Raw genomic sequence first — 72089 nt, forward strand, 5'->3', positions numbered from 1 at the left:
GGAATAAAAAGCTAGTTAACATGTTTCTTTTTAAATACAACCCGGGATTTTAATCTCTTTGTCTTTTAAATTACATCTCCCCTTCCTTCTTTTTCTAGTTTGCGGTAGGAAACAGCTATATATCTGAAATATATATATATATTTCAGAAATAATTCTACTGAAATAATTCTACTGAAATAATTCTACTAGCCAGCCCTTCCAAAGAAAGTGTGCTATGGAACCCATGAAATTGAATCTCACCTACAAAGCATCACGCAGTGATCCTTTTCTGCAGGTGGCATTACTGAAATGGAGGCAGCCCAAAGGAGATGCCCACACAGTGGCTGTGAATCACTGGGAAGCATGAAACACTGGGTTATAACTGATAGATCAATGTACTGGGATGACTTTTTGATGCTTGTCTCTCCAGTTGTCTGCTAACACTGTGTATTAAGTTACAGACCTTTAAAACTGGTTCTGAGAGTCTGAGAGCAAAGCAGGTAAATGAAGCAGTGTGTTTGCAAACTTTACCCAGGGGGATTTTGGACCTTGTGCAGGGTAAGAGAGCTCTGCAATCTTCCCAATCTGATGGCGGGACTTAATAAGAAATGGCCCAGTCCTGCTGCTTCAGCCAAGGAGATGCTAACCCTCTGTATTTACGAATTTTTGACTTTGTGATAGATGAGTATTAAAACTGCTGTAATGTTTCAGGCTGTGAGTGGGATTGAAGCTAGGCCTGAGATTTTTAGTATGATATCCAATAATTATGTGGTTGTAATCTAGCCTGTAGAAACATTTTTTTTCTTCTCTTCCATGTCTCAGCTTCACTTGTCCATCAAAAATTGCTCTTCATCTCTCCCGAATCCCTTGGTGAGGTGGTGGGCAGTGTAGGAGTTTGGAATTATTACATAATGATTTTTTCCTACCTTTTCTTGTTTCTTACTCATTTTCTTCCATTGATCCTGCTTCTTACTGCCCCTCTATTCTGACAGGGGACCTTCAGGAGATGCAGTCTCCCAGCAGGATGTAATATCTTTTCCCTATTATTGCATTTCCATCTGTTCCCCCACAACATCCCCTTCCACGTGTGTCCTTTGTGCCTCCCCAGGAGAGTCTATTGCCCTGTCTCAAAATTATTTGAGCAGAGGCATCTTGTCCCTCTCTGGCCAGTGGTAGTTTTGGCATGCAATGTGTCACTCCATCTGTGTCAGGGACAGCTGATGGTGGCACAGAGGAAGAAAAAGCCTCTTCCCACACAGAGCAACTCTGCTGGCCAGACCCTGTGTCCTGGGTTGTAGTTTAGGTTGTATTCTATCACCATCTTCAGTCCATGGCCCATCAATGCCTTGTGCATGACTCACAGATAACTCCCTCCGGCTGTTATCTCTCTTTAATGGGCCATCAAGGAGCTCCTGGATGACTCATCATCCCATTGGGAGATGCTCTGCCCACGGGGAGGAGCCAAGCATTCTCCCCTGGATAGAAGCTGGGATTTGGGACAGTAGAAGCAGCCCTCACTCACTGGATTCCCAGAGGATTGAAGCTACCAGACCTTTCTATGGGATCACTGCTTCAGGAAGAGCACCTCACCTGGACTGCTTCCATCACCCTGCTCAGGTTGTATTCTGACTCTGTCAGTGGTTTTTCTTTTTGTATTGTTGCATTTCTTTATTTATTTATTTTTCCTTTTCTTCTCATTAAATTGTATTTCTGACTTAGAGCCTCTCACTTGTTTTGTTTTCAAACCACAACACCCTGCTAGCTGCACCAAACAAATTTCACACCTTGCTTCTGCAGACACTCTTCGAATGTTTATCCATTACAAAGTCTACTTTGATCATCAGCACAGCTTTAGCATGAGAACATTAAAAACTTTGCCTTTTTGTCAGGACAATAGGACTGGCAGTGTAGGACCATGGGTGTATGTTCATGAATACTTCACTCCTTCTCTTGCAAAGACTTTTTTCAGCAAAGACTTTTCTTCTTGTACAGACTTCAACCCTTGCCACTGTAAGCCACAAAACAGAAAATGTTACAACTCTGAATATCTACACATTAAAATCTCCACTACTAAATGTTTTTTCTTCATTATTTTTGTAATTGTCTGCCTTCTCTATTTTTTCCTAGTATCTGAATCAGTAATTAAAAATATGTTATTTGAAAATTACTTAAATTCTAATATGGGTTGAGGCTTAACACTCAACAGACATAAATACAAACTAGAAATTAATATGGCTATAAAAATAATTAACACAATGTATGTATGTGGTGCCCTTCAGTGTCAAAGTTTTTATCAGCTTTCCATTGTATCTTTTCTAACTCATCTTCAGTTTGGCTTTTCAGAAGTTGCTTAATATTATGATATTAATTATTCTAATATTCACTAATATTCTAATATTATTCTAATATTCTAATATTAGAATAATATTCACTCCTTTATCTTAATACATACTGGTTTCAAGCAACCATCCTTTATTGGAGAATTCAAAACAGTTTGCATCGATAACTTATGGAAGTGTTGCTTTGAAATCCTTCACTCTTTTGTCACAGAGACATTAATGTTTCTAAGTTAGCATAAGGGAGGAAAAAATAAAATGAAAGGGAAAAGATGGTAAAACATGAGCTAACTTCATTGTGACTGCTCTGAAAAGTTCAATTTTTAGTCCAGTTTAAAGTCGCAAATAAATATTTCTTTTTGTTACACAGAAATGTTCTTTTTGAAGTGCACTCACACAACCTTCCAGAATTAATAAAATTCCTTTAATTGTTTGACTATCACACCATCAGAGAATGCAAAGTCTGTCTCTAAAACAGTATTATCCAATCTAAAAATGGAAAAATGTAGCCAGAACTTTGTGCACAGAGAAGTGGCCTACATGAAACCTCCATTCCAAGTGGCCTAATTTTTGGCTGAAAACATTGCATTAATGAAATGCATTTCCCTAATGCTCAGGGTAATTCAAATCAAAGGATTCAAATTTACCATATCAAGCAGGACATTTAGGTAATTGGAGTCAGTGCTTGCTGTTCAGAAGTAACTATCTTCAAAGGTACATCATAAGAATTAATAGAAAAATTTTTATATGATGTTTACTAAAATGCTGGTGTCAAGAAACATTAGTTAGTGTTATCTTCCGTAAGTAAATGGTTAAATTAAAATATATGTTACACCGCAGATGTGGATTCAGAGTCTTTACAAACCTGTGCACATTTGCATGAGATGATGTGAGGTTTTGCTCCTCAGAATTACACTCAGGGAGGAACACTTAGTCATTCTTTGTAAAAGTACATAGTTCTCCTTCTATTTCTAATTTCTAATTTCAAGCTGCTATAAAAGAGTCAGGACATCAGAAAAGGAAAAGCTGGTGCCACAAATGTCAGGCCACTTACTTGATACAATTCTGGTCAGCCAAATAGAACCTTAAGCCAAGAGCGAGTAAAAACAACACAAATTGCCTCCGGAATTTTTTAGACATTGCCAGAAGACTTTAACATTTGCATGGTATATTCAGTTTTAAGACATCAGGGTTAGAGTGCTGCACTCTTTCCCAAGCAGATTACCACTGAAATTATGGATTTTAAGAACAGTTACTTTTTGCTTTTCTGTCTGATTCTTAACACTAAATAGTTTCCATTTAAAAATGCTGCAGAAAAAGCCTTAGGCTATTTTTTGTAATTTTTAATTATTTTCTTTACCAGGAAGTATTAATGAGCAGGTTGCAAATAAAATAAACAAAGAAACCAAATAGCATGGCAGGTGTTCTTTACTGTTTTGTTTTCATTAAATATTTAAAAGGAAGAAAAATTCACATAATATTTTATTTTTGCTGAAAAAGTATTTGTAAACAAAACATGTCTTGGTGTTGTTATAACTTGGGATTATTTCTAAACCAACCCTGTTTCCCCTGTGAATCAGTATTATAATTTTGTGCCTCACCTCAAGGAATTTTCTGAAAACCCACTCAGCTATCCAAATGCACAAATGTTCTGCAGGGCTATTAAAATATCCATAAATAGAAAAAATATTAGCAAGAATAATGAAACCTCTGGGGCTTTTCCTAGGATATGTGACCATTCTTCATCATACACTTCAATAGGATAATAACCTCAATCCTTTGTTTAGAATCCAAGCATGGGTATTGTACCTTCAATTATGCAGCCAAAGATTTCCACAGCAAAAGAGGAATGTATTTTCAATCACAAGCTGAGTGTTTCTTACCATCATGATTATCTAAATAAGACAGATGAAATTCATCCGGTGGAATCTAATTTTGTTCAAAGTGTTGTTAATTATTGTAAAACCTGCAGTTTCTGTGCTTGGGAAATATATTTTATCAATGTTTGAGGAATCACATCTTTGGCTACAAAAGCCACATTTTAGGATACCAAAGGGTTTTTTTGGCTTGGTTTTTGGTGGGTTTTTTTTGTTGTTGTTCTTTTTTTGTGTGTTTTTTTTGTGGGGATTTTTTGGTTTGTTGTTGTTGTTGTTGTTTCGGTTTGGTTTGGTTTTTGAGGTCTTTTAGAAAAGAACAGAGAAAATGAAGCTTTAGGTATTAAAATAGAATCTTAATAGCCGGAAAATCCAAATCAGTGTTTCACTGTGGCACGGAACTCTTTCCACGGCAGTTTCAGTGTTAAAATAGCTACTTTTTCACACTGAGCTCTCCCTGGAACAAGCTCAGATGCCCACAATTTTGTTGTAAGCACACTTTCACAAGCTGTCCAGGGTATAGGTCTGTGACTTGTATAAATTCCAGTTTTCCTTGAAGAAGAGAGCAAGAGTCATTTGTAATGGGAGCTCTGGGTGGTTTCCAAGTTGCCCCAAGTCTGCCATAGAAAGGCAGACAAAATTAATTTTGAAGGAATTAGTTTTCAGAAAGCAAATAAACGTTTTTCATTCTGCAGTGGCAATGGATGAGAAGGATAGCAATGTGTGATTTGGAGATCTAGACAGCAAAATCTAAAAATATTTAAAAGTGACTAATATTTCATTATTGCAGCACTCTGCAAAAAAAAAAAAAAAAAAAAAAAGTGACATTCCTCAGCCCTATAGTACAGTAGTCTAAATAGGCAAAGCAGTCAAAGTCAATAATTCTATAATTCTTGCTTTAGGTATTAGGAGTTAGAGTTCACAAAGATCAAGTAACCTGTCCAAGTTCAAATAAAGTTGGTCTGGCCAAGACAGAGACTGGAAACAGTTTTAATTTTTCTGGTGTAATCCTAAAGAATATAAATTCCAAAATACAAGCCCTTTGTAGTTGTTTTTTGCTTTGGCTTTTTCTTACAGGTAAAAGATCATAAAAATTTTTGACTCGTGCATGATGTAAAATAAGTTACTATTTGTTTTCATAATCAAAAATTGAAATCTATGAGAAACAAAAGAAATCAAGCATCTCCAGGGCTGTCTACAAATTAGGCTGCTGGAAAACTTAAGAAATCTGTATGAGCTTTATTCTGCAGGTTAGACTGAAACACGGAAACAGGGAAACAGGGAAACACGGAAACACAGAAACAGGGAAACAGAGATGATGCCTCTGGGAGGGATCCCCAGCAAAGGAACCACCAGGTTTTATCCCCTCACAGTCCAAACCACATCCAAGTTTTGTTCTTCCTCCTAATCCTCTGCTCCTGCATTTCTCCCAGTCCGTTGCCCTGGTTAGTGCCAGCAGTTTTTGCCCCTTTTATTATCCACAAGGCTGTGAGTTCTCAGCTCCTGCTCTATCTCCCTGCATCCATCCATCCATCCACCTGGCTGGCATCACCCATCTTCATGCCTTTTGTCAACCAAAGGGCAGCAGATCGTGGTCTCTTGTCTTAAACTCCCATCCAGAGCCCAAACTGCTCCCAGATGTGCTCCTCAACACATGTTCCTGAGCTGGGACAAGGGCAGAGAGACATCACTCACTGGTTATTGCCACAAGCCAAACAGACTCAGCTTAGAAAAATTAGTTTAGTTATTAGCAATCAAAGTCAAAACAGAATAATGGGAAGAAAAATCCCAGAAAACAGATTCCTCCCTCCCTCTCTCCTTCCCTGGATTAATTTTATTCCAGATTCTTTACCTCCTCTCCTCACAGCAGCACACAGAGAAAGGGAATGGGTGCTATAGTCAGTTCTTCATGTTTCTTTGACTACTTCCATCTCAGGGAGAAGAGTTCCTCCCCTGTTCCAGCCCATGGTTAGTCCTATGCACACTTATTCAGTGTGAGTCCCTCCCATGGACTGTAGTTCTTCACAAATAGCTCCAGCATCAGAACCTCCCATGGAATGCTGCCCTTCAAGAAAAAACTCCAGAATGGGTCCCCTGTGGGATCCCAAGTCCTGCCAACACTTGCTTTATCACGGGCTCCTCTTTCCACAGGTTCACAGGTCCCTGCCAGGACCATGCCCCATGGGGTCCTCCTTCTGGGCATCCACCTGCTCCTCCATGTGGATATTTGGTCCTCTGTGCACTTCCATGGGCTACAGGGGCACAGGAGCTTCACCATGGTGTTAACCACAGAGGAATCTCTACTTCCCACTCCTGGAACACCTCATCCCTCTCCTTCTGCACTGACCTGGATGTTTGCAGAGGTGTTTCACTCACCTATTCTCACTCCTCTCTTTGGCCACAGTTACACCTGCACAATAACATTTTTTTTGTCTTAAATATGTTCTCACAGGCACTTTGCTACCATAACTGATTGCCTTGGCCTTGGCCAGGGTGGATTTGTGTTGGAGCTGCCTGACAATGGCTCCTTCAGACACAGGAGAAGCTTCTATCAGCTTCTCAGAGAACCCACCCCTACTGGTCCCCCAAATACAATCATAAATATAATTTTGCATTTCAGGGTATAAAAATAATCTTGCAAAGCTTAAAAAAAAAAAAAAAAAGTTATTCTGCAAGTACAATTTTGCCCTTTTTTTGCCAAGATATTTTTCATTTCTCAAAACAGACTCTAGGATGACCATAATGGCATTGACTGAATTAAACACTGCCTAACCCTGAGATGAGAGCAGCAGGGGCTGCCTTCTCCATTCCTTCTCCATCACATCAGCCTTGTGGGTTCTCAGTACCTCACAGATTCAATGTGTTGCAGAGGTAAGCAACACCCCTTCAAACTGCTTCATGTTTACCTTTGTCCACCTTCTATTCACTGAACAACAGACAAAAGTGAATAATTGAGACTTCTACTGAAATGGAAAAAAGACCCAAAAAATCTCTGTTTAAGTCTATTCAGCAGTATAGTGGATAAAACTCTGAACTAATTTGAATAAAATAAAAGTAAAAGCAAAGATACTCAAGTGCTACTCGCAAAATCATACTACTCCGAATGATCATATTTATTTCTGTATTGTGAGTTTAGACTTACCTTAAGAGGCTTTTCTAAGTTCGTTTAAAGTATTTTGGAAGCAACATGGCAAAGTCGCAATATTGGTTGTATTGCAGAGTTTATGCCCTTGTAATAGGACTCTTGCTGTGATTTCTTCACACCAGAGTCTGCATGATGCCTTCAGTGATTTGTAGTAACATTGATCTTATTCTGTGGGTTCCTTGTTTCTGTTACCCTGTCCACACAAACACAGAATGGCATTTTTAGATTGATATTAATAATGAAACAGCAAAATACCAGAGGAAGGAGTATTCTCTAGACAGAGGGTCCCTTGCCAATGCTAGGTAGGAGGAAATATGATCAAAGTGTAAATATAAAAGAGAACAATAATCAGGTAGCGAACATTGTTTCCCACTAATTACAAGCAGAAGCAATCTGTGATGTACCAGAAAAGGAAAATGCCTTCTATGGGAAGTGTACACTTGTTAGCAAGCAAGCATTAACCCAGCATAATGAGTCCTTCTCAAAGCTGTTCCTGGAAGCCCCATGCTGTTATCCTTATGCTGGATGCCTCCAATAAAAATGTTGACTGTGAACTCACTGCTCCAGGAACCTTTGGATTTTATAGTTGTCTGAGTTATAAGGCACCATTTAGCCTCACCATAGAATTTTCTGAAGCAGACACCAGAGAAAAAGAAACTAAGAGTTAAGTCTCAGTGTACCTTTAATGAACATACATTCGGGATATTTTCATTGACTTCATTAGGCTTCTCTTGGCTAAACCAAAAGTTTTATTAGCAGCATCTTTACAGACACAGCAATTACTGTATCTGCAGAGCAGATCTTGGGCACAGAAAGTAGGATCTACCTCTAGAGCACCCTGCTGTCAGCAAAGCTTTGGGTAAATGACACTTGTTAAGTCAGGGGGCTCTATGCCAGTGGTTTTAGGGGAGCCAGTTTCTACTTCTGGGCTGTAATAATTACTAATATAATCTCAGTCGGAAAATGAGTAGGACTTTATCCAATTTAAATGTTATTATTTTGAAAATGGGATTCTTAACTGTCAGGTCACATTTTATTATTTCTCTCCATTTCACTGAACATTACTCCTATGTCATAATGTAAATAGGACTTTACTTTTTTTTCTCTTTATACCTTTTAGGTGCTATTTTTCTTTTACCTTCTCTAATCATCATCAATCACAAGTGCACACATTTACTTTTGTAACTTTTCCCTATTAGTCAACACCTTTTTCCTTCACACATCCCATCAGTTTTATTCTGAACTTCCTGCAGAGTTAAAATGTGTCATAATAGGACAGCAAAATTTAACTGTAATGTAGTTTTTCCTTGAAATTAAACACATTGTCACCATGTTCTCTATTCTGAAGTCATAGGATACACTGTGTTAATCTTCTTTTAGTTTTGGGGGGGGGTTTTTTGTTTGTTTGTTTTGGTTTGGTTTGGTTTGGTTTTTTTGGGTTTTTTTTTTTTTCTTTTCTTTTATCTTTTGATGGTGCTTTTTTTTCCCCCCAGAATTATGAGGTTTTAGGTTACCTTACTTCTGCCTCTCATTCATTTGCTTTGCTTTTTCTGCCCTGACATTCTTCCAGAATTATTGATGAATTTGCTGCACATATTGGCATTAAAGAAGTGAGATATTTGAGACCCAAAAAACCTTCTGATTTCCATGTACCTTTTTTTGTTTGTTTTTTTTTTTTTTTTACTTTTACTTATTTTCCTCAGATGCCATTTTTACATTTGGCAAAACTGAGATATAGGAAAAAATTGATAACAAAACTGCTTGATATGTACAGAAGGGATTCATCTGCTGTAAAATGTTCTCATTTTCTGGGTTTAATCTCAGTTTGAGTAGCAAATACACTCAAAGAGAAGTTGTGATATTCACCAGGCTGGATATCCATAAAAGTTTAGTGTCTTTGTCAGTTTAATCAGGTGTGTTTAATCATATGAGTATTTTTTTCTCGATGAAAATATGATTATTGAGAGTACTTTTTCTTTTCCTACACAAGTCTATGTGCAATAATTCTTAACTGTAAAATATTCACTAATTTATGAAAAATAGTTCATACTTTTAACAGTCTATGGATTCTTCATGGTACTTTTTTTTTTTTTTTTTTTTTGGCCAATTCCCCAATACTGTTCTTTAAGAATTTTAAGTTAAATAATAGAAGCCAGTAGCAAATAAGTTTGTATATCTGGGACTACAATAAGGATAAACACGTGTATAAAAAAATTCTGGTGATGATGAATTGTTGATCATTAATGTTCATTTTCAGAAACAGTATGATTATTTAATTATCTAGAAAACATTAGCCAGACAAACATGTAAAATAAGAACACTAATTCAGCATTGTGTTTTCTGCTAGAGTAGGAATTTCTGTACTTCTGAACTAAGTTCAGTTACTCTTTGCCCTTCTGAAAACATCCTTTAGTGGTGAGCTGAGAACTACAATGAGCATGAAAAAATTATTATTTGTGCAGAAATATTCCTGTATTTTTGTCTTTATTTTTGTCTTTATTTTTTTCCCAGGTTTGCACTGATTTCTTCATACAGAAACAATATTGCCAGGCTGGACACAACATTGATTTCTGTGATTCAATGCAATCAGTGAGATTAACTGGTTTTGCATCAAGTATAAATGAAGACAATTCAGTGAGCAATCAAATAACTTTTCAAGACTGGCTGGTAACTCTGATACAGGAAAGTTATGCCTTAGATTTTAACAAACATCTCCTGTTTCATGTGTTAGTTTAAAGCTAGAGGGAATTTTCAATCTACTGTTTCACAAAGGTGTTTTTAGGGAGCAGTTGATTTACCCTGGTGCAGCACAAACTGTAACAACCTTTCTGGTTGAACAGGGAGTTCCACTCTGTCTAGCCCAATTTCCAAGAGACAGATGCTTTGTCTCTATTTCCCTTGGCTTCTCACTCCAAACATGCTGCTGAAACAGAATTCTTGTTTGCCTGGCAAGCCCCAGAGAGCTGCTGCTTTAGATTCACATGTCTGCAGGAATGGGTTGGCCATCAGCTTTCTGACCATGCAGGTAAGCAGAGGGGTTTTTTTTTGTTTGTTTGCTTCACTTTACAACTCCCCCTTAAAACCCAAATTGTGACTTTTCCATCTAGATCAGTTAGTAATAAAAAAAAAATATTAGTTACATTTGTTATGTAATACCACCTCTATCAGATTACGTAGACAAAAAAGGAATGTCTGCCAAAATTTTATTCTTTCAAGTCTTCTTTAAGATCCAGGTGAGCCTTGGATTCAAAAATATTTCATTGCTGATATTGCATAGAGAAAAATACATTTCTCTTACAGGAAGCAATGAAGAAATACGCCTCCATTGGCTTTCCTCACCATGAGATCCATCCAAAATTCAGGTTTATAAGATTTCTTAAGGCTGGAAAAATCATTCTTGCCTGTTTCATGGTAAGAGTATAACGGAAATTTTAAATGTAATCCATTAAAAAAGTCTGAGGTGGAGTAGAAATACTTAATCCAACAGGGAAGGTATAAGCCTCCCACACTCTTTATTTTAGTCAACTTGTTTACTGAATTTATGTAACTGCTTCTAGGAACACAGACCAAAATCTACAACTCTTTCCTTCTCAGAAGTCTGCTCAGAAGAGAGTAACAAATATTTTCTGATTTATTTTCTTCTTGCTCTTCAAAGTTGCATAGAAAACAATGCAGCAGGAATTGCCTTTCTCTTTTAACAGCTTGGGAAGCCAGAGAAACGGGCTTAATTTTCTTGCTGAGGAAACTGCTCAAGTCAGCCACACAGCTTTTTGGATCTCCACATCAAATGTTTGCCTTTTACAGATAATAAAGCCCTCCCTCTCCAATTATCTTTTAACAGAATAAAATAATACAAACACTGTCACAAGAAATGCAGAACATCATGTAGATCTTCTGTCTCCAGTTTTACCTAAGCTCTATACCACTCTTTGTAGGGGAGCACTGTGTCAGATCAACGTATTTAAATACTGAACAGCATTAAACCAGCACATTCTAAGGGGAAAATATTGTATCCTGAATGCAAGTAAGACTCTTAAAAGGCAGGTTTTGCCTCTGAAGAAACAAGCTGTTCATGCTGGGATAAGCCATGGTTGAACAATTCTACAGGGAAGAGGCAAAGTCCAGTTGGATGTGGGTTTCAGGCTTGCCTTCCCTCAAGAATCCCCTGTCCAACATTCTTTGGTGTCATGAAACTCCTGCCTTGGCTTTTGGGAATCTATTCCTGAGTTTTAACTTCCTCTCCTTTGTGCCAAGGGAGCTGAGCTAGCCAGTTCTGGTCAGTGTACACTCTGAAATCACCAGACATTATCCCCTTTGTGCATATGAGCTCAGGTAGCTAAAAAAAGCCACCAAAGTGCAGATACAGGAATACAGCCATGGTGGTGAAGTTTTTAATTGATGTGTTTTTATGTCACAAGCATAGTTTGATAATTGGAGGAATGAACCAATTTCTTCCATGTTATCTGTGTACCTATAGCATATACTGATTACTAAACTGACACTTCAAAGGAGAGGAAAAAAAATCATAGAAAATATAAAAAATTCAATTCTTTCTCATGAAGATTATTTACCACCAGATTGTTCTTATTCAGTGCTGTAGTTAGTTATAAAGTCCTCATGTCTGGGACAGTATTTATATATCTATATAGTGCCTAGAACTATGATACTCTGGTGTTGGATAGCATTTGGTGTGTTTTCTACCACAGCTGCTGGTTACTAACTCCTCTTTACCTTCAGCAGGACTGAAAATAAAGAGATTTTCCCTCAGAATCAGATAAGAGCACAAGCCCTATGAGGAAGAGCCCTATGGGGTTGTTCAGCCTGGAGAAAAGGAGACTCAGAGGTGACCTTCTAATTCTCTACAACTTTCTGAAAGGTGGCTGTGCTCAGGTGGGAGTTGGTCTCCTCCTCCAGGCAGCACTGACAAAAGGAGAAGACACAGTCCTAAGCTGTGTCAAGGGAAATATAGGTTGGATATTAGGAAAAAGTGTTTATGGAAAGAGTGATAAAGGACTGGAATGGTCTGCCCATGGAGGTGGTGGAGTCACCATCCCTGGATGTGTTTAAAAAAAGACTGGATGTGGCACTCCATGCCATGGTTTAGTTGAGGTATTAGGGCTGGGTTGAATTTGATGATCTTGAAGGTGTCTTATAACCCAGTGATTCTATGAATTCTGTGATTCTGTGAATTCTGTGATGTAAATAACATTCTCTAAGTGATGAACTGCTTGGACTCTGTGACTATTCTGCTTCTGTAAAGCATTGAAACTCCAAAAGAGACGTTCACCAATACTAATGTGAATTGTGTCAGGAACACACTGGACATGAATTTGCATAGCAAATACAAGCTAAGCAGAAGAATGCAGCAGTGGATAATGCAAAGAAACAGAAACTCATTGTTAGTTAGCAGCATAGGCAATGGGTTCTTCCACTGAATCCTAACACTGTCAAACTCATGTGTATTGTTTAATTATTAGGGCTCAAAACATGTCATATAAGCAGGTACAAAACTGAAAAAATTGATCAGTTTTATCATGTGAGGAAAAAGCCCCATACGTTTATCAAATGGGTTTTAACAAATCCTCTTTCTGTCAAAAAGAATTAGACACATCTTACACCGAAATTTCTCTGGACTTTATATTGACATATTTCTATTACGTATTTAAACATTATTGTCGATATATTAATATAAATAAAAATATAAGTTCTACATAAATACTATTAGACTTTTCCTGACCTTCACCCAGAAAGAAAATTCATATTCCACTGTTATTACTAAATCTTTTCAGCATTATGAAATAATGCTCAATGGTAAGTCTAAAAAAACTAGTTGTATTCAGCATTATCTTTGCAAGTAATTTTACTCAAATGGAGACTTAATGGTGTTAAACTCCTGCTAAGCAGTTGGATCTTTGCTCAGGGCATGACAGATATTGCACTTCCATAAAGAAATTGAGCTTATTTCTATTCCACCCTCATATAAAATAGAGACGTTGATTGTTATAACCTTCAAAATGTAGCATTAAGAAAATTTTACACATTGAAGCCTTCCTTATGCATCTGCACTTCAAAGTACTGGTGATTTGAATAGGATGAGAGCCAGGACCAGGATGTATGGATTTGTGTTGGTCAAATCATAATACTTTGGTTTATATCTATCCAAGATGGGTTTATGCCATACAAAGCAAACAAAGAGAGCTGAGCTTTTGTAGAAAGACACTTATTTACCCATGGAAGAGCACTGCAGATCACGTGGAGCTTCTAAAAAGTGCCTCTACTACAATTACACTTTGGATTTTTATCATTTACTCACCAATATATCTGGTGCAATACAGAGACCAGCTCCCTCCAAATACATTCTGGTTATACAGCACTTGTTTTCAGAGCTGCAGGATGCTCAAGAACAAGTGCTTCTGTACACAAGTCACACAGAATAAGCCAGTTGAAGTCATGAATTCACAGATAGGTTTTCCAAATTGTTAAATAAGGTGATATTAAATGCAAAGGCAAATTCTCTTTATATAAAATAAATGCTGTAAAGGCATCTATTAATTCTTCAGTTTTCAATTTGATTTTCTGGAGGTTTTGCTAGCTGTGCTTCTGTCCAAAAGCATTTCTTAAAAAACAGACTTTTTTTCTCTACAAGAAAGATCTGTTTCACACAGAGACACGTTTGATTAATGATCATATGCAACCCTTTCTTAATACATCAAGTGAAGCTGATTTTTTTTTTGCATCATTAGACTCTGCTTTCTAAAACAACCTTTAAAGCAGAATAGACACATCGTAATAATTGAAAATGAGGAAGTGTCACTCTAGTCATATTAAAGCACATATGTACAATCACATATGTACAATCACATTTGTACAAGCACATATGTACAATGTACTTCATTGTAGAGAAATTGTAGAGCAATTGTAGAGCTTATTTGACATTTTACTTTAAGACTAGATTTTCAATAACAGAATGGATACAAAAGGAAATTTCCCCCAGATTTACATGCTGAGCATGGCCATATGGTATGGAATACTCCTATGGTCAGCTGGGGTCAGCAATCTCAGCTGTGTCCCCACCCACCTTCTCGTGGATCCTCAGTCCTCCCCTGACAGGGAGGAGGGAAAAGCAGAAAGGTCCCTGTCCCTTAACACTGTAGTGCTAAGCACTGCTTAGCAATAATGGAAACATCTCTGCTCTCTTAACACCAGTTCCACCACAACCCCAAAGCACAGCCCCATACCAGCTAATTTCCAGTAAAGAAAATTTACTCTGCACCAGCCAAAACCAGCATGCAGTCACATAATTAATTAAGCATGTATTTCTCCCAGCTTCCTTATATTGGAAAGCTAATAAAATAATCACAGAGGAGAATCACAAGAGAGATCTGGGACTAAAGTCTAACTTACATGGGAGATTATTTTTCTCCTACATCTGGCATCCAATATCTTTCTGTGTCAACACACTGCACATTTTCCACCTATCTACACTTGTGCTTTAATTCCAACACACCCTAGATCTATATCATCTAGATTTAGATGACTTTTCAGCTCCTCCCACATGATCCCAGCAGCCACCATCACCTTCCTCACCTTCCTGTCACTCTAGCTCTAGAAAAGACCCTCAAGGAAGTTGCAGAATGGTCTGGGTGGGTCAGGACAATCAGGACAAGAACCATCTCAGTCAGCTCCTTGACAATTTATTGCCTTTACCAGACAGAGACTGAAGTGTATACAGTCTGTCAGTTCTTTATCTTCCTTTTCTGGTCTTACTGTATTTTTCAGGGGTAGCCAGAAAATCAAGAGAAACCATTTACATACATTCACATTTCCTGATACAGAGGACTATTGAATATTCTACTTTGGCACTATTGTGGTTTTCCTTGTGAAACCAGTGTGTGTTTTGCCTTACCCCACAGTCACCTTTTGTGTGGTGGATTCTACACCAGCATAAAACCTCACTGATTTAGTTAATCTACAAAAGCAGATTAGGTCTACCTTTACAGTAACTCAGCTAATAATACTTAACTCGAATTTGTCAAAATAATTTAAGTAACCACAATTCATTTTGTGAAATGTGCCAATCTCAACAGCAACAAAGTATGGGAAAGTTGTTAGTGAGTGCTCCCCAGATGATAAACCTACAGCTGTCAACTTCTCTATATGTTAACACCTCACAAAGTTGAGGCAGATTCTATTCATTTCATTCTATTTCCTTCAAAACTTCCTCAGTAGAATAAATGACTGGAGCTTCAGGATGTTTTCTACAGCAAGGCACTGTTTGACCACTTGATTTCAAATGCTGCACAAACCTCAAACCTCTGTGGAATAGACCGAAAATATGATGTTACTCTTGAGTGTTTAATAGTGCAGGAAGGAGCATGGTGACAAGCTGTAGCCTGATCTGAAACTAGATATTAAGCACTGAAAATTCTAATTCCCCACTGTGCATTCTTTCATCTGGTCTTCCATTTTGTTTGTGCTTTCCTCTTTTTAAGTGCCTTATCAAGTTTATGGGATCTCCCAAGCACATCTGCTTTCTCTCCCATCAAAGAAAAAAAAAAAAAGAAAAAAAAAGTGAAGCACAGTCATAACAGGACAGAATAATAACTCCATTCATTATTATCAAAGGAGTGGGACTGTGTTCAGAGCTGTGCTGTTGCAGGAGGCACAGAGGGGATGCCTGGATCAGCTGCAGAGCACAGCACAAAGGGTCTGGGCAGGGCTCTGCCAGCCACTGCCACTGCTCAGTGCTGCTCTTTTCCAGAGCACTTGGCTCGGCAGCCAGGTCAGGCAACGTGCTGAAAAGTGAGCCCCTCACTGCCATCACTCAGCTCATCCTTGCAGGGCTGTGCTCAAACTCCTGCAGGTTCTTCAGCAGTCAGCCTGCATTGCTCCATTTTACAGCACCATTACATCCGTCATGCCTGCCCAAGACAGTAAAAATTTAAGTGAACAGAAGTGAACCAGTAAGGGGAAGCAGGTTAGGAAAAAAAAAATAAAAAATCATTCTACTGCTACCTGGGGCTATGAAAGGAAACCAGAGAGCATGTCACTCAGACTTTTCTCTCTGTAAGTCTTCCTTGTCATCAGCACTTTCAAGAGCTATGCCTGCATGACCCAGAGCAGTGATGTACAGCATAACCTGTACAAACCACCTCTACCACCAAAATACATTGCAGTCACAGTGGTAGGGCAGGTGGAGCACCCTCATTAGCCTTGCTGATAGCAGCTCCTTTCTGCAAACACGGCTGTCATATCACAGATGAATGGGTTAACATGGTCTGGATCATGCACTTCCAGCCAGCACTATGGCACCCTGTGCAGTTAGAGGTGCAATTTTTAGCAAAATTGCAAAATTTCTAGCGAAATTTCTCATGTATCTGAGAAGGAATAAGATATGCATAAATATATTCATATACTAGCATAGATTTTTTTCTCTCATTTTTATTCAATTTTTATAGTCAGTAAAACTTATCATCAATGAAAACAAAAATCATACTTCCAACTCAGAGACTATCTGTTTTGATTCATGAAAATCTCAGTATTTTTCAGTGTGTTAAAATTTTTGCCTCGTCAGAGTGATGTCAATACTCCCTTTAACAGACCCCCTGATGGGGACACAAGAGTGTCAAAACTAGCCTTTCTTTTTGCAGTGCCATGTTTTCAGGAGGAAAAACATGTCAAATCTGATTTTATTAACTGGAGTAGATTTATAAACCAATAACAAAATGCTTTGATATGGACTGTTTCTGTAAGACTGCATTATGCCCCTCTTACAGCGTGACTAAGCTCTTACCCTTCACACCAAGGTACTTAGAGCACTCTAAGAATTTTAGCTGTAATAACCATGGTTTTCTACATATCTATTTCTCCCACATGCAATTTTTCTAAAGCCTGGGTTTACAACAGAATTTCAAATCATTATGCTTTCTCACCTTTTTTTTCAAATCTGTCTTTAAGGACTACTTCTGCTATGAATCCTATAAAACCCAGCATTTGTTAAGCATCCACTCTGGAATTACATTATATTATGCTAAAGTGCTCCCTTGTTATCATTTTCGAAAGCTCCCACTCCCTTTTTATTCTCCTCAATTTCTCTACGTGCAACCTTTAATACATTTTGTAAGCACTAAGAAAAAAAAATCAATTATTTATTACTTATTAAATTAAAATATTCAATTACTGCTCACTCTACTCCAGACTTAAAATACTTTGCAGGCATGAGCACTAGTCAATGATTTTTGTCTTGAAAACCAATGAATAAAGAGACAACTTTATTATCTCTTTATACCAATGTATACTTCCAGGATATAGAATAAATTTGGGAAAGCCAGTAGCATGCATCACTATTAATTAGGAACTCCTATCTTGCATGGATGAGCTGGAAACCTGGCAGCCATTCTAGGACTTGGAATCACACTCTAAATCCCACAAGTTACCACGGCAGAAGGTTGGAAGTGTCATTGCACAGGTAGAGCTCATGCACTTCCCCTGTGTGTGATGGCCAACAAGAGCATGAGCAGCCTGTTACCATCCCAGGGATGGAGCAGACTCACAGCCTGGGCACTGGCTTCCCCACACAGCTTTCAGGATGCAATCTGCTGCCCTCCTTTCCCTTCTCTTTCCTCGCCACCACTTGAGCTCTCACAGTTTTAAACGTTCCAAGGAAAGGAAGAGCTGCTAATGTAGCAGACTCTCAGTGGGAAAGGATGCAGAGAGCCGCTCCTCTTCCAGCAAAACCAAGAAAATATTCAGAAATGCGTTTTGATACGTAAAAATTATGGATTGGTATGTGATGTACGTGTATGTTTGCTGCCAAATTCTTGTCATTGAAATGGAGAGAGGGAATCATGGGCACACACAATTTAACAGGCAGCAGTGAGCAGCAGATAGCTGTGATGTGGAGTCACTCTGCTCCTATTAGACCAGCAGAGAGCCTGTGATATCCCTTCATGTGCACAACAACTCTGCAGGCACCTGGAAAAGCCACTGCAGAAACTGGAGAGTAGAATGTAGGATTTGGGTGTGGAATTTGACCCTACAAAATCAAACACTGTGTGTCACATCTTGCAGTCCTGTGTGGTGCGCTGCCAAGGAACCACAGGAAGGAGACCATATGTTCAGTGCACGGGGAAGGAAACACAGTTAGGAAAACAGGACAAAAATATTTAACAGTAGGCTTTGCTAGAGTTCTGTCTGAGCAGAGAAAATCAGAATGCTCAGAGGGCTTATAGAAAAATCTGAACTTTAATTTTTCTCTTTCCCAGTGTTACATCTTTGTACGTAACACACTCCCTCCACACAAGTTTTGTATCCTAAAGTACCAAAAGTCGATATCCTACTATCCATCATCCTGACTGTCACTACTTCATAAAAAATAATGATAAAGAAATTTCTGTTCCACATATATCAAAACTAAAACTCCTCTTTTTTATTACAAAAAAAAAAAAAAAAGAAAAGACAGGAAAAAAATGTGAAAACATGGCAGTCTACAGGCACAGTAGCTGGAGTTATACACTTGTTTACAAGAAAAAAACAGATGACCGGTGCCCTTACAACAAACACAATCAGCAGTTTCAACAGAACTTGCTTGTTAAACTGATTCATAGCTTTGCATGGCATAATGATTTTATTGCCATTTATTACAGAGTGACATGAGATAACAAGAGATGTTTTATCTTTTCTTTATTTTTTTCAGACAATGGCATTATTTGTTAACTGGGTTTGATGACAGAAACAGCAAAGTCAGCTACAGCATGGATTAACACGAACAATAAACACTTCCTGAATGTTTCATTCAAAGCCAAAAGATAACAATCATGGTTTTTAACTGTGGGATGGAGGTTTACCATCAGTTGGAGGGATAATTTCCAGAATGCTTAGGAAATTCTCATTCATCATGGCTTAAATTAATTATAAATAACAAATAATAGGCTGTTTGTTTGTTTTCAAAAAATAAAGAAGTGCTTTGTAGGTGATTGATAAGTTTAGCTTAACTTGAATGTGGAAAGCTTCAATGCCAAATAAAGTCTAGATAACTATTGAATTTTACCAGAAAGAATTCAAATATGCCATTGTTTTTGTATATGGGTAGAAAACAGTGTAAAAAATCAATATAAAAGAAACTGATATAAACTAAGCAACTTATGAAAATAATTTCATTCAGTAAGTATTATATAAATAAGAGAAATAAAATATTCTTCTTAAAATAAAACTGGTGTATGAACTAGCTGGGAGAAAGTGCTACAAATACAAAAAAAAAAAAATTTGTCATGTGTTTTTTTCCCAGTAAATAAGACACATTTCCAGTTAAGCCTTATCCCATTAAGATCATGGAGGGAGCAGTCATGACATAACTTCTAATGCCTTGGGTCCAGACTGCATAAAGTGACACATGACTGTAATTGTTTCCTCAGTTAGTTTCTGGTCATAGTTATACATCATCTCATAAAAAGCAGAGGGTTCTTGCGGTATGGGCTGCTCCAATGTTAGATCAGCAATGCAGCCAGTGCCAGTGTGGGAAGGGAAACTTACGGAAGGGGAAGATGCTTTTATTTGGAGCAAAACTTAAATAAAATAGTTTTTTGCTCATTGCTCTTTGGAGTCACAAGCACCAGAGAGGTGTGGTGCTCGTGGGTCTGTCCAGGTGTCACACATCAGGGCAGGGGTGGGTGTGCAAGAGTCCAGCCTGCCACAGGGTTCTGCAATGCTTGTGGCCTGCTGTCAGGTCCTTGGCAGTGCCCTGGGGAATGAGAGTAACAAGCTGACAGCCCCTTCCCACCCCCTCATGCTGTTAAGATAGGGTTAAGAATTTCTGTGGCCACAAAGCTGGGAATAGAACCTCAGCTTCACTGCAACCAGGATGTGGCTTTCATTGTTCCAACCAAATCAAGTATAACTTTGCCTGGGTAATCAGGGGGAAGAGGAAAGATTGAGACAATTTGTACTTAGGGTTATGTATTTTAGAAATAAAGCTATTCTCTACCAGGTCGGGTGAAACTGCACCTAATCATCATATGATAGGTGATATAATTGTAACGATTGTTGGTAGCTGAACGTGATTATTACCTTAAACCAGAATTGTGAGAATCACAAGGGAAGATATTTACCAAAATTCATCTTGGGTGTATACAATAGAACAATGGAGGTTAATGATTAACACAGAGTTGTGTAACAAAGTGGAATAATATTGGGGCCTTCTTGGACCCTGGTTGGAGTTGGATTTGGGTCTGTACCCCGACTCCCAGAGCTCTCAATAAAGCACCACACGTGATCATTGATTGATTATGTGTTTTCCCCCCTAACAATGCTATTCTTAGGCTGGTAACCTTATGCAGGTTTTAGGTATGCTTTATTTGAACCCTCTTGGATGACCTCTGTCTCCACTCTGTCCCAACACCAGCTCATCACGGCTCTTTCATTGTCCTTTGTCCCCAGTGTCACCTGTCCCATGAAACTGCAGGGAGATGGGGTGGGATCTGTGTGGCTGCCAGTGACACAGGCAGGGCTGAGACTGCTGTCCCTGTGTGCCCCTCTGTTGCTCCCCACACTCCAACCTTCCTCTTCTTCTTCCTCCAGTCACACTATCTCAGTCTTTCTATTACAATTTGCTGCATGAAGTGTCTCCATCATGCAAACCACGTGGTATTTGCAGGCAGATAAATGACATCATTGGCACGTGGTGCTGTACATTTTGCCATTTTTTCCTGAAGTATTTTTCTCTAAGTGCACTGGAAACAACTACCATGAGGCAGATTCTACCACACGCTGTGGTCCTTTTGCACTCACATTGAAAGAAATCTGATTAGAAATATCCTAAGAAACATGTTTCAAAATACACTTTTGAGGAGAAGTTTTATGTGATGATCTTTTTGTCCCTTTCTTTTCTGTTTCTGGAGATCAGACAACCCAGCACAGCTTACACTTCTTTATTCTAGGCTTCCCACACTCAAACCTTCTTCTTCTTCTTCCTCCAGTCACACTATCTCAGTCTTTCTATTACAATTTGCTGCATGAAGTGTCTCCATCATGCAAGCCACATGGTATTTTCAGACAGATAAATGACATCATTGGCATGTGGTGCTGTAAATTTTGCCATTTTTCCTGAAGTATTTTTCTCTAAGTGCACTGGAAACAACTACCATGAGGCAGATCCTACCACACACTGTGGTCCTTTTGCACTCATGCTGAAAGAAATCTGATTAGAAATATCCTAAGAAACATGTTCAAAATAAAAAAAAAAACTTTTGGGGAGAAGTTTTATGTGATGTTCTTTTTGTCCCATTCTTTCCTGTTTCTGGAGATCAGACAACCCAGCACAGCTTACACTTCTCTGTTTCTACATTCAATTACTGTTAGGAACATTTTACATCTACTGCTTTTTACAGCAACTAACAATAATACTTCATGCCACAGTGACTCAGGAATTGTGCTTTATCACTTTTTAAATGCAGTTGCCAGAGGTGGGGGATTCTGTATACACCAAATCTATATAAAGGCTATTTCTTACTTATTGATGTGTCTTCCAAAACATAAGTGCAAAGTCAGTTACAGGCTTATTTTGCTTGCACAGAAATGTTACAGCAAGCAATTCTTTAATCTTGTGTGACCACAAAAAGATAAATGAACAGCAAAATATCTTTTTTTGCTTTTATTTCCAGAAGTCAGTTTGCCCATTTCATCAGGTATCTGTGCAAAGCTATGTACCAATACATCTGACTGAAATAAAGATGCCCTCAAAGATTTTTTTCTGTGTATAGCAAAATCTAAGACTTCCTTGATGAAATGTTTCAAGTATGGCAAAAATATGGCTAAATGTGCAATATTAAAGATAAAATTGTGGTTCAAGAATAGAAATTTCTATTTTAGCAGCTTGCCTCATATTTAAAATAGCTCAATATACAGGGAAATCTGATAGCTGCAACTGTGACTGGTTTGGGTTTTGTTTTCTCTTCATGTGCTGTTTCCCTATTCCCATCTGGTTGTACACAGTAAGCTCATCAAAAGAAGCACATAGGTTCTGCTGTCATTTCTGACACTTTGTGAAAAGATGCATTCTTTCCAGGCCTAGGTGTCTGTGGAAATGAGCTTAATGAATTTTTTTCTCACAGCTTTTGAGCCCACTGGCATAAATCATCCAAACCTTACACAGAAACAGGGATCAGAAGGAGTTAGGCTCCTGCAGTGAAAGGAACAGGAGTGGCAGGGTGTTTCAGAGAAAGATTCTGAGCGTGGCTTTCCCGGGTGCATTCCAAGATGTGAAAGAAACAACAAAACTTTTGTCTTGTTAGAGACCAGAGAGTGTACAAAGAGGAAACTACAACAAAATCAGTCTGAACTTTCCATCAGTCTACTCATAAAAGGGGACAGGGATAGCAGCCTTCATTAATCCCATTGCCTGCAGGAGAGTTGTGCTGAGGAAATTGTTCCTAGCCACCGTTTTATAACTCTGTTTATTTTTAAGGCCAAAATCAGTGAGAGAGATTTCTCCTGATAGTACTATAGTAAATGGTCCAGCCCAAAAAGAGTGCAAAATATTCTCTAAGTAATTTTTTTGATGGCTTGTGAGCTGTAAATAGTACAAACAAGGAATTTTTTTGGAGACTGCTCTGCAGCCTGATGCAATTCTGTTTCGACAGGACGTTTTCTCTTCTTGTTTTTGTCACAATATTGTATCATTATTCCTACTCAGCAAGTAAATGGAAAACCTACTAAAAAGAAGTATTTAAGGGCGCCACAAAAGCTAATTTAATATCTTTTCTATGGTTTTGCTACATAAAAGAAAAAAGGTTCGCAAAAAATAATAATGATGAGTTATGCAGACTATTAACTTGCTTGTCAGACATTATTTTAAATTTTTTAAAAGTATGGAAAACTTGGGAGCCATCAGGTTCATCTATTTTAATTGCAAAATCTGTTTAGGGAGTCTTATTGAGAATTAGTTATATCAGTAATGTAACTGGCACTCAGGAGATAATTTCCATTTGAGGTGCAGTTTTGCTAAAACAATAATAATGATATTTATTTCAGCTTCTTTACAATTTTACGACATGTAAGGCTACAATTTTTTTCAGTGATTGTGATACATACTACGAAATAAGGAACAGCAGACTGCAGGAAGTAGTCACATCACATGTAAACTGAAGTTTTGTTGTTGAAAAGAAGCAAAAAACAAGTTAATATTTGACTGTAATTACAGATGGAAAGCATTCTTAAAAATATTTAAATACTAGTTTTGTCTTTTTCCTTTTTTTCTTTTTTTCTTTTGTAATTTTTAAATTTTTTTCTATTTTTGTAATTTTTTAACTGATCTCATGCTCTTACCCCACTCAATAAAAATCTAGAAATAAAGAGACAGGAATAAGGAAGTGACATTTCTATTTTCCCACCAGATGAAATTATTTGCCCCAAAAATTGCACAAGAAATCAGCATCAGATTCGGAAGCACAGATTCTTTTGGAGGGATCCTCTTGGCAGACAAAGCAGCATTAGCTCCTTTCCAGCAACCTAAATAACAATCTCAACCTTTTGGAGTACTATATCACAAAGCTCTTCAGTAATTTCATATCTTTTGGAGTGTTTTGCTGTGTTTGGTATATCACAAGAAGATAGGTCTAATAAAGCTCTAACAAGTGAAGAGGGAAATATAAAGTCATGGAAGTATAATTCAAGCAGTTATACAGCAGGAAAATGTGTTCACTTCAGGAATGTTGAACGTTCTATCTCATTCTTTCCTCATCTGTAATTTTCACTTTGATGTGAAGTGATCAAAGTTTGATGTAAACAAATCTTTACCATAGGATGTTCCACTTTTTTATGGCCCTTCCTTAAGTTTTTACTTTTCTAATAGCTTCAACCCAAGAAGGTTTCCCTTCAAAAAATGAACCACCATCACAGTTAAATTCTAACTCATATGGTGAAAAGAATCACTGACTGCATTTGAAACGAATTGAAGGCGTTTTAAATCTCATCATGAACCTCAAACTGTTTAACAGGAAACCGTTAATTGTACTACTTCTGAAAAAACTATAAATTGTACTGTTCATAATGTTTCAGCCATAAATCTATTACCAGACTCTGGTGTCCTCCCCCAGCAGTCAGATAGGATGGGACAACATATACTCTCTGAATCATACAAATTTTCGATTTGCAAAGACCAAAAATCTAATAATTCTTTCTTTTTGGCCACTGTTTTGCTCAGCTGCACTGCTGCACCCTAAACTAGGGTTACCTCAAAGGAAATTAAACTAGATCATCTCCTCTGCCTCTATTGAAATGCACAGCACATGCCTCATGACTAGTGGGAATAGAAGTGTGCAAGCTAAGGGAGAGTTTTCAGCAGCTTTAAATACATTTTCAGAGGAGATGCTCCAGCCAGGGATTGGGCTATAGCTGGGATTAAAAATGCCAGGGCCATATATTGCAAGTGTGGAAGCCTCAGGCAGAACAGATTCTTCCTGTGCAACTGCAGGTTTTGAGCCAAGGTGCTGTTTAATATTTACACAGACATATGGGACACTAATGTAAAGAAGTAGTAAAAAACCTGAGTGTGGTCCAGCTTTGTAAATAATGATGACATCTGCCTTTATTGTAGTTCTTTTCAAGGATTTCCTGCACCTTCTTCATGAAGGATGGCAACATTGCACTCTGAAAACAGGACACGTGAGGGATGAGAGAACAGCAGTCCAGGGCAGAAGGGGCAGAATAGAAATTTTAAATCCTCAACTAATTCTGAATTTTTCTACTAGTAACAGTAAAATAAACCTGCAAATTAGAATTTCAGGCACAACAGAGTGACACGAAAACTGTCGTTCTAGAAAATACAGTGGGTTTTATACTAAATATTCATTTAATAGTATATAACATGAGGAGAAAAATCTATGGGCCATACAAACCACTTCACCAAAAGGAAAAAAAAAATCTATAGAGTGTCAGAATAATCACAGTTTAACTCAAAACTTTACAGATTTCCTTTTAATCTTACAGGGAAATTTGCATGTGAAATCGGTTCTTTGCTTTATTTTCACGTAAAATCACCAAAAATTATACTGTACTACGAAAATGTACTTGTTTTTATACATCCTTTTTGTAACTATATTTTACATTGTTAGTGTAATTTTTTTTTTTCATTACTTCTACTGTTTAATCCCATATCCTCTGTCCATGAAACATGGTGTACAGCTATCTCCAGGACTATCTAACTACCAGGACTATCAGGATTACTAAAAAAATTCAGCCAATTAGCATTTCAAGTGATTTATGAATGATAAGTTATCACACCCTTTACAATATGGATTTTTTTTTTTAAACTGACAAGTCATTTAATTTGCCAGCATAACATGTCGTACTTCATAGCTTCCTACATCTGTATTTGCTGGGGTATGTAATATCCCACAATACATAAATCTCTTTTGTGTATTTTCCTCAATACCATTTTTCAAGCTGGTTGAGTAATTAAAATAATTTTCTTCATTAATTATAAAAACTATGTAATAGGGTTTTTTCTGTTCTAAGTTACACACATTTCATTGTCAGCTTTCCAAAGATATTGCATTTAAAATTAGAATAATTCCCTAATGTATTATATTCTTCTTTTTTACAATACTAGACAGTCAAACACAAAATACATTTGATATCCATATTTCTGGTATACCTATTAGCAAAAGAGGAACTCAAAATGTGAGATATTTGGTCATCTTATATGCCTAAAGTGGAGAGTTTTTTCTGAAAAAAGGAGCCTTTTTTTAAGACATAAGGGAACTGATCTTAAAGGTAGCAAATCACGATATTTATTTTTTCAGCATTTCTCTAGAAAATTTCCCTGATGAATTTCCCTGTTGCTTTCTAAGTAAATTGCATCAGAATACATATTATACTAAACAATGAAAATGTTCACATTCATATAAACTTAATAAATGCTGCAATAGACAACAGTAAATTACTATTAAACAAAAAAAGCCTAGAAGTATTTAAGACTGATGAATTGTTTAAATATGTTAAAATTAAGGAAGATGCACAAGTGGAAAAATCTGGAAATAACATCATTTGTTACCACTAGTTGTTTATTTTACATACTTTCATCTATTCTTCTTGTCAAGAATGTCCTTTAATGTAAAATCCTCTGAATACTAGGAAAATAGTAGTGGGAGAAAAGGAATCACACAGATAAAAGAGTTGAAGAGGGATGAGCCTCTGGAAATTGCCCAGTCCAAACCCCCTACACACATATATACATGGACAGGTACACACATAAATGCTCAGAGGTAAATTGCAGCAATTAACTTGATTATTTGGGCTTTTTTTTAGATTTGTAGGCCTCAAGTTATGCATCTATATAAAGAAAAGATTATCAACAACTTCCATGTTTTTCACACAAATGTTATCAAAGCACCTAAATATATTTGAATGTTTTGGGTTGTTTTTTTGTTTGTTTGTTTGTTTTTAAAATGAAAAATAAAATAAAAATAAAATAAAAATAAAATAAAAATAAAATAAAAAATAAAAAATAAAAGAAAATAAAATAAAATAGAATAAAATAGAATAAAATTAAAATAAAATAAAAATAAAATAAATGAAATAAAATGAAATAAAAATAAAATGAAAATAAAAATAAAAATAAAAAAAAAATAAAAATAAGAATTAAATAAAATACAATAAAATAAGAATAAAATAAAAATAAAAATTAAATAAAATAAATAATAAAATAAAATAAAATAAAATAAAATAAAATAAATATATTGACAGTTCTGAATAGAATCCATTTTGGAATTGCAATTCTGTGTCTGAAACTGATGTCTACTAATTCAGTCTGGAGTGGAACTATATTCCTTTGACAACTGTTGTGAGTCCAAAGAACTTCTGTAATTTTAGACATTCAGACTAAAACTTGTATTCAAACTGCAATTATTCTCATGCCAATCTGTTTTCCACCTCCAGGGCCGGGTTGAAACCCCACCGAAACTGAAACCACGCTAAAAAGTGTGTTTTCTGTTGACAGTGGGGTGCACTGGTGCTGGGATGGCTGATGCTGACCTCTCCATCCACTGCAAGGTGCTGGTTTTTAAATGAAAATACCCCATCACACCACCAGGGGATACACAAAACATCACAAAAACACAAAAACAGTGTCTGCTCTTTGTATAAAATAAGAACAGGGAGAAAGGTATTCTTTATGTTTGCTTAAAAAAAAAAATTATAAAAGCAATTTATTTTCTGACAGGAACTAACGTTTCACAGAAAAGATCTCCAGAATCAGATTTATACCCGTGATAAGGACAGATATATCACAGTGCAAAAGTGTTTATATGAAACCTAAACTCTTAATCCTCTTTTATTGGTAATGATTTTAGTATTGAAATCAGAGGAAGGAAAAAAATAATCAAATGTGTACTTTAAAAGTCTTTTTTGAGTGACTGCTAAAGCGATATTTCAAATTTTGCATTTTCCATACCCAATATCTAAATTTGCCATCAGCTGTGGCTTGAAAAAGATACAAAGTGAAAGAACAGCTACAAAGAGAACATGAGAAATACAAGAAAAATGAATATAGAAAACAAACACAGGGATTTTTGTTTTTATAATTCCTTTGGCCCAGAAATCAGTGTATGAAAATTAAATTAAATTGACAAAAATGGAGGAAAAAAAATAACAGGCTGAGGAACAGAACAGAAAATAATCAGGTTATGTGATTAAATAAATAAAACATTTTTATAACTTGTTATCTATTGCAAAATCTTGGCAGAAGCCAAGTTTTATTTCATATAGCAGTAGAGTAGATCTGGTCAAAGGCCTATTGATTTTAATGCAAATCTTTCTATGCACTTCAATGAGTCATGTTTTTAACATCTAAGCAATTCAAATATACTTAAGGCTTTTTTTAAAAAAAGAAGGAAGGTTTAATAGATGACAACTACAAATTACAACATGATTTTTTTTAGACATCTAATGAAAAACTAGCACTGATAAAAAGAAGGGACAGAATGCCTCTCTAATGATGCGCAAACTTGACTATTCAATTCAATAATAGATTCTTCAAGTTTTAAACCAGTTTATCCTTATTTCTGTTAAAATTATAAAATCAGAGAAAAAATAAGCACTGCTTCATTTTGCCACATTATGCTTTCAACTATGGTGCTGTGCACACTCAGAAAATAAACCATTACAGTCTGTCATATAAACACTTATTAGATAATCTCATTACCTTTAAGATTATTACCTTAATTATTGAAAATCAATAAAACCATTAAAAAACATTTGGAACCATACAAAATTTAATGAGTTAGAGTCAGACATAATTCTTTGCAAAGAACAAATAACCTCTACTCTCAGGAGCAATTTTTTTTCCCACAAAGGACCAACATTTCAAGACTTGCAAAAGATTTATCTTGTCAGAAGAGCATTCTCTCACATATGCAGAATGAGAAGCAATCTACAAGAACACTTTAAACAAGGAAAACATCACAACTGAAAATCTTCCAGGATTTCTCTGAGAATAATATGATAGATAAAATTCAAATTATGGAAAGAATTCTCATAGTGCTCGCAGAAGACACAGATGTCATTCTGACTCAACAAAACCTTTGCAAATGTGTTGAAGTCTGTGTCTGCTCAGAAAGCCACCACGTGAAACAAATGTGTTAGCTGCATATTGCATTGGAAAGCATTTTTTTGGCAGAAAAGAAATGAAGAAAAAATTTGAAATTTCTTTTAGCATGGCTCCCATTATCTGAAGAGTTTCTGTCCCTCTAGTGAGGTCACAGTGGATAACAGGACTATGAGGGTGAGGAAACCAGGATGACAGAGAGGCATGACAGCATTTTGGCAAAGAAGAACTAGCCTCAAATCAATTCCAAAGTAACACAAAAATGATTATTTACAGTATTCAACAATGCTCAAACTTCCCCAAGCCAAAGTATTTTCTTGCCCTGAAGGTTATTTCTGCAGAGGAGAGTGGAAGAGAGGAAAGAAAAAAAAACTTCAGTTTCAGATTAAAACTATCTGAAATACGTTCTCTCCTAATACCACTTCCAGTGAACATCAGCTCGTTTGTAAATGAGTTTTATCTTTCTAATCTCCTTGAAATCCGCTCTTATTACCACTCTCTAGTCTTAATGGTTTCATTTCTGGGAGATGACTTTTTGTTCTCAGCTTCATTTCCTCTGAAAATCATTACTGGTCCGTGTGGGGACAGGTAATGAGGAGCCCCTGATGTGAGAGCAGATGCTCCCACCAGCAAGTCAGCAGAGGTCATCAGTCTTGTCTACATTACAGGAAGATGTGTCTTTTTAGGGACTTCTGTTACAGCCATCTATATCGTGCCATTCCCAGCTCCAGGAACAAAACAGGGATTTATTTCCAGCAAGGCATGAAAAGTTTTTTTGTAGAAGTCTGCTCACAGCAAAAGGTGTCAGAGAAGCGCTTCCCACCAGAAGAAATTTTGCCACGTCATCTTTTTCATGTTTATGTTCAGGAAGTTAGGAAAAGAAATATTGTTCTGTTTGTGGATTATATTCAGATCTTTACAGCCTGCTTGGTCTTGTTTCAACTGAGAAAGCTTCACAAACTTTTCTTTATCAAGTGGTAGCTAAGACTAACCTGCTCAGATAAAATAGAACTTCGATTGACTTGCTGAAGACAGGAATTATATAGTCTTATTTTATGTATAATAAAAGTTCATAAAATGAGTGTAGATTGAACAAGGAAACTCTTGATTTTTTCCCCCTATTATATACATAGAAGTGGTTAAAAATATATTTTTTTTTCTATATGTGTTCTTGTAATTATGAAGTTTCCATTATCATTTCTAAAACAGAATTTCAGAAATTTGGTTTGCTCTTTAACCAATAATCCAACATGTCAACTACTCAGCAAACAAGCTCCAGGATCTGAATTTTCACTATGGTCTGCAATGCCAGTTTCCTGCCTAAGCTCTGACTGAACATGAACTCATTCTACATAATTGTCATTCTTACAATCTGATTTCCTCAGTAAACCAAAATTAAAGGCCTTGCTAGCATCATCTTTTTTTTCCTTATCCTGTCATTTTCCTCTAAATCCTTTCTGTGTCTCTTGTCTCATACACTATAAGAGAACAGTGTGCTTTTTGGGTTGTAGCACACAATTTGTGATTTTATGTGACGCATTTGTGATTTTAACCCAGTCATTATGCCCTGTGCATGAATCCATCCATCTGCAAACTCAGAATGCAATAAAAAGGTAAAGCACTTATAAGATTTCCTGTTCAGATGTACTGACACACACACACAGTGTGTCACCTGAAAAGGACTTATCCCTACATTAATACAATGGTCAAAATTTTACATGAAGTTCAATTTAAGTTCCTCGACAAGAACAATGATTTGGCCTCGAATTATATCATTGCAAGCACCGTAAGTTTAATAGGTTTTCACATGTGTAAACAGGACAGACATCTGGGCCAAATCCAGCTCTGGAATAATAGCTCCATTGCCTTTAGTACTGGCTTTCACCCAATATGAATAAATGAGGACCTGATGGAGAATTTTCATAGTATTTTAAGATTTTATATCAGCTATATTCCAGCAGGATTCCTGAGAGAACAAGTTGGATAGATTTTTTTAAGGCAAGTCCTGCTTTTCAAACAACAATCATATTAATGTTATTTCGCTATGAATATTCTAATTGCATATCCTTATGCTAAATCCTGTGTTCAGGGAAAAAAAAAGGAAAGGCACTTTTCTGCAATGAATAGAGTTATAGTTTCCTAAGTTTTCAATTTTCACAAGTCATTAGTGACCTGCAGTACAAATGTTCAGCTTTAAGGTTTGCTAGAAATCCAGATTCTGTGTGGATGGGGCCTATTTAACATGTCTCTGACTGAGTACTCACACAACAGCACAAATGGCCACTTGTGCTTCTGGAAAGTTCCAACCAACATGTCTTTTCCATTAGTTTGTTCCTAGGGAGGTTTTTTTCATAGGTATATGAGGTTTTAGTAACTTCTGGTAAATGTTGCTTAAAGCAGAGAGTGTTTCCTCTAATCCAAACCAATGTGTTATAAAAGTTAGAGAATAAGGTACCAGAAAATTCTTCACTCCTATGATTCTATTCAAATTTTAGAGGAAAACAGCTGCTCTCTGTATTGTAATAGTGTCACATACTACTCTGGGGATCACAGTAAACAATATAAAGCATTCCCATTCCTCTATGTTACGAGTATATAAAATCTAATAGAACAAATACCACCGGTAGTTTTTATTTAGAAAATCTCCCCTTGCTTATATAACATATCCAAGCTCTCTTGGTCACCAAGCAGCTCAGTTTTCACGGAAAATCCCCCAAATATAGGTCATTATCTCTACAATCAATACAGACAATCAATAGAACTCCAGAAGTTCATTATTTGAACAGTCTTGCACATATGCAATGTACCAGAGAATATTCACATCTCTTAAAAAACCTATAAGCTATAAAGGAGCACAAACTAAATAACTGGAAAGATATGGTAAAGCTTCTTAAAAATTGCTCTTAATGAAATGTGAACTGAAAAGGTGCTAATCTGATGCAATTCCATTCTTCCTGAGCATGGACTGGACTACTCTTTAATGAAACAAACCTGAGCTCAGAACTTTTTCTGAAAAGTCTTTCAGAAAGTTCTTCTGAAAAGTTTTTCAGAAAAAAATCCTCAGCAAAATGCGGGGGAAAATGAGAATAAACCCTAATTTGTCTACTAAAGAGTCTACTTAAGCCAAGTTACTCAATTCAATAAAGCACCCCTTTATACTCTTTCAACAGAAAAGAGGAGAGCAAATAGATCATTACAAAGATAGACAACTTGTTTTACACAAAGATCCTTACAATTTTTCTTCCAGGGACAAAGATTCAGTGAGTCACTCGCAGGCTGGAACATGGAGAAACCTAAAAAGGAAGACAAAAAAGGTGGAACCAGAGAACAAAAACCAATGGCAGTGACTGAGAACGAAAGCAAGAACAGAAACAAGCAGTTTTAAAGTATTAGAAAAAATTGGCAAAGAAAATAAACTGTCATTTTGGCCGAAAGATTAAAATAAGGAAAAAAAGTGACTAAGAACTCTAATTTTATTGATTTTAAAATTGTACAAATCCAGTTCAAACCAATGCAACATAAAAAAAAACCCTGATTCAATATGTTGTAGATAACATACAGATGGAGATACACAGTAAGTCTACATTGAAAGACAAAGATGGGACAGACATTAAAATGCTTCTTCACTAAAAAAAATATTAAAAATGCCAAATGTACAGGTTAGATATGCATACAGTTCAAAATATTTTTATCTAGGAAAATAAAAGCAAAAAAGTTCAAAAGATGTTGTAACTTGTTCTGAAATGAAATGGAGGGCTAACATATGTACTTGCATCAAATCCATTGTGACCATGTTAATTTTAATAAAATTCTCCCTGCAAAATACCTTAATAAACTTTTTTTGATCTGCTGGAAGTAGAATTGGAAAAAATATGTAAAATTTTCAGCAGTTTCAGGAAACCAAAACTATTTGTGAACTATGGGATAAACAGTTTGCAATCAAAAACAGAAGAATTTTTGACAATTGCTGAATGTCACAAATAAATGCTGTAATTTTTTAAATAGTCTATGCAAAAAAGCCAGCGGAAGCAAAGCCTTAAAAGTTTTTCAACCTTACAATTAAGTATTGTTTTATGTTACATTAATATAATCGTTGTTCTCACATTCATAATTACAGATTGATTGAGGTAATGTGGAAGAGGTTCAAAAAATAGCCAGTAGATTACACTGTAACAACTTTTGAAAGTCATCAATGTATGTTATTTCTTTGTACACACCATTGTTATCTTCACCATTTCAATTTTCAGTGATATTATCCTTGAGATGGTTGCAATTTAATTCACTGTGTGAGATCTTCTGTCAGTCAAATAATGTCAGAAAAGAATTTATTTAAATGCTTAATTCACCTGTCTTTATGTTACATTATTATTTTACATTATTATTTTACATTATTTTTTTACTGCCCTCTCAGCAATTCAGTGCTATGTACCTTTTTCCTTTTTTCTCTCATTTCTCTCTATGTTCCTTCTTTTTAACATTTTTAAAAGAGGCTGCACTTTAAGGAGCCTTTTCAATCAAGTGCTCCATGACTTCACCCTTTTGGTTACTCAACCAAAATCACATTTCTCTGAACGTTCTATTGAATTTACCACAAAAGCAGGACTCCACGACATAATATTTTATGTGGAAGGCAAGAAAAAAAAAGTAAACAAGCCTGTCAGTGTTTGACTCATACGTGTATTATCCCCAAGCACTTGGATTTAAGAATTGAGTTTGTTTTCTGAGAGCAGAGTTTTCTGTGAGCAGAAGGACAGCCTGGCTCATTAGGGCTCAGAGAGAAGTTAAAAGTTCCACTTTTAACTTTTTTAAGGATCTCTGTGCAGGATGCAAGTTGGGATGTGGTCATCGTTGTGTTTCGTAGCAGAACAATGGTGTTTAAGAGGATTTGTTTTCTGCTCCTCGTCCTAAATAAAAAACATGGATCAATACAAATGCCTTCAGTGTGAAAGGAAGACGAGCTTTGTTACAGCCATCAAACAGATAAGAATCATTTCCCAGGAAAGTCTCTACTCAAAAGGCATCATTCTGGGAAAGGGGGCGAGAAAAATGGACACCAAAATAGGTCGATTTCTGATAAATTTATCAATATGATGGTTGCCTTTGTTTGCAGGAAACCCAGGCACCATACAAGCAAAAGATACACTAAAGTTAGAAAAGCAGCAAGGCCAAGTGGAGGTTGAAAGAAGTTTTTGATGCTGTCCAATGTATTGCTCCATAGTTTCCTTGTGTAAGAGTGGAAATAGGACAAGTTTGGGACGGGCATAACCTTTGGGCTTCTGAATAGGTCTGGAGTTCTAAAATTGTTATAGACAATTCAGAAATCCTTAATTTTCAGGAAATATAAAGAAATGCCAGCTTGTTGAGTTTGGATGTCTGGGCCACAATCTGGACTACATTACACACGTAATCCACAAAACCTGGTCAGAAATGATCAAACATTAGATCTATATAAAACTAGTATGAATTCTGTTCAGTTGTTCAAGGCAGAGAGGCTGGGGAAGGAAAAATTAGTAACTGAAATTTTGTTAAATTAAATTTTAAGATGTATCATATTAGAATGATTTTATTGAAGGAGAATGAAAATTAATTATCACTAATGGAAAAAAGACTAATAATACATAGACACTCAGAAAAAAATTTCTTATTCACTAAGCTCTGTATTTTTTCTGGAAGTTTTCCTTAGAAACATTACTTTAAATAAAATAGTTAGTTGCTTCCATAATGATTTCAGGCTTTTAGCAGTTCTGACTCCAAATGCCCTTGTTAAATGGCACAATAGGTACATTTTTTTCTCTTCTATTGTTGCAAAAACCTGTCAGTTCTCTTCTCTGTATTCTATTATAAAAGAATCCATTATTTTTTTAAAAAATATATTTAGCTCTACTTAGCCAAAAAGGAACTTTTACACATTCATGAGGTGTTTTCACAAAATGTTTGGTTAAAAAAGTGAAAATGCTCCCACATTTTATAAATGGGAATGTAATACTTTGTAAAAGGCTGTTGTTGTGCTACAAGTCTGCTCACTTGTGAATGTGCCTTCATTTCCTGTAGAACTGGGTGGCAAAATCTGAGAGGAGAATTAGTTCCTTTGTTGATATAAGAAAATACTGTCACTTCAAGCCCTGGATAAGCCAGGTTTCTCTGTCATATCACAAACAAGACATAAATAAAGATCGTGTCCTAGATGTGATTAACAAGTATATATGTCTTGCAGATAATTGCCCACACTGATCTTTAAGGATACAAACAAGAAGTGGCAAAGTTTTTTCTTACCTTTATATTTAATTTGTCATTTTTCTGCATGCAAGAGAGCTGCAATTCTCCTTCTGTAGCTGAAAATCTGGTTTGTGAACAAGCAGAGGCTGTAGGGTTAAATATTTTTTTTTTTATTATTTTTTCTTTTAATTTCCAGTTCAGTAAAATGATTTATGTAAGAGAACAAGGAAAAATTCTGTGCAAAGCTTTAAAGCAAGGCTGATCTTTAAAAGAGAAATCCAGTTGAAAGCTCCATATGCAGTATTTTTCATGTTCAATGAAATCCAAATATCTTACTTGGAAATATATTCTTTCTCATCTTTATACATGCAGCCTTGATGCCACAGCTGTACATTGCCAAGTAGTGGTTATTTCATCCTCTTCAATTAATGTGAGAGGCAAGGTTCTCCAAAAACACTCCAACTAATTCTTAGTTTATCCATAACTGGTGTAAAATAGCCTCCCACCCACCATGGCATAATGGGAAGGTATCTTTAGATTTGCTTTCTGTGAGATAGAGTCCATTCTGGTTTTCTTTCTGCTTTTTCTTCAGTGCTGGAAAGCATATGGTTTGGACTTTTGTTACTTTTCACTAGTTAAATAGTCATTTCTGAGAGCTAAATCCACCAAGATTTCTCAGGATGTGCATATAGGTAAGTCTCTTCCTAAAGCAACTGATTTTTTTTAAAGCATAATTTGTAATATGATTTTTTAGTATTCAAGTAGTTAAACAGCTCCAATCTGAAGACAGAGGTCTCAGGCTGATTTTCTCATTCTTTCAGGAGGCTAAAATGAAGAAAGTCTGAAACCCAAGACAGAATTATAGGGTCATTTAGGTTGGAAAAACCCTTATGATCAATGGGTTCAATGGGTATATGAAGAGATAAATGCATGTTCTCCATCAAACTATTCCTTTCTATGGAACTTCTTCCCTAAGACCAAATAAACAATTTCAAAGCATATTTTGATTTTAATTGTCATTAAGCTGTAGTCTTCAATGACTGAATCTGCTGTGAATATGAGAATATGAATCTGCTGTAAATAGGGTTTCCCTGGGAAAGAGCATGCGCAGAACTATCACTCTGAGAAAATATTTGTATGCAGGTTTTCCTTTTATAAATGATTTTCACTATCAGTTTAACTGATAATTTATTACTACTTTGCCCAAACTCCAAACTCTTCTCTTGTTTGCATCAGACTTATGTTTGAATGCTTTTGTATCCAGCAAGAAAAAGAATATATTTCAGATTACTCTCTCACCACATTTCATAGAGCATTATAAATATACAAAGCATAGGGAGACATACCAATATATTGGCAAAAGGAAGGCAATAATTATTAGACTTTTTAAAATATAATCAATAATTTTTTGCATTTTAAAAACACAGGCAGGCCCTGGAATATAAAAGCAAAAATCTTGAAAACTGAGTTAAAACCTCTTTTTTGAGATGAGAGAGAAGGGAGACTATTTTTATAAACTTCATAGATGGAGGCTTTGGATTTATTTTCTGTGGAAACTGAATTTTTAAATACACTTTTACAAAAGCTAATCTGCAAGAGCATTGTACCAAATATGTTCAGGAAACAAAGGGGATCTTCTATCAAAAAATCATCAGGAGACAAGTGAACACAGGCAAAAAAGCCTCAGACATGAAGAAGAAGCTTATTGCAATGAAAAGAATGGTTTCAAGTTATCAACTGCAGAAAATTCAACAGAGATTTCTGGCCAGCTCAGGAAATGAAATTTCCTATCACTGATGATAAAGGCATATGAAGGTTTTCTTCTGAGAAGAGAAAAGAACTGTTTAAAGATTCTGGTTTTATTAATATAGATTAGGCTGCAAATTAAGTTACTATTTTGAATGTTAGAAAGTATGAATAGTAAATACTGCAGTGAATTAAAGAAACAGTTTCAAATGGCATCTTCCAGTCGAATTTGTACATTTTTTTCAATCGTTTGTTACTTGGGGTCAAATTCTTTCTGCAGAGACCATTCTCTCTATCATTATGAGTTCTGTCCATCCTGTCTACTCTCAGGCAGAGCATTCAGCTTTGCCACCCTCTATTACAAACCTGATAACTGCTTTTACAGAGTGACTGATACCAGCAGTCATGTTCTAAAGGCAGCCTCTGTATCTGACACACAAAACTCCAGATTTTCCACTCGGTTCAGGACCTGCAATGCAGAGGAATCTCTGATGTCCTCAGCATGCTCTCCACAGTCCTGGTCCTCAGGACAGCAAGCATTCTGTTTCCCTTTTTGTGCACGAGTATAACAATAGTTTTGTGTGTTCAATCATTGGACCATTAAGGCTGTCATTAAGAGACATTATGACATTCTTAATGATTAAGAAACATTAAGAAGCCTTTGGCCCTTCTGATTTTCTCTCTGCTCAAGCTTGTGACATCCTTGAGGTCCTGCTGGGTGCTCTGGCCGTTTTTTCAAAGGTGATGAACTTTCATCCTTTGTATTGAGTTCCAGCCAAAATTCTCTGTTTATCGAGGCTGGTTTCTTCCACCAACTCATCTTTTGGTACACAGATTCAGCCTGATCCTGTGCCTTTCAGGGGAATTCTTGAGGAATGCCCAGCCTTCCTGGACTCTTTTTTCCCTTCAGAACTGGCTTCCAACAGATCTGTCAGCCAGTCTCCTGAGCAGGTAAAACAAAATCTGACTCTGAGAGTCATGTACCATGATGAGGCATGTCTCAATGTGCCACCCAGCCATGCACAAATCAGGCAGGAATGTTCCTGTGATGGCTGCAGGAGAAGGGAATACCTAAGAAGTGCCACTCCTTGGAAAGGTAGCCTGGCAATTGTTGAACAGTTCAAATTGCTTCTCCTCTAAGAATAGCTAATAATGCTTTGATAGCACTGCTGAACCTTGCATTCTTATTAGATATTAAAAATATTCGGTTAGCATTAATCAAAGGTCTGATTTCAGTTAAGACAATCAAGAGCTGATCAAAACCTTGCATAAAATTAATCCGATAACAAACATTTTGGGGTTTGTCCTGAAACTTCTGTTTTGCCAGCAAGGTGCCCTTGAAAATAAAGCTTCCAAAGGCATTTTCAGATTCCAGTGAACATGGGAAGAAAAAAATCTCAGACTTCCAGATCTGCTATAGCCTCACATTTAGGGGTCTTGGTGACACATGGGATTTCCAGACTGGCCCTAATCCCTGTTCTAGTGGGGATAGGGGGTTAGTAATCTGCATGCATGTCCCTTTCATGTCAGCAGCTGCTGCAGTATCTTATCATGATCCTAAAATGCATAGTTAGGCTTTTCACATTTAACTTATATAATCTTATATACTCTCTGAACGAAATTTCAGTGTCACATGGAGATGCATTTTTAAATGTCTCAGCTGGAAAGCAGTGAGCCTGTTTTGTCTGTCTGCTCTCTGGAGCTTGAAACAGATCTGTGTCAAAACTAGAAAATGAAAGCAAAGGCTGGGGTTTCTTCCTTTCCTACCAACCCGTGACTGCTAGACTCCTGCACAGTGAATACACTGGTTTAGCTCCTCCACAGAGCCTCATGTCTCCCACTGGTTTTTCTGAGACTTGTCTATGAAGAGAGAATGCTAGGTGAGATTTGGGGATGGAGATCTCCTCTTGCACTGCATTTTATTTTTAAGTTTTGGATTTAACTTGCTGTTAAGAGCAATAAGGGCATTGTTCTTTACATCATATGAGAATTACTCAGAGAATTCATTGGGTACCTTTCCTGATGCCAGCAAATTTTTTGCCTGTAGGGAAACAATTGAACAAAAGTAATAACCACAGAGGAGTACATTGTGTTAGGGTAATGCCACCATACAGAAAATTCAAAAGTAACTAAATAATATGATTTAGAAAGGATTTGTTTTGTAGACAGCTGAGCTTGTATCAAGATTTAATTTAAAGTGCATTATTTTTTTCCACTTCTTTACATTATAATCTGTTCATCTCATTGAAGGATCCTTAGAGACCAGATTAGTCTGAGATTTTCATGGTGCCAGAACATTATAAATCAAGAAGTTTCAATTTAAACCTAGATATATTAGTTGTTGAGCAGAACTGAGTACAAGTGTAACAGCAACTTTTAGTCACTTTTAATGACAAGACATAGCCCTTGGGTTCACCGGCTGCTGAGGCCAAGGACTGGTAAGGAGTCACGGATTGCTAAGCAAAGGAGAGTTGATTAAAAACATAATTTAGCACACAAGGGGTTTAGGTTCCTGTAATCTATAAACTGTCACCCTAAGGGGATTTCAGCTCTGTGTGGGATGGAAAGTACTGCACCAACACTCCATGGAAGAAAATACAGAGGGAAGCCTGTAAATCTAACCTGAGCTGAACTGGTCTAACAGGTTTGAGGGTGGGGCAGGAGGCAAGAATATGAGACTTGAACCTTACCTGGCACTAGCAACCATATGAAAATTCATTATTTGTATTAATCTGAAAGGGTTGTTTGGGGTTTTTTTAGGTTTGTTTGTTTTTGTTTGGGTTTTTTTTAAGTACATAATACTTTTAGAGACTTGCACTGTAATGAGACATGGAGAGTGTAGGCAGGAGTTACTCCCATCACAATTTTTTCCAGCAGGTATTAAGAGACTGAGCAAAGCAGACATTACTTATCACAGACTGAGGTTTGTCTAGATGTAAACACTGGAGTGGAGTGACAGTTAATATGCTAATGTAAAAGATATTTGGACTCCACCAGTGTTACAGCAAGATGTACTCTGCCTCATTAGCATTGTATATGTGATGCCCTGACAATTCACTTATACTTTACTAATACATTGCCACTGCCTAACTGCATTTTTCTCTTTAGTTTTTTTTTTCCCAGATATAAATGTTAGCTATTTAAATTGATATTTGTTACTTTCAAAGGTCTATAACCTGCTGAAAAAAAGTGCTTATTCAACTGTAGAGGAAATATATTAGCATATTCTGCACTATGCCAAGTAAGTTTATGTGTAAAGTAATATCAATTACCAAGTTACTAAGGGGTTTTTAGTACCTTCTTTAGTGCCACCTTCTATTATACATCACCTCCTCTTATTTTTGTAGTTTTCTGACATACCAGATAAAAATAACCTTGAAATGGGTCATACTCCAAAGATTTTAATTCGCGGCTTTGATGTCAACAGGATTGGTAAAAAAAATCACTAAGAAGCAGAAGATTGTGAACAATGCTTTTAAGTCATATCCAGTCCTTGTTCGCTCCTTATCCTTTGTGTGCTTTAAAGGTTTTTTAACTCAGCATCTGTCATACCCACCAAACTGGAGTTCATTGCATGCACTGATTGTCACCGCCACGCTGAATTTAGCCAAGGGTAATCTTAAGCACCAAAAGTGTAAAAAGCAGCACCAGACTTGCACTGCCTGACCTAAAAAAGCAGAGACAGCAGGCCTCCAGGGAATAGACAGACAAGTAAGAAAAAGTGTGTGGTATTATGAAAGGAAAAGTCAAATAATGAATTAATCCTTGGATTTCTGTTGTAGAAGTTACTGATTACGTGTTCAGAATTGCTAAACAGCCTTTTCATTCATCCTGTTTTCAAGACGTGGATGTTAGTTTAGCCTGTCTGTGCTTTAAGACATGAGAACCTCCTTAAAACAAAGGGTGAAAATCAAGTTCCTGCAATGCTGCGTGCTGTGACACCACGCTCTTACTAAAGCTGGCTGTGACAAATGGTGAGGCTCTGAACTTTAAAAGACAATGGGCAGGTTTGAATTATTGTCCTTTACCTAGTTAAAAATAAGGAGAAATAGCCATTCTCATCCATAAGAATTGTCCACTTAGTATAATTAAATTCTGGCAGGCTGCATACAGGTGTATTCTAATTAAATTAGCAGGTGTATCTTAATTAAATTTCTCCGTTATTACATCAGGAGCTGTATGCAGTCCCTGGGGCTCTTCCCCATCTTGTTCCCTCTGTTTTCCCCCATGAAATATCCCCTGCCACAGCCTCACCAAGTAGCTGAGACACTCCCCAGGGAAAGGATAGATAATACCCATAAGTAGGGATTTACTAGAATAAATAAAATTAAATAAAACTCAGCCATGGGAAAATACACCTTTTGAGGAACGAAAAATGTATTTAAGCAACTAGTTCATGGAAAAGAAAAGAAAACGACTCTTAGCCCTGATCTGTAGATCTCCTTTGACATCACCTTTCTGAAATTTCAATATGAAAAAGATATCTTAAAATTTAGTAGAGAATTAATATTTTGAAAAAATTAATGTTATTTTACCATTTTCACGGATGAAATACTTGTAAAATATATTTTTACTAGCTGATGTTTTCACTGACATGGGCTAGTGTTTTCAAATTTAATTTTACTCCAAAAAAGTAAATTTATGTATATATTTTTCTTCATTGGTTGCTAGACATCTATACAGAAAATACTTCTACTCTGTTCTAGAACATTGAAAATACAAGGCAAAGAACTTCACAGGATATTAATTACATTAGTTTAATGCACACCTGGAAGTTAAGTTTTAAAATGTAGACAAGGAGTGAAAATAAGTTTAAAATTGAGTGTATCTAGTGTACTTAGAAAAGTAAGCAATAACATTACAAAAAAACCAAACTGGAACACAGAGATACGAACATATTTTTGCCACATGCCCTAAGTGAATCATTATATTGTTAATTTTTACTCATTATGGCAACATTTTTTCCCTTTATTTAAATTTAATTTCCTTTCATTTCGTCACTGAACCTAATCTTTTCTAATTACTCTAAATGTACTTACAGTTTAAGGAAAAACAAAACCAAAAACCAAATCAAATATTAAAAAGTCAGCAAATTAACTAGGAAAAAGCAAGTTGGCATTTCACAAGGAATCTATATTTGCTCATGACCCACACTTTTATAGTATTTGCAATGATGAGGAATCAGAATATGTGTTTAAAATTTTCTTTCTCTCTAACCCACTAATTAATATGTGATTTGCTTTTTCTTAGTTTATTGGTTTATGAGTGTGGGACTAAAAGAAACACAGGAAGAAATGTTGAAAAAAAAAAGCGTCCCATTACCAGAATAATTTCACATATATTTTAAAGTTTATTTTCATTTCCTTCACATGAATGTTCAGATTATTCATACAAATGTTTAACAGGATAAACCAATCCTGAAACTAAATGTTTTGTGAGGGAATAATAATAAATGACCAGTAGTAAATTTTAAAAAATATTTAAAAATAGATTTCTCGCCCAAAGCAAATTTTAATGAGAACCATTTCACTTATGTTTTGCATTATTGCAAATTTATTTTTAACTATTAATGGAGAAAAAAAACAGTATTTTTTCAAATTCTAGTGTCCCATAAAATCCAGACTCTTCACTGCATTTTTGAATATGAGTATTTTGGCATTACTACTTTTACTATTACAATATTTTGCTGTGATTTGTTGAAATGGCCTGAAGCAGTGATGTGAATCACTTAAGAAATGAAACTTTATTTTCCTGCGGTGAGCTTCATGTGCAATACGTTCTGTAGTGCCAGACTGCTCACAAACCCCCTTGCCCTGTGAGATAATTTTCACATCAAACTCTGAGGGACATTACAGAGGACACAGCACTGCTCCACGTGAAGGGATGACACTAGAGGGGTTTTTTGCTTTATAAAGGAATCCATGTGCTGTAAGGACACACAGCCTGTTCTTTGCTCTAAATGAAAATTCTCTGCTTTGGCTCGAATAAAAGTTAAATTAAGTGTTTGCTAATTTTTGAAAAGAAAATATATCTTTTGATATTACTAAACACTTCTGACAGAAATCATTTTCCCAGAAGCTACATTTCCTAGTGTGAAATTCCAATGGAGAACTCCTGTCCAACTCTTGCTATAAACAAACTTCTTAAAAGCATTCAGAATACATTCTGACTGATAATACATATGGCTATAAGAAATGTATTGGACCAGGTACTGTAACACATTCTATTCCCTAAAGCCAAGCAGAACAGAAAAATGCCCTGAGATGTCCTGAACATTCTGCAGAGTTTCTGGAGATCCTGGGGTTAGTGTGTTCTGCCTGGGACAGTGGCAGTGCAGCTCTCAGCATCCTCTCACACTCACAGGCTCTACTGCCCTCTGAAAAACCCTGCTCATATGAGAAAGAGGCAGTGGGGCTGCCTGAGCCATCAGCCCTGAGAGACCCAGAGCACCAGCCTTTGCTGTGGGAAATCAGCTCTTTTTCCAGAAAACAAAACTGCGGAGGGAAAAAGAAAATCCACCACAAACAATCTTGCTTGTGGCTTTCTTGGTTTGCCAAACTCTTTGTGTGAGACCAAACACATCCTGGCTTCAGACAAGTTGACACCACTGTCAGGACCCTGCTTCTGCCTCGACAGGAACTTTGGAACTATGGAGTTGGCAAAATTGAGCAGCTGGGGTAAATTTCTGTCCATTTTTTCCCACCTACAGAGACAAAGCAGAAAATGCCCATCAATTACCACAAAGACACAGTCAGCTAAAGGAGGGAGAGAATAACAGGTGGGACAAAGAAAAGTTGAGAGAACATTCTGAAGGTTCAGTTTTTCTTTGTGAGAGCCTGGAGATGCAGCATGCTTTTTTTTTTTTTTTTTTTTTTTTTTTTTTTTTTTTGGTGCAGTATGCATATTCCTATTGTTGAGGTCTACAGGACAAAATAAAGCAAAAAAAAATAAAAGTAAATGGCTCAACTCCCACACTGGATAAATGTGTGATTTCATAAGATCATCCTCCTGTGCAATAAGCACATCAGGGTTTTTTTTTTAATTCTGTGAAGGAGAGAGAAGAAAGACACATCCCCTAGAGCACCTCAGAGGAAAACTGCTGGGAGCACTCACACTGCAGGGACTGCCATGGGACTGCCATGGGCCTGCAGTTCAGGCACTGCTCCTCACACTGCTGCATTCTCTGAGGAGTCAAGGATGCCAAACTGGAAGGAGAAAAACCACAGAAAAAAATCTGTCATATAGACTGTTGTAACTTTTCATTGCCCAAACACAACCTCATATATTCCAGGTTCTACATAGATATATTTTCTGGGGAGGAAGTATCTTATACTGCACTGATGACATATGAGACACATCCTTTACTTCTTCATTACTCAAGTTTCTTTTATGTTTTCTTCCCTGTGTTCTGTCTCCTATGGATTTACAGCCTTATTCCAGTTCCCTCACATCATTGCCACTGTTGCCTTATGACTTATGTATGGTATCTTATCTACTTCAATATGATACTTAACATTCTCTTTCTACTTCAAGATAATTGATTTGAGTTAGTTTCATGCTAAAAAGAATGCATTTCTATCAATCAGTCTCCGTATCTGCAACAGCTTGATTTCCCATGCAGTCAAAAAACATTTCAATATTTTAATAAAACTTGCTGCATCAGAGAATGCTTTTTAAACTCACTTTTATGCCTCTTTCTCATTCTACTTTAAAGTGTTTGGTTGCCACATTTGGGAGGAATCTAATATAGATTTTATACTCACTTGCATGATGGTATAACAGTGCTGGTGAGGGAGTGGAGTTGTTACAGTAAAATATCTTTATGCTAATTGCTCAGTACTAACGTGTAATAAAAATATTTGTACAGCAGCTAGTAGTCTACTTCGTATTGTCATCAGTATTTGCTGGTTTTATATTAATAGATTAATCTTTAATAGACTTCTAGTTGACCTGAGTAAAAAAAAAAAAACATTTACCTTGCTCTTTTACACTCCTGTATCATCTGTTGAAATATTTGCATTGCAGCATCACTGTGTAGCTAAATGATCATCTGGTGTTTACCTTCCACACTTGTGAAAGCACTGCATCAAGACAGAATAGCAATTCTTAAGCCTCATTTGAGAACAGCATGTCTAAGTAATGATACTGATATACACCACTAAAATATTCATAGTGTGCTGTAGCATAGTCTTAACAGTTAGCACAATCACAGAACTTTCATACCTCTATGATTAAACTGGTTTCTCCTCTTTTGATATAAGGAATATCTTGCCAAAACTTATTTCCATAATATGAAAATAAATGCAGGAATAGTTACACTATTTACCTTATACTATATAGAGTTATATTTTTGTGTTTTAAATATACTTCTATGTTCTTTATTCCTGGCCTCCGGATGCCTTTATTTTTTACTTGTCCTTCATTCCATCATCTTTGTTCTATTCTGCTGAGAGAAGTGATAATTAAATTTATTAAATAAACTTAGGGATAGAATATTTTTTGTGATGATAAAACATACTTGATTTGGGAGTATATTTTAATATTCAAAGCTGAAATCTCTTCCAAAGATGTGCTCCTTTCACGTGTTTCCTCAAGATATTGGAGAGCTTTGAATGCTTAATAACCTGAATACACAAACAACCTCTTATGGATATGGATCATTCTAAAAAAGCATAAAAAGAAAGGTTAAAAATAATTAGAATAGTTAAAATTGAACTATGGGTCTTGCTCTTCCTCACAGTAGTTGTGAGAGTTGTTCATTCCTTCAAGAAAATCCTTACAGCTTTGGTGAATTATGTTCCCTAGAATCTCAGAAGGAAGAATCATTGCCAAACTCAGAGCGCTTACACACATTTTATAACGTGGTGTTAATTTGACAGTAACAGGAATCTCTTGCCCAATTCAGAGCACTGAGTGCACTACATATTTCCAGAGGGATCTAAGTCCTTAAATTTGCTACCTGAGCATGTACTTTAGATTGAAATTTCACTGTTAGCTTGTATCACCATCTACTATCACCATCTACAATGTCGAACAGTTCCTTACTTTGAGATTAGTACCATTAATTGAATTTATTGTGAATCAGAGTAAAGCTTTTCAAACTGGCCTTAAATTGTGGTGGTGTACATATCAGCTGGAGTAGCATTACAATGTCATGGAGCAGAGTGAATTAACACTTACAGAACTCATATATAATGCAACTTCCCTTTCCCCTCCTTAATGAGGACTGCATTTTGAGGAACTGTTTTGTTGGAATCCCAGAAACTTAGATTTAAGGTTTTACTGGATAGTAACACATATGAGTCCAGATGGAGGATTTAGGGTGTTGTCTTTGTCCTTCTTCTTCAGCTTCTTCTTCATGGGTTTAGGTGGGTTTCTCTAACTGGGTGAAAAAGGTCCACATTGAGGGTCTTGGGTGGCCATTGCTGGATCAAAAACATAAACAGGCTGTCACCTGGATATTTACCACTTAAATAACCTTGGAAAAGATTTGGGAGCTCTCAATTTTACTTCTTTTCTCTAGCTTGCTAGTTAAGCTCATGGTTTGTGAGCCTGTAATTAATGTAAACAGATAAGCTGTAAACATTCCAAGTCTGAACTCGACATCTTCATTTCTTCAAAGGGTCAGACAACTTCATAACATAACAAATGGTTCACTATGTTGAGAGTTCAAAGTGCAAAAAAGAAGTTGGTATTCTAATTCATCTTTTTTTTCAGTACATGATGATCAGATTTTATCACGTCTTGATTTTTATTTCCCTTTAAAAACATGATTCCTTGTCATTTTTCTCTTTTCACCCTCTTGGTTTTGTGAATAAAGGTGACTAACTCATCCTAAAATAAGCGTTTATAAAAAATTCCCTCTGATTCTGCACCCTGCCAGCATTACTACCCTTATTCAAACCATCTCTGAAAGTGGTTCCTGAAAAGGGCAGGCTAAATCCTGCCTCAAGCAGGAAATCCTTTTAGAGGAATTCATAGAGTATTTCAGTAAGACTTCCCCATAGAAAGGGTTAGAGAAAGGGGCTTGAGCTTGTCTGAGGCCTCCCTGTGAAAAATAATGGTCTAGAATTTCTCCTATTTCCGTGAAAAATTCTGCTTTTCCCATCTGTTCTGTCCCCATCATCCCTTTTAGTGCCATCCTCTCGTAGAAAATGTGCTGTATATGTGGACATCATAGGGACAGTAGTTATGGCACACTCTTGAATTAGACAAAATAAATTCTGAAAAAAAAAAAAGTTCTTTTGTCCTAGCTCCCTATTCAAAGCACTGTTAAGGGAAGTGTGATTTATATTTTTCCCCCTGATTCAAATGAAACTGAAATACATCACTTTAAGTTTCTCTCAGAATTAATGGTTAACTCAGAATTGAAAGATAGATGATGATCAGAGACTAAAATGTGTTTTTAATGTAGATGAAGTATATTCATTAGCGATGAGAATTTTCTGATTGCAGAATAACAAAATATGAAAATCTGTGTAGAGAAGTTCTCGAAAGTCTACACAAATTACACTTGTTGGGAAGCTGCAAATAAAAGATATTGCTAGCCTTGCATTGTTAGAAGTTAAATGCAATCCCATGCTCAAAATTCAATACAAATATATTTTGATTCTTAACACCATTTGAAAGCCTCACTGATCAATTTCTCTCTGATGCCAAAGAAAACTGCACTATATCTTAGAATCTGCAAAAGCCACAAAACTTCACGAAGACAGAACTTTTTAGAAAAATATGTGGTGGCTGGCTTATGACTCAGAACATTCTGAGAATTTGATGTAAAACAAGAATGTAGGTCAGATATAACATTAACATGGAAATTACTATCTCATGTGTCTATTATTCATAATGTGTTGCGGCCTCTCACTTCATCCATGCTAAATAACCTCTCCTCCATGAATGGACAAATTCACCTTCAGGCAGAAACCAACCATAAAAGAAGTCTAAACCTAAAGGTTCGAGAAAGTTATGAACGGTTGCTCATTATTTTAACATGAGCTGATAATTGAAAAAAAAAAAAAAAAAAAGTCTAGAGACACTGATTTACAGTAATTATAGACCCAGTAGCCTCAAAGTTATTTCAACTTTTAATTTCCAACTGATTAACCCATCTAAGACCTCTCCTGTCATAATGCAAAAAGATCTTTAGGTTCTTGTTTACACATCCTTGGGCTACACTCTCAGCTTCAGCACTGACTGAAGCATATATCCCTCTTGTTAGGCTCCCTGTGTCTTTTTATTTCCCTGCATAATTCCTCCTCATTTTTATTTCCCTTCTCTCTCTGTTTTGTTTAAGTAGGCTGACATGACGTTATCACAGCCTATTGTCAGCTTCAGTTGGAAAACACCTTCTCCTACAGGGCTGGGGTGAGTTTGTGGCAGAGAGACAAGGGAACTGTCCAGTTTCTGTCATATACCTTTTTGCCATCAAAAAAACAGGCTCAGATTCAAAAAAAAACACAAACCTCAAACCCTAGAAGTATATATTTTTTTTTTTTTTTATGTTTTTACTTTAAAAAGAATGGCTTTTATAATCTTTAATGTAACTAAATTACTGTCAAGCTTAACACTCAGATTCAACAAAACACAAACCTCAAACCCTAGAAGCATATATTTGTAATTTTTTTATATTTTTACTTTAGAAAGAATGGCTTTTATAATCTTTAATGTAACTAAATTACTGACAAACTTAACATTTTCCTCTTAAAATCTTTCTACAGTCTACAATAAAGGGAGTGAGTGATATCGTTAAAGTAGGGATTAATGGGTATATTCCAAATATTTTAATTATTTTCTCCTCCTTGTGAGTATTATTTCAAAACTGCAAAAACATAGGTAAAATTTACCATTTTAAAACTGTAGAGGCAATACCAAAAATAGCTGATGTGAGAGTAAAGAACATCTGCTAACAGTACCAATCTGCTTCTGGTATTTCAATTGAGAGTAATTTCTTTACACTGTTTTGAAGAAAATGTTTGAAATTGTAACCTTAAGATAAAACAGAGCTCTCCATAACATGGACACTTGGCTTTGCATGAGTTTTTTTGTCTGAGATATAAAATGATTACATTATTTTTATTTTTGTTTATCTTTAGTGTATTTTAAGCAAAATGCTCACTTTCCCAGTGAATATACATAATTACAGTTGTATCAAATTTTACTTTTATTTGGAAAATATGCTGTGAAGATGTGCAAAAATAAAACATTTCGTCCTAGGAACTTTGCATACAGGACAGACAATTAAGTGAAGCCTGGCACCTTCCATCAGGAAAATATATATATCTGACTTAAGTTGTCAGGCTGTTACATGAAACCCTTCAAGCCACGTTTGTGCTCAGCATTCTCTAACGTTGAGTCAAAATTTTAACATATATTTCCTATTCTATAGATGTAGCATTCTTATATTTCCCCCTTTTTGTTGGATGTACACAGTTCATCTGGAATATATGTGGTTGAGAAACAGCAGTTTGAAAACTTCTGAGCAGTTTGGTGAAAGTATTCTAATCTATTCTATTCTATTCCAACATGCTTATTCTGTTCCTGATATAATCTGTGCAGATATATTTTATATGTGATCATGAGTTATTCCTTTTTTTGTAATATTAAAGAAATTAAATTTAATTAAAAAAAACCTTATTCAGCTCTTCAAGACAAAAACCTAACACCTTAGAGCTGAGTCTATTCAAAACGGAAAAATGATTTTTTAATTTGATTTGTTCAATGTGTTACCAGAAGGTGGGCTATTTATTCTGCTTCTCCCCGTGCTAAATTTGAAGTCAGTTGTAGTTCAGAGAATTTCTTAAACACCCTTTGCCTAAAATTGCCACACACCTCCATCCATGGATTTGTCTATGGAGGTACAAATGAGTTTTTCAGAGAGTCTAACTTCTGCACTGCAACAGAGCTTGAAACAGAACCTTTATCTGAGGGAACTTCAGTTCTCATTGCTGCTCAGTCCTACCATTTTTTCGTTCTTTAGAGGTCTCAGCTCGTTAGCACCCAGTGCTCCAGGGGTTTTATTATAAAATACACTACAGGGAACACTGCTTTGAAAGAAGCTCCCATCAGGCTGTCATCATCTGGCAGTTATTCCAGAGTTTCAATTCCTTGTTATGTGGTACTTTCTCCTCAGTGGAATTCTCACCAGGCAAACCAGAGCACAGGCCACACATCCCTGACCCAAGTGAGCAACATTGTCCAAACCACTCAGATTTCCTAATTCACTGCTGATTCTGGATGAACTTTGATTTCATTTATGTGAGACTACATTGTGAAATTTTTTTTGTTAATACTTTTCAGATGACTGGGGAGTATTTGTGGTCTAGGAAGGTTAACTTTGCCTGTCTGACAGTTTAGCTGGATGTCTCATTCAACAACCATTAATGTCAGCCCAAAGATTTCTTTTGACTTCTTTTTGGATGATGTTCTAGAGCTCTGACTGGCCATCTGTGTGCATATTTTCTGTGGTTATATATATATAAATATACATACTATAAATAAATAAATAAATAAATAAATAAATAAATAAATAAATAAATAAATATATAAATATATATAAATATATATAAATATATATAAATATATATAAATATATATAAATATACTGGATCTGGCCGCTGCATATGCAGTTTCCAAAATCCGTTTCTGGTAACTCACCTTAAAAATCTATATTCAACAACTATTTTAGAATTATCTGCTGAAAATATGACAAAAAAAAAATCAATGAACTCTATACCCAAGTATGAATGCATGTTAGTATCTGCATTTCAGTGTACAGAGAGCATTAGGTTCATGATTTTTCTTTTAGAGACCTTTCAGCTCTGGGTATAAAGGGAATCTTAAAAATGTCTATGCATAATTTTTTCTTCCAGTGAGAAATTATATATATATTTTTAAAAGCTTTACCAAATAGTGCTCACTTTGCCACTTGAAATGATAGTTTGCTATTCTTTACAGATCCTTTTACAAAAGTTAGTAAAATTCCCTTGAAAATACATGCACAATCCTCATTTGAAAAGGTGTTTAAATTAATAAAAATTAACTGTTATTTATGGAAACATAAATAGGAAATCTACAGAACTGCTACTGTCAGGCATTTAGCAATGTCATGGTTCAACCCCAGGTGTCAATAACATCACACAGCTGCTTACCCTCTCCCTCTGCAGCAGTATTGGAGAAAGAGAATTGAAAGGGTAAATGTAAGAAAATTCATGGGCTGAGATAAGAACAGTTTAATCATAGGAATAGCATTACAATAACATTAGGTCCAATAATTAAATCAAAGAAATAATCATGACAAATATTATAATTTATAATAATAATGTTGATAATGATAAATAATAAATTTCCATGAAAAGGAAAATAAGACAGAAATAAGCAATAAAGTGCAAGAAAGGCAGGTGATACAAGTGAAAGCAACTAAGTGAATTCTGCCAAGTCAGTCCCCAAGCAAGAGCCTCTACAGCAACCATTAAATGTCTGTAACATGTCCCCAAATATCTACAAAATACCCACAAAATTCATTTGGTCCAAGGCTCTGGGCTCCTTCTGTTCTGGTGGTCACTTGGGAGAGGAGAGAGGAGGTCCTGTGTGACATTCCTGGCCACCAAAGGCAGCTCAGGTCCAGTCACTGCTGCACTTGCACTGCTTCTTTTAAGGCTTCTCCTCCATCAATTCGAGTGGTTCCTGCTGCAGCAATGCCTGTAACATGCAACTCCAATAATGGATTACAACAATTTAAAGGTATTTCCATTACAATCTCCACCCTGGTCCCTTTAGACCACTTTATAATGTTCAACGCTGCAATAAACTCCTCCACTTGTTCTTAAACTGGCTAGGAAGAAGGAACTCCTGCTGCAGTAATTTCCACAACATGCAACTCAACCCCTGAGTTCCAGCAATTTAAAGGTTTTTTTCCATTGCAGTCCCAACCCCTGATTCCTTTGAACCACACCACAGGGTTTGACATTGCAGTGAACTTCTCCCCCTGGGCCTGCTCCACTCACTTGGGCTTTTCCACAGACTCTAATCCCTTAGGATTGTTCCACCTCCAAGTGGAGCCTTATCTATGAGCCACAGTCTCTCCAGGGATATCCCTACTGCAGGCATGGACTTATGCACAGCCACAGTCACCCTGGGATGCAGCTGTCCCAATGTGTCCTTCTCCCTATCCCAGAAACCCTTCAGGATTCTCTCTGAAGGTATCTCTCTGATACCCTCAGAGATAATCCTGCTCAGCATGGCTTTACCCACAGCCACAGCCCCTTGAGAAGCAAACCTGCTCCCACAGGCCTTACCCAGGGCTGCTTTCCCTCCAGGGGAGTCCCTGTTCTGTGTGGTGACATCCTTTAAGGTGTTCCAGAATGACCTCATGCTTCAAGGTGTACCTGCTGCAGCATGGACTTTTCCTTGGGCAAAAATCCCTTCAGAGGTGCACCTGCTGTGCCACAGACATAACCATGATGTGCACCTGCTGTGGCTTGGACTCGTCCAGGGCCACAGATGCTTCAGGGTGTCCTACGTGGACTCATCCATGAGTCCCAGGCTCTTTGGTTCCACAGAGGAGTCCCAGCCTGTGCAGTTCAGCAGCAGAGAAAGAGCGGGGATGCTCTGCCCATCTGCCAGACCAGCCACAGTGATCAGATCCCAGCACAGGGAGGGGATCAGCAGTCCAACAGCACGGCAGGCAGCAAAGCTAAAAGGAGCAAACCAGATTCTGATATGCAGTGAGGTAAGCAAACCCCGTGGAAAGCACAGAAGTTTGCTGAGAAGAAACAAAACAGCAGTAAGAGCTATAAATATTGTGGCACCTTCCAGTATTATCTGTCATTATCTTGAAACCTTTGAGCCCCATATTGATACAGTCATGGTTCCGTTCTAGACAAAAACTAAGCACCACACAGCTGCCCTCACTCACCACAGTGGAATAGAGGGGAGAATCAGAAGGGTAAAAGTGAGAAAACTCATGTTTTGGTGTGATGGAGGGTCACCCGTGCGGCTGCTGTTAGGAACATGAAAGGACGAGGCAGGCAGCAGGAGGTCAAGCAGGAAAGCTTCTACTTTATTTTTCTGTCTCCATAATATATACAATTTTACAGGCAGGCCAAAGATTGGCTACACAGGTTGCCACCTCTTCAACCTCATTGGTGAACATCACCATCAATCATCTTTCTCCTCCCAGAGAGGAAGAATGTATACAATTCTAATAATATACATAGTTTACTTCAAGCTGCGTGAGAACAAAATGCCAACAGTGAAAAGCAGGCAAACTTGAGGCAACATCTTGGGACAATAGGCAAAGCAAAAGCTGTGTTTGCCAGCAAAGTAAAACAAGGAATTCATTGACCACAGCATATGGGCAGCAGGTATCCAGTCACCTGGAGAAGAGCAAGGATGCATCATGCATAGCAGTGACTTGGGAGGACAAACACCTTCTCTTTAATTGTCTTCTCCTCTTCCCCCAGCTTTGATTGCTGGGCATGATGCCCTAGGTATGGAATATCCCCTTGGTCAGCTGGGGTCACCTGTCTCAGCTCCATCCCAACCTTTTATGGACACACAACCTCCTCACTGGTAGGGTCAGGTGAGGAAAAGTTCCTGACTCTGTGCTCAGTTCTGCTCAGCAATAACAAAAACATTTCTGTGTTAACAAGACTGTTTTCAGCACAAAACCAAAACACAGCCTCATGCCAGCTGCTGTGAAGAACATTAACTCTTTCCCAGCCCAAACCAGCAGAACTAAGAAAATTCCTGCAGCTAAAAATAATTCCTGTAGCAATTTTTCTAAAGCTTAGCCGTAAATACTACTCCCTAGAAAAAAAAAATCTTATTAAAATGAATTTTTTTTCATAGTTGTCCATATGCATGGAGCATGTTGGGAAAACAAACTTTGTTTCCTACTATAATTATTTGTATGTTTATTTGTATGCTTATGCATGATCTCACGTCTGGCAGTAGACTAACCAATGTGTGCACTGTTTTCAATTCTTACTATATTTACTTATTATATATATGTAAGCACATTTTTATATTTAATAATATTATTATATATAGCAACATTAGTTTTTTCTCATTCTCTTTTACATAACAAAACAAAATTAATGATAAAAAATCATTGCAAGAAATAAAAAAATTTGGATTCTTCTTTGACTATCACTATCTTTGTTCTCAAAAACTCTGTTAATACACCTACTTTATGAAGAGCAGAATAAAAATGGTGCTAGAGTTTAATCAGAGAGACATACACAGTTTTCTCACAGAATCTAGCTTCCATATCTAACAAAATTAAAACTGCAGAAGAAACCTCAATTTTAACTTGCCTGCATTTTTTGTAATAATCAAGACATGGGCCAAATATCTGCCAAATATGTTATTCCAGCTGGCAACATATTTTCTTGCAAGGGTATATGGCAACAGCAAACCATTCAGTAAGCTTTTATATTTACATTACCTTTTAAAGGTATTATTAATATAATCTCTCTCTAACACATTCAGTGGAATTTGGTTGGTATAATCCAGGATTATAGTCTTAATTTTTCTGATCTGTGAGACAAATGGAATTTTTCATAAAGAAAATCAAATGTATATAAAACTAGGGCCCAAAACCGAATTGTAATCCTACTTTCAAACTCTGTTTTCATTTTGCATCTCTTTTAGCAGGAGCAGTGCTGGCTGCCTTTTATTGCAGGAAAAAAGCTGGCAAATGGGCAGTTTTCTAAAGAAGAAAACTAAAGGCACTTTATAAAACTACTTGGAAATTCAGATACACTTCTAGAACAGCAAGTTCTTATTGTCCCCTAAAGAGAAGAAAAAACAAAGCAACCTATTGAGCACCTTTCAAAGCATATGATAGAAAAGAAGAAATCTGAACAAGTAGAGATAAGAAACAAAATTGTTTCTTAAAATTCCAACATCTCCACAAGTAAGGGAAAAAAAGAGAAAGAGAAAATTTTATCCCCTCTGTAGCTGAGGTTATCTCCCATTACCAAAAAGCCCAGGAGAAAAACTGTCCCATGATGAGCTCAGACCACAGCAAGGTCACACCTGAGGTGACAAAACTCAGATAACAAAATGGTTTTGAATAGGTCAATGTAGCAGAAAGAACATTTTAGCTCAGATGAACTGCGACAAATGGGACAGGTCCCAGATCTAACTGGGGTCATGTTTCTAAATGTAACCAGATAATGTACCAAGGGGTGTTAATGGAAAGGCACGGCTCTTTCTTGCCCCGTGGGTTAACTACAATAACTTTTGCCACTTAGATCAGTGATACCTTGATGCTGTAATTACTCACTGCATGTGCTGGTCGATATTTGCAATGTGCTTATTTACTGCCCACTCTCCGGTTGGGAAGCTGCTGTGGAAATTGCAGATGGCTTGTCGGGTTGGAAATAAGTCCATGTGATTTTTTTTCTTCTGCTATTTTAGAGAAGCAAGCAATTTTTCAGCTTTACTGTATCTCTACAGCTGTCTGAGCCTGCAGAATCATGAACGCAGAGAAACTATATATGAATTTTGCTGAAACTTAATAATTACTCTACTGTTAAATATGCAGCGTGTACAGATTCAGAGGTGGATCAGGGATGGGGAAAGGAGTAGGGACACAAACTGTAAGGCTTTTTCACCTTAGAGTATAAAACTGTTCACTACATAGATTGAAGTTTTTTCAGAAAAATAAATTCTGGCCATTTGCTCCAGATATCTTGGCCATGAATAAAACTAAAGATCAAGAAGCTGACTATCTTTAAACTTCAGTTCAATACTCCGTGACCCCCAAGCAAAGCAGACAAGTAAAATTATATCCAGCCATCAATGTGTCTTCTCCTTTTTTGCAGGTTCAGAGGACAAGGAAGAGTTTATAGTGCTGAATAATATTATCATGTTGTTTATGCTTCCTTCCTGCAAGAGGAACACTGTGTGCATGTAAATGTTTCTCTTGCTAATGAGTGAAAGTTTTGGGGTACCTTTTTGCACCATATTTTCACAGGATCTCTTTTAGAGAAGTTATTTCAATTTCTACATCTTCAAATACTACAAAGAAAGAAATGTCAACTCATCACTTCAATACATTTTAGACTACTAAGAAAGGAGGTATTAGAAGGTAAAACATTTTGGTGTCTTCAATTGCTTTAATTTATGCTGGACACAGTCAATGTGTACCAAAAATAACAAAAATTTCTACGGATTTGCTTCATTATCACAGTGTTTCTGAACCCAGATTTCAAGACTTAACATTGCATTTCTCATTTCCTGTTATGGATTGTCAAATAAGAATAGACTGGGAGTAGATGAAAGGACATAATTTCTCTTGATAGCAAATCCTTTTGTTTCTCTTTAGTCTTTTTTTTTTTAACATGTATGTAAAACAATTATTGTTACACCTAAATGTATGATTTTGACAAAGTTACAAGAGGGAGTGACAAAGATTTTTTTTTAAGTTATAAAAGATCTACATTATACATTTGAAATAGCCAGCAGTCCTTCTTACTCTTAAAAGTATTAATAGTTTTCTCTTGAATTTAAAATTTTCAAAGCTTACATCCAGCACATTGTCATGCTCTGAGAACAAAATATTGATAAAGCACTAATGAGTAGTTTATTAAGGAATAATATTCGTGGACAGCATAAAGGATCTTGCAGGTATTACAGAAAACACTTCCAATAAAATACTGTCAACCCTTCACTATAGTGAGTTTAAAATAGCTGACACTGTAATATGACTGGCCATAATAGGTCTATTCCAAACGAATGGCTAAAGTAATAGAGATTGAAAATGGAGTAGTTGCCCAATCTCTGCAAGTATTATTTTTTTTGGCACCGGATGACATTTTGAAAAATGTTTGCATTTTGGAGCTAAAATGACTTTTCTTGCCTGTAGCCAGCTGAGTTGGCCCAGAGCTGATGGGCAAGAGGGGCACTCAGGAAGTTATGGCATGGTAATCTTACTGCAACACTGCTGCAGAGGGAACTGGCAGTCCAGTAAAAACAAATAATACATTACTTCTTTGTATATTTGAACAGTGTGCAATTTGCTGTTTTACAAAGAGACTTGGCAGATTCTCATAAACAAACCAGGGATCAGTAGCAGCACGTTGCCTATGTGTCTCTTTTAGCTGAATTCAGTATGTGACAGATGCAAATCTCACTGTTCTTCACAAGAAAGAGGCTGTGAGAAGGGCACTTTAACATGACAGCTAAACTGAAGGGACACAAGGAACTATTACAACTTCAAGCTATCTGAATCATGAATGAAATTACAATTGGCTCTTGGTAAAATTGTTGACAAAACCTCTGCGTCAGACGTGCTAACTCATTAAAATCAGAACCATTTGTCTTAGCAAGCTTTTTTGGGGAAAATTGCTTAGATCCAGGATAGATTCCCTCACTAAAACAAGAGAAAAAAATCAGAAAATCCACAACCCAGTGGTTAATAAGACAGCTCAGAGACCAGATGAGCCAATCTTTCAATACTGGGGCCATCACATGGAAATGGCTTAAAAGAGTCTAAAGCTTTGAATCAACTTGATCAACTTTTATCTGTTTTTCTAAAAAATTGAAACAAAATATTTTCACAGCATTAAAAGGTCTCTCGTTCTAATGAAAGAAAAAGAAATTCTGTTATCTGAATGAAAAAGACATTTTCTTTTGGAAAAGTGGAAATGGAATTCTGTTCCAGTTGGCCATAAGGGATTTGTGGATTATAAATGTATTAATGAAATAAGTGGAAGGTATAATCAAAGGTAACTCTGTCTTAGGACTTTTTTCAACTTGTTAAGTGGCAAAATATTTTGTCTTTGTGTCCTTACCTAGAAAGAACATATACAATGGGACAGTTCATCCTCCTAAAATTCTAGAAATACCAAGGAATCATATGTCCATATGACTTCTTTATGTAACTTCTGCAAGTTATGATGTGTTTTATTAGAGACAGTTGCTGAGAGGACAAGTGGAAAGATTGTCTCTATTCTCATTCTGAAATTTTTTTGGATAAAAATCCTCTCTAAGCAGGGGAAAAAGAAGTGTTTCTCCCAGGAACAACTGGGGAAGCCCAAAGTAATGCAAATTATCCACTGAAAAAGACAGCTGGTTCTTCCTGAACAGAACTTGGAAACTTGTGAGGAACAGGGGTCTGTCTTCCAGTGGACGGATTTTATAGCCCCAGAGATGCCATAAGAGTATTTTCCAAGGTGTTCAAGAGACTGAGCAGAGTTTTTCACACCTACAGAATCCATGCATTGCACGGCAATCGAGCTTGGGAAAAAGTGCTAATGATGAAAAGGGAGAAGCAAGCTTAAGGAGAAGAAAGCCTTTAGTGGGTTTTTAAAGAAAAAGTGGACAGATCATCAAATCAGTTTTGAATAGTAATTTTTAATTCTATGATTAACTATTACACTTAAGGAAATCCCTATCCCCTTTAGAAGTGCTGATCATCCTGGTTTCATATTTGACAAACGGATTGACATAACTCTTTTGCTTGAGAGCAATTAAATATGTATTGCTCTAGATATTGATCGATATCTAGGTAAAAAGATTGTTCTACCTCTCAATTACTTTAATAAAAGACTGCATTTACCCTTGCAAACTTTACTTATTTCTCATTGTTAGTCGTTTTACTTTCTTGGTGATGCATTCCCTTTTTACTGTGCTCCTCCATGTGTCTCCCACCTGCCTCATGTTCCTGTGACTCCTACAACCCAGACAGCAAATATTGCTTGGGGTTTTTCCACCCTGAGATGTCCTTGTCCTGATAAGCAATCCAGGTGCTAAGGAGAAATGCTTTCTATTTATCATAACATGTATTTTTATATCATCCGGGCAATCACCTACCATTGAAGTACCTCTGAATTCATCTGTTTACATGAAACACACACCTGCCAAACCTAGGGTGTAGTTCTCTGAGAACTTCTTTCAGTGAAGAAGAAGAACTACTTGGCTTATTTTGCCAAGAATTACTTGGCAAACTTCACCCCCTGAGCTGACAGCAGTACATCCTGGTAGACAACGTGAATTTCAAACAAGTGTGAAGCAAGATCAGCAAGACTTCAGCACTTTTCAAGGCTTACTCAAAAGCAGTAGAACCTCTACTGTTTGAACATTTTCACATTCAAAAGAAACACATTTTTAGCATGTCTGAGCATCCACAAATCCTTCTCTGAATATGGAAGATAATTTTTACGTGTAACAATATTAAATCTTTCTTATCTTTAAATGGTGTACAGTGTATAGCATTCAATTTTCTGTATCTGTCTTTAGAAAAAATGCTGATATGAAATTGTTCCATATTGAAAATCTGTTTGCCCTGATGGTATCAATGCCTCGTATAACCTTGAAAATACCTCTCATCAGTGCCATAGTATAGTGTTTATTTACACATTAAAAATCAGTTTTACAGTTTTATCCTATGAACATACCACACTTAAATAGAATTTCATTTAAATGTCACCAGACATATGTCTAAGACAGCAAACATTCCAAAAGAGATAGTGAAAATGACATTATGATTACTTTAAAACAGCATCATAAACTGACATTACTGTGGCTAGAAATGAATCACACAAGAAAATAAAGTTATAATAAAATTCACAATCACTATAAATTAAATTATATTGTCCTCTGTGGAAGCTGCTCTATTATTTGCTGTGCTCAATGAAGAAACGGTAAATAATGTGAAATTTAGAACTAAACACACAGTTTATTCTACATTCCATTATTAAAATAGATTAAAGCTCAAAAGTGGCTATCTACACTTTTCTGCTCTTCAAGATGCATTCTCTTTCTCACCAAAATATATTGCAATATTTTCCACTTTTCTGTCCCCTACAAAATTCTCCCATGTCTTCTGATCAGGGTGGAATACTGCCCCAAGGCCCATTTGTTCTATCTGGTGCTGCCTGAGTCACTGCTCTACACTCCGTTCCTCAAAGTGAGCCAGAAATTCCTCTTCTGGTAAACCAACATCAAATTTCATGTTTCTGTAGTCACCTTTTGGACTGCAACTCACACCCTCTGTTCTGTCCTGCTGCCTGTCCTGGGTTGTAGTTTAGGATGTATTCTATCACCATCTTCAGTCCATGGCCCATCAATGCCCTGTGCATGACTCACAGATAACTCCCTCCGGCTGTTATCTCTCTTTAATGGGCCATCAAGGAGCTCCTGGATGACTCATCATCCCATTGGGAGATGCTCCGCCCACGGGGAGGAGCCAAGCATTCTCCCCTGGATATAAGCTGGGATTTGGGACAATAGAAGCAGCCCTCACCCACTGGATTCCCAGAGGACTGGAGCTACCAGACCTTTCTACGGGATCACTGCTTCAGGAAGACAACCTCACCTGGACTGCTTCCATCACCCTGATCAGGCTGTATTCTGACTCTGTCAGTGGTCTTTTTTTGTATTATTGCATTTATTTTATTTTTCTCTTCTCATTAAATTGTACTTCTGACTTGGAGCCTCTCACTCGGTTTGTTTTCAAACCACAACACTGCCCATTGCCTCCCAGTCACTCCAGGCTACTCAGCACAGAGGTTCTGTCCAGGCAGGACTGCTGTACTGTCACTTTGGGGCCAGAGTGAGCAAGGTCACCAGCTCCAGGTGACCAGTCACAGCTCCAGGACCTCCTGGAAAAGGGTTTTGAAGAAGGAGTAAGAAGGAAGACCAGGCAGCTCCTCCAGTGAGGATGTCTGGTGACTGGGAAAGGAGTGATATCAAGGAAGGGAGACTGGAGGTGTTGCAAAGTGAAGGTCTGGGGGAATAAAAAAGAAAAAGTGGGAGGAATATCAGGGACCATAGAGGGTCAGGCAAAATTAAAACATGAGAATGAATACTAAGACAAAAAAAAGCAGAAGAAACTATTCCCTAATGGGAAAAGATTGTCTGTGATTGCATGTCACATCCAATGTAGATATTATTCCAGGATGCAAGAACCAATGGCAAAATTTATTCTATAGTATGTTTCCTCTTTGAGCCTCTGTCATTTCAAAGAACTAACCTGTAGGAATAGATAGCTGTGCATCTTCTCTACTTGACAACATAGCCTTAAGAAAAGGAATGATTCTTTCCAGTTCCTCAAGACCAAAATTTTTATCCCCCTTCACAGAAGAGTGCAATGGCCATAAGCAGCAGCCGTGTTTCTCCTTCTGTTCTTCCCATTTGACTTTCTGGTCTGGTATCTGGTAGGGCAAAAGAATATCTCAGATCCTGGGTACACATCTGGTCTCCTGGAAGGGAACTTTTATCCTACTCCTATCCTACTCCCGCTCTGCCCTGTCAGACACTCACTCCAGCAGACCTTTAAAGGTAAGCTGTATCTATTGCATGGGTGTAGGATATCCAGACAGCATTAATCCTCAGAATATTGAGTGTCTGTGTTTATTCTGTGTGTTTTAATACTGTGTAAATCAAACTGAATTTTAGATTATTAAGGTCATAAAGATGCAAGGTCCCTTTCCAGTACAGCTGTTAATCAGGCTAAGAGACAACCTCATGCATAATCTCTGTATTACTGATAAAATATTGACACAAATGGATGGCATTACAATATGGTCTAATCCCACAAGAGGCTGAGTGCCCTGAGTGATGCTGAGCAGGCTCCACTCCACTCCAAATGAAATTAGTGACTCTCTGAGACTTCACAGGACCAAATCCTTTAACTATGTTAAAGATTCTTTCTACCAAAACAGTAATGAAAAAACTCTAACAACCAACCCTTCTCCTTGTGCCAGTGCAGGTGAGTAACAGATTGGCGACAGCACACACATAGAAGTCTGTGAGGCAACACAGGATAAGGGGTGTAATTAAGGGTGAATTGCTGTAGAGAAACCAAGGGCTACACTGTGAATTGCTTACTCTGTGCCCAGTCTTCTGAAATTAGCAGCACTACCCATGGGAATGAATATTCACTAGTTTGTCTGAAGCTGAGGATGTATGAGACATTCTTTTCTAGGAGAACATACTCTTACTTTTTCCTGAATCACTTCCAATGTCAAGCTTCTCTCCGTGTTGTGCCAGTATATATATTTGTGTGCCTCCATAGTCACTTGGATTAACAAATCCATCTCTTTAGGGTGAACAGAAAACTAAACATTTTATTGAGGGATGGATCCAGGGCCCTGGAACACCTCTTGTCTTGGTTCATTGTGTGAACAGCTGTTTTGGCACCAGGGAGAAGCTGAGAAGGACTGAAGCAGTAGATTCTACAATTTTACAGTCAGCTTCAGATAAAATCGTTGACAAATACCAAAAATCCAGTTCCATTGTCCACTTTTTCTCTTCTCCTGCTGCAAGCATAAATCCCACTCCCACCTTTGTGAGAACAGCTCCTTCTAGGGGTATGATTAGATTTGAAATAGGGATAGGAGCAGAGCCAGGACCAGGGCTTTGGCAGGAATCTGAAAACACCTGGGAAAATGAAGAAATGAGCAGAAGTTGAGAAATGCCCAAGCTTGCCATAGCAGTGTGGATGCTCAGTGTAAAACTACAGAACATGTGTGGCTTTATAGCTTTACTCTAAATTATTCCTTTGCATTCATCTTTAGCACAAAAAAATTGTTGCAATAGATTTCTGTCAAGGAATTTCCCTTTCAGGAAATTAAAGGGAAATTTTATTCTTCTACTTCAATTTCTCCTAAGGGGTTGCTGTAAAAAATTCAAATTGTAATTAACAAAACATCAGGAAACACATCTCCAGGTTTCAGCAATATGTGTTCCACAGCTGTGGGATAATAAATTGTTCACACTACTAACTGCAATATTCAACCCTTAAAATGGTGTTTATTAGCAGGAGTTAATGTGTACAAAGTACTGTCTCTGTCATATAACACAGGTGTGAAACACACTGTCCCAGGGCAATACACAGCTCAGAATTCAGGAAAAGATTCAGAAACTGATGAGGCGTTTCTCACAGCATATTATCAGTAACTTGCAATTACTGAGAGGAAAAAGGACTTTCCAGAAATTTTTTAAGTCTGAAAACCAAAACTAGCAGTAGTGTATCAGTCAGCAATGGCTGGTGCAACAAAAAAAAAAAAAAAACAAAAAAAAACAAAAACATTTTAAGCTTTCTAACCTTGAAGCTCTTTTTCATGGCAGCTCAGTATTAGAACTATCTTGGTTTAAGTAATACACCTTCTGGCACATCCTTAGGTCATTACATGCAGCATACTTTAGATTACAATGATTAGCGAGCTCCAGATTCTAAAAATTCCTCAAGTCAAACACACTGTCTTTTGATAATTCTTTATCTTACAAAGACAGCTCAAGGCTCAGTGCTTCCATTGGATAAAAAATGTAACCCTTTGGCCTGAAAAATCCAGCTGTTGCTCAGATAAGTATGTCCTGTATACAAGGATAGCCTTTTGTTGTTACTGCTGATAAGGAGGCAGTGCCCTAGAGGATAAGCAAAGCATTGGAGAGCAAATTTCTGTTAAGGAAAAAAAAAAAACCCAACGCATAAAGACCCAAAACTTTTTTTTTTTTTTTTTTTTTTTTTTTTTTTTTTTTTTTTTTGAGCACTTTATTCTGCAGTTGTTCAGATCAGAAACTCTTGCATCTTACCCTGAAGCCTCTGGTGCTGGGATTGGGTATTGACTTACAGCAATTCTTAAAGAACTAATGGAATACCAAAAAATTAGTGCTTCATGCATGATATAACCTTAGGGACTATTTTAAACAATCGAGCATATCTGTAGTTTCTACACCATCTGTTATATAGAAAAAAAGGACAAACCTGAGAGAGACTTCTGCCTCTTTATAGAAGCAACAAGAGACTTCTGAAGGTCATATTACCCTTAATGCCTTCTCAGAGTTCCTCATAGCCTTGCTGGGATGAACTAAACTTCAAAGGTAAATTCAGTGTCCTAAATTGTCTTGTAAGTCTATTCTTGCCTCAAATACAACCTCCAGTTTAATTATTTCAATATTACATGATAATTCTCTCAAAAGACTGCACTAAAAAAATAAGACAACAGCAGAAGAAAAATCAAAACCGTTGTTCTTTGCACTACAAGCCGTAAGCATGCCTCCAAAGAGAAGACCTTTACTTTCTCACAGACAGTTTTTCGTCCTGGCTCTGGAATTAATGGGCTGCACTCGTGGTCTCAGGATGCTCATATCTTCTGTAAAGATGATGACCACCTGCTATTACAGTCTACTGTTAACCCTCAACCTTCAGCAGCTCTACACCTTTATTTGGCTCCTTCAAGCACACCTCTGATGCTCCTGAGTGCACTCTGCTGCATGACTTGACCCATCTGTAGACCTTGAACAGCCTTTCCAGGACTCAAGCACACCTGGACTCACCTTTATCATTCTCAGCCATTTCCTCTGCCACACAGCCCTTTTCTTCCTCCTTCACACACCAATTAAGGGCCAAAGCAACTCACACATCTTTTCACACTAGCCTGAGTCTTCTAATAAATTGAGAGGAGGGGAGAGGAAGGATTTTTCTCTGATTTGATTCACAGTGCTCTTCTGAAAATCAAATTAATGTCCTTCTGATCTATTTTCAGTTGTGAGTACCAGGACTCAGCATCCCATTTATCTGGACAGTTCACAGAGCTCTGCTCCCAACACCCTCTACAAAATTAATATTTTTTTATAAGACACAAAAGACCCATTTGGGAATATGTCTAACAACTGGCTGCCTACTTCTAAAGCCAGTGGTTTAAATTATCTGAAAGGCTACTAACTCACCATATGCTGGAGCAGAGGATTATCCTGAATATGTGCGTGGACAGACACTTGTATAAATATCTACTCCTTAAAATCCTCAGATTATAGAATGGAGGTAGCATTTCTATAAAATAATATTTTTGCTGAAATATTTCTATCCCAGTTTTCTTTACTGCTCTCCATCAAACATGAATTTTCCCCTTCAATAAATGAAAATAATGCCACTTATTTCAGAGATAGCTATATATTCATCATACCTCAATTCAGTTTGAATAGAAACTCATATATATATTTTGATTTCAAATAATAATGATAATTTTTTCCAAGTGATTATAGTGCAAGTGTACTTGCTGGATGTAAAAGATTCCTTTTCTTGAAGAACTAGTCTTTTGGGGAAACTTCCTTCCCCTTCATCCCTTTTTGAGTTAAGGCAAGAAATGAGAATGAGCCTTTCACACCTAAAATGTCACCTCAGTAACTGCTGCTATCACCAAAACAAATCATTCTGATATATTTCATATGCTTTTCTTATTAGAAAATAATTTCAGGTGAAAACATTATTCATACTTGAGAATATGGTTCAAAAAAAGAGATTTTTTTCGGTTTTACTGAAGCCAAAGGCATCATGTACCACTGATTTTCTCAACAGCAAGCAGCAATGAGATGATATTCATAGCTTATGTTTTATTTTTGACATAAGAAGAGAAACACTGACGCTGCAAATAGCTCTGAAAACACATGAGATGTGAAAATATGCAATTAAATCCCTTTGAAGTGTCTGATAATGACAATGAAGCAGCTTCTGCAGTAATATAAAATCTACCATAGGTCCTTCTGTGTTCTAAGACCCCTCAAAAAGCATTTGTCTATGTGAGTTGGTGAATCTCAACTTCACTGAATGTTGCATATCATCAGAATGAACCTAGATAGTTTTAATGGACCTTAGAGTGGCAATGCTTAATCAATTTAATATGTATAATTTTGAATTCAGAAAATTAGTCTGAAATATAAAAAAATTCAGATAATAATTTGTTTGAAGTCAGGAACTATGCATACTGATTAATATGGCATTTGGCCATCAAAAGCCTGGGTTCTTGAATGTGAGAAAGATAACAGGAAAGGAAACATGAAAATCTAATACATAAAATACAGACACTTCTGAATGAATATGTTTGGAGTTTATTTTTGAAATGCGTTAGAAAAACATAAAAAATCAGACTCATAGAAAAGAATGCATACAGATTTAATTTTTCTAATGACGATCACTTTACGTTTCAGATAATTAGTTTTATGTTTCCTTTTCAAAATACACACAAATGTATTTTGTTTTAATTCTAAAAACACCAATGCCAGGATAAATCTATTTATTAGCTTTTCTTTTAGGCAAGTATAGGACAACAGTATTCTTTTTAACTTCCATCAAAATAATACAAAACACAAAATAAAAGCATAATATCAAACCATATTTTTAAATGAAAACTATTTCAAATTTCTCATAAAAATCACATTTGTATGTAACAAAACCAGATTTTTTTAAGATTATTTATGAAATATACTACTATTTTTTATTTCTCTTAGATGCAGTTGAACATGAAAATATACGTTTAAAAATGTTTTGATTCCTGCAGCTATGTACAGAGACAAAAGACTACATGGAGAGTCCTGAGTGAACATAAATCTAAAAGGTAATTCCTATGTTTTTCCTTTTAATCTAGGTCATTACAATGTGACATAACCAATATTTTAGGTGCTCCTTAAAATACTATACTCATTGCTTTCTGTCATCTTCAGTTTTTCTTATAATAATATTCCTAAAGGAAGAAAAAAAGGGAATGTAAAATTTGTACTTGCTACAGTCATTATCATCAAAAATTCAAAACTGTTAGCAAATTCTTCACAGTTCCGAATTGTTTTGTATTCAGAATACATAAAGAAAGATCAGCTCAGGTGACATTTACTGGATCTCTTGTTAATAATTGGCTTTTTGATCTATGAATACCAGGCTTAAAATGCTACAGCCTTCCATGAAGGCTATGTTGAAACTGCAGTGAAATGGTTTTAGTATTGTGGCATCAGCATGAAAAATTTAGGGTCAGACCTAGAGGATCAGCCTTGATACGTGAAATGAAATTAGAACAGAGTCAAAGTCTCTTTTTTACATGTAATTATCAATTTCATTTTGATATCTACTTTTGCACTATGCAGACAAGTAAATCCATGTGTTTGTGCACAGCACACAGCTTCAGGAACTAGACCTTTTTTCCCTGTTGAACTTCTGCTGGGATGTTTCCCTGAGTCTGGGAGATATCAGAGAAATGTCAGAGGATCCCAAGCTGTCCCCACTGTTGAGAACATGCAGTAATCTCTGCACAGGAATGCCAGCACTGCACCCAGGACAAGCTGGGCAGGCTGTAAGTGGCAGAAAGATCTGCCTGCTGTTCACATCACAGTTTTGTGACTGTATGATTCCACTTCCCCTCCACTTTCCCCAGGACAGGAGAAATAGTTTTTACTCTCTGTTCATGCTGCTCAGACCTGCTAGTGCAGCTCCTGGTGAGAGCAGTGTGAGGAGGACACAGTGACAATAAAGTAGGAGACTTTCTATTTCTTTGTGAAGCTGTCTTATGCCATCAATATCAGATTTATGGAGAAGGAATAAAAGGCATTACCATTCTGTGCTGTGGAATTTAGGGGCACTGATCTAGGAGAAAGTAGCTCAGGATTTTGGTTTCTGAATCCAAGAACATGTCTGCTTCCATCTTGAGATTAATACAATTGCATTGAGTATCCTGAGAATACAGTTTTTACTCAGTTCGAGAAATTTAATAGAAATAAAAACCTAGGCATCAATTTTTTAGAAATTCTTATTTGAAAACTCTCTTACCCTTTAATACATGACTACAGCAGGGAGCTGCCCAAATGGCCAGTCACATGAACTAGCATTTAGAGGTAAAATAATTTCTGTATTGCCAAGAAACTTAAGTCCGGCTCCTTCAGAAAGAGATAAGAGAGACCAGATACTGCAATGCAATTGTAAGGGTTTATGTCGATTTTTAGTGTTACAAATCTGCAGGTTCAAGCTAAATATACAGAGTCTGATTTGTAGGTTTTCAACTGGACCAGGACCACACAGATCCATAAAGGGCAAACAAAACCAACAAATACTGTCCTTTAACTTTACATGCATATAAATGACTGTATGACTATAACCAACATGCTCCAGATCATGAAAATGAGCTAGAGCATTGAGGAGAACTTCAGTTAAGGATTCCTGTCCTCCCACCTCCTGTTTGGGCTCTGGGCACACACCCAGACAAATTATGGTTGCCTCCTGTGTAGGTGACCTCATTTAGCCCATTTGATCAAAGATAAGAGAATTTGGCTGAGTGCTGTGAACTGTAATCCTAAAAGAACAAATGAAGCTTCGTGTAGCAGATGCTATCTCTCATGATAATTACAATACATGGTAATATAGGCAAGGTTTGGAAAAGATAATAAGAAGTAGCCTTAAACTGAAATCTCTAGAGACTATTTTAGTGGCAGTACAAAGGCTAACAATAAATCTCCTTGGTTTCTTTTTTGAGTCATCTCTTTGTGTTTTGGTTGTTTTTTATTTACAAAGACCAGAGTAAAACAATTAATAATCTTATCAGAAAACAACACGGATCAATAATAATTCATAATTCCTTTCAAAGTCATATTAACCTTTGAATATCAGAAGAGCACTACTTTCTAGAATATTAAATATGCATTCACATACCTGGTTATTCATTATGTATATCTTCATGGCTTTATACAGTTGACATAAGCTCTCCATGATTACAGTATAAAACAATTCGCTGTAAAATATTCCCTTTAGGGATAACCAACCTTTAAAATAAGAAAATATAGAAGTCCTTTCTTTTCAGAGAAGAGGTGTGGAAGAGCACAGATTACAGGGAATTTTTAGTGTGCTTAAAATATGACAGCTGAACAAGGAGCCCTCCAGTATTATCACTGCTGAGTACCACCTTAAGTTTTACCAAAATGCTGTATTTTATATTGTCAGCATTTCATACTATGATTTTAGCTCTAGAGATCCAATGCTTTTAGTAATACTTCATCTCATTCACTGTAATTATTGATGGTCTTACACTTTCATGACAAACCATTTATTGCTCTGAAAGACAGAAAAAAAATACATTGTAAGATATTGCCTATTGAATTCTAAGTGATAGATCTGAAGGCATCAAAGATTGTTTGATCCCACGAATTTTTAATAGATGTCTTCAATTTTCTCTAGAGAATTGAGGACTTTTCTTCACCAACAGTAAGGAGGTAAGGAAATGTTTATAAAACACTTGTCTACCCACCAACTAAACATTCATCTATTTAATCATTGAGTAGGCTGCATCCCACACTCATTTTGAGGCTCTTTTTATTTATTTTTTTTTTCAAATTTTAGTATTCTTTTCCTGCTTCCATTCTAGGAGCGCTGAAACAGATGAATTTACATGACTTTTCTGATGCCATCATGTGATCCTTCTACATTATTCTAATGTTTCAAAAAAAGCTACTGGATATCACAGACAAAAATGCCTCAGGCTGGTGACACTGCTCAAAAGCTTTAGGAATTCCCTGTGAATTCAAGTAATTTCAGTGTGTTGGAACTGGATTTAGGGTAACTGAACCACGGTTCATAAACCAGACAAGGTACAACTACATTTATTCTATATTAAGGATATGAAGTATTTAAGTATTTATTTTCCTTAATTCAGATAATCTTCTATATGTGTATAAAACTCTGAATGGTTAGGAAAAAAAGAAAATTTTTCTTTGTTAAAAATTTGTTATTTTATTTATTTGTATTAACCAATACACTAGATACATGCTTCAGGTGTATCCTGAAGTGATTCAAGTCAAGTCATCATGTAACTTTCCTTAAAATTTTAAAAAATTGTAAAAAGCCACCAAAAAGTTCATACAAGAAGGTGTCTGAAAATATGCAAAAAGTATGTCCCAGTGCAAGTTTTGCTAAACTGCAGGTACTTTTGAATGTAATTTTTTTACTGGAGAAAATATTCTATGGCAGGTGTTACTGTCTGCCAAAACTTCTTGCTTTAGACATAGGAAGAAACAGAAATAAGGAAAATGTTGTCAATAAATTTTGTTAAACTCATAACCTTGCGAATGCAGAATGCACCTCTGAAGGTTTTTGGAAAGTGCTTGGACGGAAAGAACAACTCTGTGAATACATGTGGAATTGATCTAAAAAAAATTAGATGTATAAATCTACCTCTGTCTCTGGATCCCAAAACAGGAGGACAAAAAGAACTTGTCCAAATCAGAGAATGACTCTGAGAGTGAGACAAAAATTCACAATTTGTAATATTTTCAGTCATGAGCAAAGAAAAATTCTTCCAGTTGTGTGCAAAGTACTTCACCAACCTACATTGAACATAAGTATTGGAAAAAATATTTTGAAAGTTTTTTGCTGATAATCTCTACTCAGAGGTGATTTCCACCACTGAGATCTATAGATTAAATAAATTATGATGGAAGAAATACTGCTAAGTCTTAAAAGTAAATGTAAATCAATTTTGTACGAAATGTATGCTTCACAATTCATATGGTGATTTATGCGCCTAATTCCCTATTTATTAATTTCCTATTAGAATAATATAACTCGAAAAGCACAATCTAAATTATAAATTGAACTGTAATCTATGTGATGTCATGAAAATAAATCCGCACTCAATCTTGGAAAGTTCATCATCAAAAATATTATTGAAGTTTAGGCTTTAGCATAACTTTTTTTGAGGAAACTTCCCAGTCTGGCCATTCATGATGTTCTCTGCCAGTCACACTCCCAGTGCCACAGACTTCCACTGCTGAGACCAAAGTCCCTTCACAGAGGGTGGCTCCAGTGGCCAGGAGTGTTAGTGAGGAAGACACATAATCAGGGAAAATGATTACATGGGTGCTTTATTGATAAGAATTCTGGGAGTCGGGGTACAGACCCAAATCCAACTCCAACCAGGGTCCAAGAAGGCCCCAATATTATATCCCTCTGTTACACAACTCTATGTTAATCATTAATCCCTCCATTGTTCTACTGTATACACCCAAGCATGAATTTTGGTAAATATCTTCCCTTGTGATTTTCACAATTCTGGTTTAAGGTAATAATCACGTTCAGCTACCAACAATCGTTACAATTATATCACCTATCTTGTGATGATTAGGTACAGTTTCACCCGACCTAGTAGAGAATAGCTTTATTTCTAAAACACATAGGCCTAAGTACAAATTGTCCCAATCCTTCCTCTTTCCCCTGATTACCCAGGCAAAGTTATACTTGATTTGGTTAAAACAACAGCATGAAAGCAACATCCTGGTTCAGTGAAGCTGAGGTTCTATTCCCCAGCTTTGTGGCCACAGAAATTCTTAACCCTATCTTAACAGGGGGGTCCCTGCTCCACTCCCCAAACCCCACTGGCACAGTCAGACCAGGCTTCCCACAGCAGAGTCTCAGAAGTCTTGTTCCATAAAACAATTTATTCCCACTGCAGGAACACAGAAAGAGCCTGAGCTCCTGAGAGCCTGAGCCTGGGTGCCTCCAAGGAGGGACCCCCAGCCAAGGTATCTGCAGGTTTTCACACCTCCCCAGTCTAAGGGTTCTGAAGTCTTGCTCTTCCTGCTGAGCCCTCTGCTCCCTCTGTGTCTCCCTGCATCCATCCACCTGCCTGGCACCACCAGTTTTCTCACCTTTTGTTTAACAGAAGTTGCCAGTTGATGGCCTCTTGTCTCAGGCTTCCACCCAGAGCTCAAAGTGCACCTCCAACAGAGCTACCTGCACCAGATGTACTCCTCAACACTGTATAAAGATTAGAAATATATGAAGATAGCAAAAACTTGCACTGTTATTTATGTAAAGTGAAAGTATATGGTGGCTGTACAAACACATGTTTTAGGTCTCATACCCAGCACCAAGAGCCAATTGGTGTTATGGAAGGAACTCTTCTACAAGCAAGTTTATTCTCTTTTTTTCAGTTGTGGAGTTTCTTTGCTCTCTATGAATCAGTGAATATTTATAGAAAATACTTGATGTAGTATTTCCAGTGGTAAACATTTGAAATCAATAGAATAAATTTAGGCATGAATTTGACCCAGTGGTTTCTATTGATCTTTGAAGTCATTGACCCAACAGAACAGTGCAGTCTTCCTTTGACTGGATATTTAATAAAGCTCCAAAATTTGCTTCAATATTGAATACCGATTTGAGTTGATAGTTGGGCTCATGGGTTGTTGAATTTAAACATGTTACTGATAAAATCTGAAGCCTTTGAGCCACAGCAGTGCACATAAAATCATGGGATAACTCATGTTGAGAGAGTTCAAGAGGCTGCATTGTCTGACTGCCTGCTCAAGTGGTGGGATTGGACCAGGCTGCTCAGGCCTCACCAGGTGAGATCACAAAAACCTCCAGGGATGAGAATTGCACATCTCTGAGTAAAATTACCCACTGCTGTACTGTCCTCACAATGGAATC

Source organism: Sylvia atricapilla, chromosome 4 (genome assembly GCF_009819655.1).
Source record: "Sylvia atricapilla isolate bSylAtr1 chromosome 4, bSylAtr1.pri, whole genome shotgun sequence".
NCBI classification, from domain to species: Eukaryota; Metazoa; Chordata; class Aves; order Passeriformes; family Sylviidae; genus Sylvia; species Sylvia atricapilla.